The sequence below is a fragment of the Nerophis lumbriciformis genome, linkage group LG18 (genome assembly GCF_033978685.3).
Source record: "Nerophis lumbriciformis linkage group LG18, RoL_Nlum_v2.1, whole genome shotgun sequence".
NCBI classification, from domain to species: domain Eukaryota; kingdom Metazoa; phylum Chordata; class Actinopteri; order Syngnathiformes; family Syngnathidae; genus Nerophis; species Nerophis lumbriciformis.
The window spans coordinates 13821880-13893968 of record NC_084565.2 but is presented as its reverse complement, the minus strand read 5'-3'; the positions used below and the strand labels follow the sequence as shown (position 1 = coordinate 13893968).

The window sequence follows — 72089 nt, the reverse complement described above, 5'->3', positions numbered from 1 at the left end:
GGATGGATGAATGTATTACTTCATTTAGTTTAAGGTTTAATGTTTATTATCTTTGTAATTTTTCACATCTTACATAGTGAACAGAGTTATGTTTCTTATACAATAATAGTTGAAGGGACAAGTGCAAGGCAAAAGTGATGTAACATTAGGGAAGGGTACCGTTCGCATTTGAACCGATACAGTTCCGATACGGGTACTGAACGGTACCAATTTTCGGTACTTTTTTGTGTGTTATTAAAATATAATTTGTTTCTGCTAATAAAATCAAATTTTTACTGCAACATTAAAAATAGAGCTGACTATGACAACTGCTGTCCAGTTGTTACATCTTGTATCATGAAGTCCGAGACGTTAGATAGCAGTAGTGTATAGTTTGTGGTGTGTTGGTATGATTTTATACCAATGTCGGCCAACCCTAAAAACAGGCTTCAAAGACAGTCCAACTATCCGTAACACCCCAAATATGAAAAACGGTTCCCTTATGATAAGAATTAATTTTCTTTATAACATATTTGTATTTTTAGCATCTCAAAGTGCTACAGAGCCGAGAAGAGACAAATAAAATGTAATTTAAAAAATAATTACATAGCAACGTCAAAGGTTGAAAGAGGAACAGATAGACATTTTTTAGTCAAATGCTTTTAAAAAAATAGGTTTTAAGCGGCAATCGTTTTGTGGCGGTCCAAATGTAACTGTGGTGTGCAACACTGAATCATAAAGTATGATGCAGTGCAGACCACAACCATCATGTTGGTAAAACATGACTTCTAGGACGGCGTCAGTTGGAACAAACTTTGCTTCAGCTGAGTTGTATGTACATTAGATTGTGCAAGTGCACCTAATGTTGCCATGGTGATCCCCCAAGCTTTAACGTAGTTGTTCTCCTCTTTCAGGCCGATATTTGGTCGCTGGGTATTACGGCCATCGAGCTGGCGAAAGGAGAACCTCCCAACTCTGACTTACACCCAATGAGGGTCCTCTTCCTCATTCCTAAAAATACTCCACCAACCCTGGACGGACCTTACAGCAAGCCTTTCAAAGAGTTTGTGGAGGCCTGTCTCAACAAAGACCCCCGTTTTGTGAGTAAAGTCTGTTTCTACTGCACCTGGAAGCAAACCAGGGCTTACACATGAACTGTCATTCCACTCTGCATGCATGCATGCTGTAATTTGTCAAGCACTCGCTGAAATAATCAAATAGGATTAAAATCCCTTCAAAGAGTCATTTGATGCTGGACACATGGTTCCTACTGTGAATCTTCATCTTCAAATGTGTCGTAGAGACCAACAGCCAAGGAGCTGCTGAAGCACAAATACATCACCCGCTACACCAAGAAGACGGCCTATCTGACTGAGCTCATCGACCGCTACCGCCGCTGGAAGTCCGAAGGTCACGGGGATGAGTCCAGCTCTGATGACTCTGACATGTGAGTCTTAGAACAACATGGTCGCACACACTACGGGCCAATTAATTGGGTACACTTAGATGGAGCACTTCAATCAAAGTTCATTTATATAGCCCTTAATCACAGGTGCCTTGAAGGGCTGAATAAACCACACGGATACCTTCATGATAACGTGAGAGTCCAGTCTGTTGGGGGCAAGCACAGGCTCGTAGGAGTGGGTCATGACCAATGTTCCCTCTAATTTTTCATGTGTGTGAGCAACATCAGACGTGCACACTGTGGCTACACCAGCGTCACACCTGTCCCAAACCTGACATCATAACAATTTAAATGTTTTATTAAAATAATTTTGCCCTCTTACAATGAAAATAACAAAAAACATGTTTTTCATGACCTATGTGCTAGTATTGTATGTCTGCCTTTAAAAGAAATGTTACCCCTTTCAGAGATTACATTTAGTTCCTGTAATTTTCTGTCTGTAAAATAAAAAAATTTATTAGCATTTATGAAATCTGGTGACAATATTTCATGAATAATAGTCTTGGATTAACATTCTTAATAAATGGCAGTAAAATAAGCACACATCTGATTGAGGAGTCAGAGTATTACAACCTGGCATTTACACATTGTGTGGCGTTGGGGTTGTCCGACTTTTTGTGTGGCCATAAACGCAGCACTGGCTAAGTGCCATGAGTGCTTGTGTTGGTGCAGGTGAGAGAGCGAGCGGCTTCTGTTGAAACGACGGATGACAACGTTAGTTTAAACCTGGTTTGTATGGCAGAAAATTACCAGTTTTTATATAGATACGTTTTTTTACTCATGTTTTTGGTGTGGTTACAAACAGTTTTGCTCAATAAAGTGATTGATGGAATTCCATTCGGTAAAGTGTCTCGACAGACGATAATTGAACTGTTGACAAAGATGGTTTTATTCATTGGGGCCACTCTTGTTGTCACCTGTCACTCCCAGAGTTGCATTGCAAAATCATACAGAATAAATTGTAATGTGTTTATTTTGTTTAAAGTTCAGATGGGATTTTTGATTTTCTGCGCGGCATTAATTTGCTGTGCGCAGAGGACACGTGAGCAGTGCGCAATTGCGCAGGCGCGCACCTTAGAAGGGAACGTTGGTCATGACGTTGAACAGCTAGCGAATCCTCCAGACTGGTATCTCTCCGGGGATTATCCGTGGCCATCTGGTAAAGGAGAGGGTGGCCAAAAAAGAGAGCAGCGGCAGGTCAAATGGTCTAAAACAGAGTCTAAAAGCTAGTGTTCATAGATGAGTTTTAAGATGGGACGTAATTGCTTCCACTGAGGTAGCATCTCTAACTATTACTGGTAGGGCATTCCAGAGTACCGGAGCCCGAATAGAAAACGCTCTAAAGCCGGCAGACTTTTTTTGATCTCTGGTAATCACTAATAAGCTCTTGGAAGTTCTTGGAATGTAGGTTTTTGGACAGAACGCAGGGTAACATAAGCTGATTTCTGATATCTGATACCAATTTTGGATCAATATTGGATCGGGACACTCCTAGTTCTGACGTGGAATACACATTTAAGAACACACATGATTGTGGCAGACATGTGATGACTTTTGCTACAGTATAGCCTGTCTAAATGCTACATGTAATTTTCAAAAATCCCATCCAAGACAGTAGCTGTCATTTTGTTCATTATTTCTACTGTTTATGTTTTGACATTGAATAGTTGAATCATTTTTTAAACATAAACAACATGTGTGAATGTGAGTGTGAATGTTGTCTTTCTATCTGTGTTGGCATTGCGATGAAGTGGCGACTTGTCCAGGGTGTTCCCCGCCGCTGTCCGTCTATCTGTGTTGGCCCTGCGATGAGGTGGCAACTTCGCCTACCGCCCGTGTGCGGCTGAGATAGGCTCCAGCAAACCCGTGAGGGACAAGCGGTAGAAAATGGATGGATGGACAACATGACTGCAAGATATTTGGTATTTCATGCTATGAATCATAAATGGCTATTCAGAAAAAGGAAGTTAGCTAATAGATTACCGGTAAACTTTGTTTGTACTCTTTATGATGTTTGCATTTGGAGCAGTTAGAAGTGGGGACGGAGTCGAAGAGACAGAAATTGGCAATAAAATCTAAGGCAGAATACACTAAAGCAGAAACAAAAAGGAAAATGCAAGCTGCTCAGATATTTGCCATGACGGCTCATGTCAGAGCCATCAAAGCAAAAATGCCAAAGTAATGTGTAAATAATGTCAACAACTGGATGAACCATCTGTGGCTGTGAAATGAACACTAGTAAGGTTGTAAATACTGAATATAGTAGGCTAACCTCTGTGGTTCCTATGAATGTGAACACAAGTTGTAATTACTGTAATGACTAAACATAGTACTGAAACAGACGTAGTGATTCATTTGGATGAATGGGGTATGTAGTTATGTCAACTCTGTTGATCTTTTTCAATTCTTTATCAAACACTAAAACCTCTTTAAATTGTGCTTTTTTGGGGGTAATTTTTGCATGTTTAATTGCTGGAAAACCAGGAGCTCTTTGTTCCCCCACCAGGACCGCCCTGGACCTGGCCGGGGACCTGGGGCCCCCAGACCCCTGGCTTCTTTTCAGTTTTTTTCATGAAGTTCAAATCACATGCTTGGTGAAGAAGTTACAGTGTTGTACTTTTGTTTACGTTTGTACAATCAAAGAATCAACTCACCAGTGCTGTTAATGCTGACTGAGCACTTAGCTCCATACCACCATTACAACATTGGTTCTTTTGTCTTATGGTCAAAGAGAGCTTTGGACTTTTCTCATGCACTCCAAAATATCAATCATTTTTTCAAAACAAGGTCATGTATATTTCCCAAAGTAACACTCAGAGCGGAGTAGATCATGTGTGTAGAAGTGATCATCTGCAATCTTGGTGTTGTCTGCTGGATGCTTTCTTCCTCGTGTTCTTCTATCAGTGCTCTTGAAGTGGCGCCATGTTTCTGTGTGCAGGGACGGTGACGGCGACGTGGATTCCTGCCCCATGTGGACCTTCCCCACCGTCAGACCCAGCACTATGAACAAGTTGCAGCAGGGCTACACACACACCGACTCAGAGGTAGGACACACAACGCAAACACCAAAATATTTCACACATTCCACTCTTGCTGTCTTCAAGTCAGGAGATTCCGTGAAGAGGCAACCTAAGTCACAGTGCCTGTCGGCCTTGGTCACACCCATCTTCAGAGAGGTACGTCTGTCTTGTGGACCGTACCAACATGACATTGTGCTGTTTGTAACATTTTGAAAAGACTCTCACAATAGTCTCTTTAACGTCCATCTACCAAAATGTAGTCTTGATACTGGAATTGGATTTTAAAAGTGCGTTTAGAACAGTAGGAAGGCGATTCATAAGGCCCTATTTGTTGCGGTTTACCTGACACATGCAACGTGACGAATTGAGGGTGTGCACTATCCGCTCTAGTGTTGAATATCTTCAAATGTGCTTAGTGAAAATTCCAACTTAGACCACAGCGTCAGTTGCTATGTAGAGTGGCGCTTTCCATCATTTTCAGCAGACTGCATCGCAAAATGATTAACCCCCTCTTCCTCTCACACGAGACCCACCCAGGAAATCCCTTCCCTACTGTAAGCCAAAGTAGGAACACGCCATGTGTTTGTCCACACTTGTTTCTGACAGTGCATAGTCCAAGAAGCAAAGTTCTGTACTTAACCCACTTTAGTCCACTAACTCCGCACTTGACCTCACATATCACGTACGACAAGGGCAAGTGCACTTGATTTGGAATTTATCACGTACAACAAGGGGAACTGCACTTTATTTGCAATTTAGCCTGTCCTTCACAATCATTATAGGAGACAAGAAAACAAATATATATTTTTTTATGCATTCTAACTTGTAAATCAAAGTCAAGTTACAAGGAAGTCAATGGGAGCTCCACTATTGCGCCCATAAAATCCAATAAATAACCATTCAAAAACCACCAACAATACTCTATTTACATTTGGTGACTTGAATATTAATAAGTATTTGTGGTATTGTTATTATAAGGACTGACACAGACAAACTATTTTCGGTGGCACGTTGTCACAGAGCGCTAACTAGCCTGTTGCTGCTGTGTTGACATCAACTGGTGAGCTGCTCTCTCACCACGGAGCTGTATTTCCAAGCGTACAAATGAAGACAAAAATGTAAAGAATTTTTTTGAATTGAAGAAAACTTTAGTACCGTATTTTTCGGAATATAAGGCACTCCGGCCGAAAATGCATAATAAAGAAGGAAAAAAACATATATAAGTCGCACTGGAGTATAAGTCGCATTTTTTGGGGAAATGTATTTGATAAAACCCAACACCAAGAATAGACATTCGAAAGGCAATTTAAAATAAATAAAGAATAGCGAACAACAGGCTGAATAAGTGTACGTTATATGAGGCATAAATAACCAACTGAGAACGTGCCTGGTATGTTAACGTAACATATTATGGTAAGAGTCAGTCAAATAACTATAACATATAGAACATGCTATACGTTTACCAAACAATCTGTCACTCCTAATCGCTAAATCCCATGAAATCTTATACGTCTAGTCTCTTACGTGAATGAGCTTAACAATATTATTTGATATTTTACGGTAATGTGTTAATAATTTCACACATAAGTCGCTCCTGAGTATAAGTCGCACCCTCGGCCAAACTATGAAAAAAACTGCGACTTATAGTCCAAAAAATACGGTAATCATCTTGGGGCCCCAGGCAACTGCTTGTGTTTGCCTCATGGTAAGTGTGGCCCTGTATGTGTGTTAAAGGCCTACTGAAACCCACTACTACCGACCACACAGTCTGATAGTTTATACATCAATGATGAAATCTTAACATTGCAACACATGCCAATACGGCTGGGTTAGCTTACTAAAGTGCAATTTTAAATTTTGCGCGAAATATCCTGCTGAAAACGTCTCGGTATGATGACGCCTGCGCGTGACGTCACGGATTGAAGAGGACATTTTGGGACAGCATGGTGGCCAGCTATTAAGTCATCTGTTTTCATCGCAAAATTCCACGGTATTCTGGACATCTGTGTTGGTGAATCTTTTGCAATTTGTTCAATGAACAAAGGAGACAGCAAAGAAGAAAGCTGTAGGTGGGAAGCGGTGTATTGCGGCAGGTGTTGTGCTGGATAACGCACCCCCGCCGTAGAATGCACCCCTTGACTGGTGTGCCGGATAGCACAGCCGGTGTTTCATTGTTTAAATTCCCGAAAGATGACAGTCAAGCTTTACCATTGGCCTGTGGAGAACTGGGACAACAGAGACTCTTACCAGGAGAACTTTGAGTTGGATACGCAGACGCGGTACCGTGAGTACGCATGCAGCTGCGGCTTCCAAATATTTGATCGCTTGCCCGTACGTGCGTGCCGCTATGTGCATGTCACGTACGTAACTTTGGGGAAATATATGTGCTGTATGAACTTTGGGGAGGTGAACGGTACTTTGGGCTGTGGGATTGAGTGTGTTGTGCAGGTGTTTGAGTTGTATTGGCGGGTTATATGGACGGGAGGGGGGAGGTCTTTGTTATGCGGGATTAATTTGTGGCATATTAAATACAAGCCTGGTTGTGTTGTGGCTAATAGAGTATATATATGTCTTGTGTTTATTTACTGTTTTAGTCATTCCCAGCTGAATATCAGGTCCCACCCGCCTCTCACAGCATCTTCCCTATCTGAATCGCTCCCACTGCCCTCTAGTCCTTCACTCTCACTTTCCTCATCCACGAATCTTTCATCCTCGCTCAAATTAATGGGGAAATTGTCGCTTTCTCGATCCGAATCGCTCTCGCTGCTGGTGGCCATGATTGTAAACAATGTGCAGATGTGAGGAGCTCCACAACCTGTGACGTCACGCTACTCGTCTGCTACTTCCGGTACAGGCAAGGCTTTTTTATCAGCAACCACAAGTTGCGAACTTTATTGTCGATGTTCTCTACTAAATCCTTTCAGCAAAAATATGGCAATATCGCGAAATGATCAAGTATGACACATAGAATGGACCTGCTATCCCCGTTTAAATAAGAAAATCGCATTTCAGTAGGCCTTTAAAGTGTGAACGTTAAAGCCCCACTTAAAGGGAAAGTGCACTTTTTTGAGAATTGTGTCTATCATTCACAACTATTATGTAAGACAAGAACTTGTTTTTATTTTTTTATGCATTCTAAATAGTAAATATATGCAAACACCTCCATTAATGTTTTATATACATGATGTAAGTATATATGTAATGTAGTAACATGTATAATAACATTTAATATTTACCTATTTTCATCACTTTAAGCATTAATTTTAAGCATTAGTTTCAAAAAAGCATCACGATGTTCACAATTTTTTCTCTTCATCACTGATTATTACTCACTGCAGACTTTATGAGAGCCAACAAACATAATAAGACATCACTTACTGTACAAGGTCTGCTGTCATTAGGATGCCGACTGCTAGGAAGTTCATATTTTTCGACTCATTATTCTCGCCAAGAAAAGGGGGGTGAAACCAAGCGTCTTTTTGTGTCATTCTTGCCATTTCCGGGTCTAAATTGGCTGTCAGAGTGTACCAACTTGTAGGATTACGTCCTCATCCTTCTACTGTCCAGGTGAGAGGCATGATTTATGATCTTTTCACAAAACCCGAGGCGAGGAAGCAGCTCACCAGCTCATGATGTCAACATAGCAGCAACAAGCTACTTAGCTCCCTGTGATCACGGCACCACTATAAATAGTTTGTCTTTGTTTGCGTTTATAATACCACTAATACTTGCTAATACACATGTCACCAAATGTAAATGGAATATTGTTGGCGCTTTTGGAACGTTTTTTAGAGGGCTTTATGGGCGGAATAATGTACTCCTATTGATTCCATTGTTAGAGGACTTTTACTTACGCTTATTTACGAGTGAGAATGCATAAAAACGGTGCAGCTAATTTATGGATTTTTCTTCGCTGACGGCCATAAAACGTAGTTTTCATTAAACACATGCAAACACACTTAGATGGTGTTATTGTTTGTGAGTTCGTTCACGGCAGGTGCTGCTGGGTGAATGTGAATTCCTGCTGTTTAAAGCTTTGAACCGGAAGTAGAAGCGCTGCTCCATCTTTTCGCGGTCCATAGCGTTACTACTCGTATGGATTCTTCATTCATCACTCCAAGCGACGCTTCTAAGTTTTACAATATAACTAAAACAATTCTTACTTACTAAAGCGTCCCAAGTGTGATGGCTGTAGGAGTATCTTCATGCATATTTGTACGTGCTATCGTAATGTAATCAAGCGAGCGTCGTTAGCATTAGCTAATATGCTAACACATTAACAAGTGTCTGTGTTAGTATTATTAACTTACAAAGGCATTCTTTTTGTATTGTTTCAGTTTCACAAATTACTCAGTAAATTCACCAAAACGTCACCATGGAGTTAGTGAGTCTGTTAAGCTGATTGGAGAGCTAGTGGGTCCATGACCATGACTTCTGTTTTGTTTGATCAGCTGTTTTACTGCCGTGTTACAGACACTGTTTGGAAACAATTAAGGTATCTAAATAAATATTTATAAAATATTTATGTGTAAATAACTCATTTTACAACATATATATCTGCGGCTTATAGTCCAGTGTGGCTAATACCGTATTTTTCGGACTATAAGTCGCAGTTTTTTTCATAGTGCGACTTATACTCAGGAGCGACTTCTGTGTGAAATTATTAACACATTACCGTAAAATATCAAATAATATTATTTAGCTCATTCACGTAAGAGACTAGACATATAAGATTTCATGGGATTTAGCGATTAGGAGTGACAGATTGGTAAACGTATAGCATGTTCTATATGTTATAGTTATTTGAATGACTCTTACCATAATATGTTACGTTAACATACCAGTTCTCAGTTGGTTATTTATGCCTCATATAACGTACACTTATTCAGCCTGTTGTTCACTATTCTTTATTTATTTTAAATTGCCTTTGGAATGTCTATTCTTGGTGTTGGGTTTTATCAAATAAATATCCCCAAAAAATGCGACTTAAACTCCAGTGCGACTTATATATGTTTTTTTCCTTCTTTATTATGCATTTTCGGCCGGTGCGACTTATACTCCGAAAAATACGGTACATGGAATTTGTTTCCCCTCTCGCTCTAAGATTTAGTGGGTGTAGCTTATATACCGGCGCACTCTGTAGTCCGGAAACGCATCGGTCTTCTTGTCTCTCATAATGATTGTGAATTTGATGCGAAATTCCAAAGAAAGTACAGTTCCTCTTCCATCAGCAACATTAATGCTAGATTATCCTATTTGCTGAATATCTGCTCCCAGATTTATTTTAAAGGGGAACATTATCACAATTTCAGAATGGTTAAAACCATTAAAAATCAGTTCCCAGTGGCTTATTATATTTTTCGAAGTTTTTTTCAAAATTTTACCCATCACGCAATATCCCTAAAAAAAGCTTCAAAGTGCCTCATTTTAACCACCCGTCCATTTTCCTGTGACGTCACATAGTGAAGCCAACACAAACAAACATGGCGGAAAGAACAGCAAGCTATAGCGACATTAGCTCAGATTCAGACTCGGATTTCAGCGGCTTAAGCGATTCAACAGATTACGCATGTATTGAAACGGATGGTTGTAGTGTGGAGGCAGGTAGCGAAAACGAAATTGAAGAAGAAACTGAAGCTATTGAGCCATATCGGTTTCAACCGTATGCAAGCGAAACCGATGAAAACGACACAACAGCCAGCGACACGGGAGAAAGCGAGGACGAATTCGGCGATCGCCTTCTAACCAACGATTGGTATGTGTTTGTTTGGCATTAAAGGAAACTAACAACTATGAACTAGGTTTACAGCATATGAAATACATTTGGCAACAACATGCACTTTGAGAGTGCAGACAGCCCAATTTTCATCAATTAATATATTCTGTAGACATACCCTCATCCGCTCTCTTTTCCTGAAAGCTGATCTGTCCAGTTTTGGAGTTGATGTCAGCAGGCCAGGGAAGCTAGGGTCGATAGGGGGTTTAGCTCGCTCGTCTGCGGGAACAAACTGCCGCCATTGCTTGCCGTGCTACCGAGTGCCTTTGTCCCTAAATTGCTCACACACTCCGGCAGATTCAATGGGGGTCTGGCGGCAGATTTCTTTGACTTTATCGTTGGAAATGCATCTGCTTTGAGTGTCGCAGGATATCCACACATTCTTGCCATCTCTGTCGTAGCATAGCTTTCGTCGGTAAAGTGTGCGGAACAAACGTCCAATTTCTTGCCACTTTCGCATCTTTGGGCCACTGGTGCAACTTGAATCCGTCCCTGTTCGTGTTGTTACACCCTCCGACAACACACCGACGAGGCATGATGTCTCCAAGGTACGGAAAACAGTCGAAAAAACGGAAAATAACAGAGCTGATTTGACTCGGTGTTTAATAAAATGGCGGATTGCTTCCCGATGTGACGTCACATTGTGACGTCATCGCTCCGAGAGCGAATAACAGAAAGGCGTTTAATTCGCCAAAATTCACCCATTTAGAGTTCGGAAATCGGTTAAAAAAATATATGGTCTTTTTTCTGCAACATCAAGGTATATATTGACGCTTACATAGGTCTGGTGATAATGTTCCCCTTTAAGATATGTAGCAAAGCTGTCCTCCACCATGTAGCTAGAGACGGGTCATAGGCAGTGTGATGTTAATCAGGAAGCAGCTCTTTTTATTGATAATGTCATGAAAACCAAGAACTTCACAAGCGACCGTTACACTCAAAAGTGGAGCGAACAGGAAAACGGTGGGAGTTTTCTCACATTTGGTAAGAGTTGTAACAATAAACTGCAATGATGCATAAACTACACTGTGCCTTTCTTTTCCTTGATTGACACGTTCACTTTTTCCACTCACACACCCAGCTGAGGGAGAAGCGGCGAGCGAGCGGCGGCGGAGTCGGCGCCATTGAGGAGCTGGAGAACGCTTTCAACCTGGCAGAGGAATCATGCCCCGGCATCTCCGACCGCCTTGTCACGCACATGATGGAGAGCGTGTGCAGGTAGCGAGCGGCTCGGCCCGTTGGCGGGGACGACGTTCTAACACGCTACTTTGTGATCCATCAGGTTTTCTTTCAACGGTAACAGCACGCCATCTTCAAGATGAAAACACCCACTGAATGTTAAGCCCCGCCCCCTTCTGTCTTCTAAACATGTCTCCAAAACTCCGAGAAGGACCTGAGCAGCCCCAATCTTCCTTCTGCTTTTACAAATCTTTTATGTAGTTCTGAAATATTTTTACAGTTTTTTCCTTTGAGAGCGGAGAGTATTTAAGACACACAAAGCCATGAAAGTTATCACGTTGTGTACCTGTTAGACTGAAAAGGTATAATAAATTGAATGAAAAAGTGAGTTGTATCCTTTTTTTCCAACTACATTTTAGTAAGATTGTTCGAACACATTAGATAAATGTGTCCGTTTTATTCACCTTTCTAAATTGTAGAAGAATTATCAATATATCTCTACAGTAATCTATTTAAATATATATATATATATATATATTTTTATTTTTTTATTTTTTTTTATATATATATTATTTATATATATTTATTTATTTATATATGCACCTTATTGCTTTTTTATCCTGCACTACCATGAGCTTATGTAACGAAATTTCGTTCTTATCTGTGCTGTAAAGTTCACATTTGAATGACAATAAAAAGGAAGTCGAAGTCGAAGTCAAAGATCACAGTTTGAGAGATGTCATATTACGGTTACACTGCAGGCCAAAGTGGCCCAAATCGGATTTGTTCTTAATCTGTTTTTTTTCAAGCTGCAAGATAAATGTGATCTTTATCAGACTCCAGAATGAAAGTGTATAAATGTGGCCTCGACGTCACTTGCATGCGCAGTTTCTGACAGTTTGTTAAAACGACTGAAAACAAAGGAAGTTGACCGGATTCTGTAAATGAACAAGGAAGTCGCTGCTACTACTACAAAATAAAATAATTCGCCACACCTTAAATTTTTTTTTTTTTTTTACGTGAAATAAATTAAAGTAACATAACGTATGGATGGATGTATATAGTGTAATATATATAATTTGTGGCTGTTAAGTGGAGGAGACAAGGACATCAGCGTGGATCTACGTTCGCTTTACTTTTCAACTCACGTGAACAACTTCGACTTCCTTTTTATTGTCATTCAAATTTGAACTTTACACCACAGATAAGAACGAAATTTCGTTACATAAGCTCATGGTAGTGCAGGATAAAAAAGCAATAAGGTGCATATATAAATATATATAAATAATATATAAATATATATAAATAATATATAAATATATATAAATAAATAGATTACTGTACAGATAAATATATTTCACTTTTTCACATCCACGTTTATGGATGTATGTTATATTGTCTTTTTTATTCCAGCGAGATAATCCATTTTGGGGAGAGTTGAGGGGATAATTTAATTATGATGATGCGTTCAAGAGTCTTACGGCCGGAGGGAAGAAGCTGTTACAGAACCTGGAGGTTCTGCTTCGGAGGCTGCGGAACCTCTTTCTAGAGTCCAGCAGTGAAAACAGTCCTTGGTGGGGGTGGGAGGAGTCTTTGCAGATTTTCTGAGCCCTGGTCAGGCAGCGGCTTTTTGCGATCTCCTGGATAGGAGGAAGAGGAGTCCTGATGATCTTTTCCGCTGTCCTCACCACTCTCTGGAGAGTCTTCCAGTCGGAGGCATTGCAGGCTCCAGTCCAGACAGAGATGCTGTTGGTCAGCAGGCTCTCTTCCGTGATGTACAAGTATATACGCCGCAACGTTAATTTCGGTCTGTCTACAATAGCTATTTCTTCAGAATCAAAATGTCTATTCATACATCATATGTGAAGGGATTCGGATTTTTCCCAGAAAAGCACTGCGGCAGTTATTTTGAAGGGCGAGCGTCCTCGTTCACCATAGCGCGACATGTAATATTTCCGAAGTATTCCGTGGAAAATACAATTGTGATACAATGGAGAAATACCACGAGTCATTAGATAAGGAGTCCATTCATACTTGCCAACCTTGAGACCTCTGCTTTACGGTAGACGAAAACGTGACTGCTGTTGTGTGTTGTTACCGTGCTGGGAGGACGTTAATGAAACTGCCTAACAATAAACCCACATAAGAAACCAAGAACTCGCCCTCGATCATTCTATAGTTATAACGTGATTGGGCAGGCACACTGTTTATATTGTGGGAAAGCGGACGTGAAAACAGGCTGTCGACACGTCACTCAGGTGCGCCTGAATTTTGGGAGATTTTCGGGAGAAAATTTGTCCCGGGAGGTTTTCGGGAGAGGTGCTGAATTTCGGGAGTCTCCCGGAAAATCCGGGAGGGTTGGCAAGTATGAGTCTATTCGTTGTTATCAGGAGCAAACCCGTAATTGATCAATAAGTCTGAGTGGGACCACGACATCTTCCCCGATGTCTCGTACCCGGACTTTGTGGACTACTTAATTGTACAACCCAGCCCATTTTACACTTTGAAAGAGTCAAGATAGCTATGGCGGCTGATTGATTGATTGAGACTTTTATTAGTAGGTTGCACAGTGAAGTACATATTCCGTACAATTGACCACTAAATGGTAACACCCGAATAAGTTTTTCAACTTGTTTAAGTCGGGGTCCACTTAAATTGATTCATGATACAGATATATACTATCAGATATATACTATCATCATAATACAGTCATCACACAAGATAATCATCAGGGTATATACATTGAATTATTTACATTATTTACAATCCGGGGTGGGGGGGTGGGGGGGGGGGGGGGGTAGGTTTGGTTGTTATCAGTCATCAACAATTGAGAACAGAGAAATGGATATTGAAACAGTGTAGGTCTGACTTGGTAGGATATGGACAGCAAGTAGTGGACATAGAGAGAGAGATCAGAAGGCATAAGAAAAAGTATCTACATTTGATTATTTACATTTGATTATTAACAATCCGTGGAGGGTGTTAGTTTAGGACATGGGTGTCAAACGGTGGCCCGCGGGCCAAATTTGGCCCTTGAGGCGATATCAAATTAACACTAAAGCTGGCCCGTCGATTATATATTGCGGCGGTGCCGCGGTAACACCGTATTCACGGCTGATTCTAATACTTGCCAACCCTCCCGGGAGTCTTCCAAACTTCAGCGCCCCCCCCGAAAATCGTCCCGTCTGCTTTTCAGCCAGTCCAACGAGTGCTGGCCCAGTCACATAACATGTGCGGCTTCTGCAAGCACACACAATTGAATGCAAAGCATACTTGATCAACAGCGATACAGGTTACGCTGAGGGTAGCCGAATAAAAAAAAACTTTAACACTGTTAGAAATACACGCCACACTGTGAACCCACACCAAACAAGAATGACAAACACATTTCGGGAGAACATCCGCACAGTAACACAACATAAACACAGCAGAACAAATACCTAGAACCCTTTGCAGCACTAACTCTTCCGAGACGCTACAAAATACACCCCCGCTACCACCAAACCCCCCCCATTCTAACTCATTCTCTTTCTATGCCACATCAATGTGGAATGCACTCCCAACAGGTGTAAAAGAAAAGGCATTTCTATCCTCCTTCAAAACCGCAATAAAAGTACACCTCCAGGCAACTTCCTCCTAAACCAGGGGTGTCAAACTCAAATACAGAGTGGGCCAAAATTTAAAACTGAACAAAGCCGCGGGCCAAGGTTGAACACAATTAACCTTTTAATAGGAACCCAAACAAGTTTTGCATTGAATATTGAACAAGCAAAGCTTATATAACTTTACAGTGACATGCAAAATCGAGTTTCAAATAATAATAATAATTAAAAAATATCAATGGCATATCAAATACATTTTAAATAAAAATGTAATGCCGAAAAAAAGTTTGCTCAACAAACCCGGATGTTGTGATGACGTACCAACTTCCGCTGGCGAGCTGCGTCTTTCACCACGCACACGAAGGACGTAGCTTGCCCAAAGATTACGCAAAAGTTGCATTTAGACTGAAGTCACATTTGAAAAGATCATATTCCAATCGGATTTGATTACATCGTGATGTGGGGAATTTAATGCCAACAGATCAGACTGGCAAAAAAAACCCAATCTGATCTGTATCATTACAGGGCAAAAAGTCGGATTTGGTGTGCAGTACTAAACCAGATCCATTTAGGCCACTTGTGTCAAACTCAAGATGTGGCCCGAAACATTTTACCTGGCCCGCAAACACCTGGAAATTATGTGTCAAAGTATTCAATATTTTCTCACTAAATGTAATTGATATTTTTCATTTTGACTAGGGATGTCCGATAATGGCTTTTTGCCGATGTCCGATATCCGATATTGTCCAACTCTTTAGTTACCGATATCAACCGATACCGACATCAACCAATATATGCAGTCGTGGAATTAACACATTATTATGCCTAATTTGGACAACCAGGTATGATGAAGATAAGGTACTTTAAAAAAAACTAATAAAATAAGATAAATAAATTAAAAACATTTTCTTGAATAAAAAAGAAAGTAAAACAATATAAAAAGTTACATAGAAACTAGTAATTAATGAAAATTAGTACAATTAACTGTTAAAGGCAGTGCCGGCCCAAGCCTCCATGGGGCCCTAAGCAAAATTTGATTTTGGGGCCCTCTATTTCTGCCAATAATATTGATTGATCATTCACACACCTACTATAAACTCATTGCGGCTCTGGCAGTGTTGTTTACATTATCCTATTGTCAGCCTGGCATGTCTTTACAAATGACATGTCATTTATAAAGATATGGGGGTGGCCCAGTTAAGAACAAATAATACCAATGAATGAACGAATGATGTCCAGAGTGCCACATATGGTTCCTAATCTTAAAATGTAGAAAACATTCAGCTACAAGAGTGGCCTGGGGTTGAACAGTCCAAGTGATAAGCTTTGTATTTACAGTAAAAGTGTCATCTTGTTAAGGTTTGCAGGGGAGGTGACGGCAACAGACACTAGATGGGAGTAATGCCATCCATCCATCCATTTTCTACCGCTTATTCCCTTTGGGGTCGCGGGGGGCGCTGGAGCCTATCTCAGCTACAATCGGGCGGAAGGCGGTGTACACCCTGGACAAGTCGCCACCTCATCGCAGGGCCAACACAGATAGACAACATTCACACTCACATCCACACACTAGGGCCAATTTTAGTGTTGCCAATCAACTTATCCCCAGGTGCATGTCTTTGGAAGTGGGAGGAAGCCGGAGTACCCGGAGGGAACCCACGCAGTCACGGGGAGGACATGCAAACTCCACACAGAAAGATCCCGAGCCCGGGATTGAACCCAAGACTACTCAGGACCTTCGTATTGTGAGGCAGATGCACTAACCCCTCTGCCACCGTGAAGCCCTGACAGTAATGTTCAATGATTTATTATATATAGTAATATATAGAATAATAAACAACACTAAATATACGAACTAAGGAAATGGAGTGTGGCAAAATCCAAGAGTGTGTATGGTGTAAGACAATGTGTAGTATTTAACTGAGGTGTGCGTTACCAAGTGTTGAACGAGAGATGAGGAAGTCCAGGGGAAGAGGGGAATCCGTGTCCAAGCGGGAGGTCGAGATCCAAGGAGCAGTCCGAGAAGCAGGGGAACGACGACGAGAAATGACGAGACACACAGCAACGTCAAAACACAGGAACGGAGGTCTGCAGTAGAATGATACGACAATGAAACACGGAAGGGAAAACAGACAGCGAGAACAGTATTGCATCAAGCAGGATGATAGCTTACTATACGCCAACAGATGATTATATTCCGGCGCCGGCATGCCAAGATGTCCAGGCTTATGAAGTCAGCTCCTTCATTCCAGGCAGGTGTGATGATTGCCGGTGTTGTAGATCTGCGCCACAGTCGTGGGCGTGTCCCGCGGTGCTTGCAGCGCGCAAGGATGAGGACGCATTCCAATGCGCCCTGGCCGTGACACATCTTGTCTCATCAGTCTTGTACATATTAGTCTTTAATTACTAGTTTAGATTTTTAGTTAATTGTTCATATTTAATGTTTACTTTGTACAAAGAGAGCGCAGTCTACTGAAGTTAAATTCCATGTGTGTTAAACATAACTGGACAATAAAGCTGATTCTGATTCACTTTATTATTTTTGGTAACAATTAAAACCTGAAACAGCAATGTGCAAAAATGTTGACCTAAAATTGTGTTTTTGTACAATAATATATCTTTGATCATTTAGAAATCATCAGTCAGACTCGTACATGCAAAAAATAAAAAATAATAATTTTTTGTTAATTGCTTTTGGGGGCCCCCTGGTGGCCGCGGGGCCCTAAGCAAGCGCTTAGTACGCTTATGCCTTGGGCCGGCTCTGGTTAAAGGTTAGTACTATTAGTGGACCAGCAGCACGCACAATCATGTGTGCTTACGGACTGTATCCCTTGCAGACTGTATTGATATATATTGATATATAATGTAGGAACCAGAATATTAATAACAGAAAGAAACAACCCTTTTGCGTGAATGAGTGTAAATGGGGGAGGAAGGTTTTTTGGGTTGGTGTATCTTGTGTTTCTTATGTTGATTTAATAAAAATAAAAAAATAATAAAAAATGATACCGATAATAAAAAAATGATACATATAATTTCCGATATTACATTTTAACGCATTTTTCGGCCGTTTATATTGGCAGGCCGATATTATCGGACAGAAAAAATATATGTACTGCTTGAAATTGCATACCTTTTAAAACTTCAATAGTTTCCAATATTCCCTTTGGGGTCGCGGGGGGCGCTGGAGCCCATCCCAGCTAAATGGATGGATGGATGGATAGTTTCCAATATTGCAACAAATATTACAGTATACCATCATGCTTTCCAAACAAGTTTTGTCTAAATAAAAATACATTTACAGCAAACTACCCATCAACTTCATAAAAATGACAATACATTTTACGATGTTCTTTACAGCATATTACTGTAAATGGAAAAAAACTATTTTTTTGCGTTAAAATTCTGTTGACTGAGCTGCCAGTTTTTGACTGTAAAATCTACGGTTGTTTTTTTTAACGGTGTATTACTGTAAATGGGAAAACTGTACATTTGTTTTAAAGTTAAAAGTACCAATGATTGTCACACACACACTAGGTGTGGTGAAATTTGTCCTCTGCATTTGACCCATCCCCTTGTCCACCCCCTGGGAGGTGAGGGGAGCAGTGGGCAGCAGCGGTGCCGCGCCCGGTAATAATTTTTGGTGATTTAACCCCCAATTCCAACCCCTTGATGCTGAGTACCAAGCAGGGAGGTAATGGGTCCCATTTTTATAGTCTTTGGTATGACTCAGCCGGGGTTTGAACTCACAACCTACCGATCTCAGGGCGGACACGCTAACTACTAGGCCAGTGGTTCTCAAATGGGGTTACGCGAACCCCTGGGGGTACTTGAAGGTATGCCAAGGGGTACGTGAGATTTTTTTTAAATATTCTAAAAATAGCAACAATTCAAAAATCCTTTATAAATATATTTATTGAATAATACTTCAACAAAATATGAATGTAAGTTTATAAACTGAACATCAAATCAAGTAGGCTATTCCATTCATTACAATGAAACAATGCAATATTCAGTGTTGACAGCTAGATTTTTTGTGGACATGTTCCATAAATATTGATGTTAAAGATTTATTTTTTTGTGAAGAAATGTTTAGAATTAAGTTAATCAATCCAGATGGATCTCTATTACAACCCCAAAGAGGGCACTTTAAGTTGTGTAGAAATCTTTATTTATAATTGAATCACTTGTTTATTTTTCAACAAGTTTTTAGTTATTTTTATATCTTTTTTTCCAAATAGTTCAAGAAAGACCGCTACAAATGAGCAATATTTTGCACTGTTATACAATTTAATAAATCAGAAACTGATGACATAGTGCTGTATTTTACTTCATCTCTTTTTTTCAACCAAAAATGCTTTGCATTGATTAGGGGGTACTTGAATTAAAAAAATGTTCACAGGGGGTACATCACTGAAAAAAGGTTGAGAACCACTGCACTAGGCCACTGAGTAGGTAGAAAACTGGCAGCTAAGTTGCTAGAATAAATAAAACTTGTACTGTTTATCCATTTACAATATAATGTTGTAAAAACAGAATTTAACACAAAAGTTCTGGCAACTAAGCTGCCAGATTTTTTCGTAAAACCCCCCCAAAAAACAGTGGTGCCGTTTTTCCATTTACCGTAAATGATGTAATAAAAAAAAAAACACTTTTACAGTGACATTTTGTAAATGTAAAGTTTTTAAAATTGACAGTCTTTTTAAAACAATTTATATAATAATGAAATCCAGAAGCAAATTCATACATTATTCACTGTTAAAAGCAGCCCTCTGATGGCAGCCATAACTTCTCAATGAAAACAGGTTTGACATCCCTGATTTAGGCTTTAGGCAGTCAAATGCCATCAATTTGTGGTCAACTAAACAGATATGTTAAAATTGCCAGTATAGGAACACACGCATGAAGAATAAAACTTTTATTACAACATAGCATCAAGAACAATATTTGGTACGTTTAATATTGGATAAAAACAGCTCAAAGAGGAATGTCAGGAGCTCACAAGTTGGCTGGTTAGGGAATTAATGGTCATGAATGTTTTCCTTGGGTGGGTAATTAGAGAAGATTTCAGTCAACAGCAGCCAAGTCATGCCTTCATGTCAAACAATTGTCACAAACATCTCACTTCCTTCATAACAGTTTTTAGCCTAACGTCCAACAATGAAGCCTGCACAGGTCCGCCAGGTGCACAACACTTGACGGGACACGAGGAACATGCAACATTTCACCAGCACCTGCCTGGGGATGATGCAGGAGGCAATAAAGACATCAGTAACACTTCATGGCACGCCTCTTCAAACACTCTCCCATACAAAGACAACAATAAATGCTCACAGTGGAGCTCCTTCACGGAGCAAATATGTGCTTCTGAAAGTCCGTTTGATGGCAACAAGAAAGATCTTCAACGCAGTTTTGTATTAAAATTAACTTTATGTGACACTGCTTCAATCCCTTGGTAAATGATTAATAATCTGAGACTAAGAAATAAAACTTGAGTGTATACATACATATGTGTATCTAGAATTCATCATAACACTGTATATACTTTACTATATATATATTTTTATGTATATGTCGATATCAGCAATCCACATCCCGTATGGGACTGTAGTTGGCTGCTGTCCTTGGTGTGTCTCTGGTCAAAGTCAAGCAACGCCTTCAATGAGACAAAAGAGGAAGTCAGCTCTTCTGTCAAGTTGTCAAAAAGTACAAATCTTTCTCACCTCGGGCTTCTCAAACATCGTCTCCGTCTCCCTGCTTCTGCATCTGGGCCTGCATCTTGGCGATCATCTCCTGCATTCGCCTCAACTGGAAGACACCAGAATAAATGTTATTTTTCTACAAGTAGTGAATAAACAATCAAGTCACCATATTTCACCCAAGTGTGTGTGTGTGTGTGTTCTTGTATTTCTACACTTCTTAAGACATCAACAAGGAAAAGTACCTTCTATATGAGGACAAGTTAGGACCATAATCATGGTCCCGATACGGAAAACCATTGCATCTAATAGAGAGCCAAATACTAAAGTCTGTGAACATTGCTCCAAAGTTACTAGAGTGTGAACATTGCTCCAAAGTCAGGACAGCACAGACCGAACCTTGTTGGTTTTACCGAGCACCAAGTCATGTAAAATCCAACTGTGCCTTGGTACAGCACTTCAGACTTCCTGCAACAAATTTGTTCCTACTCCCGGAATCCAACGGGAGTATGTTCTAATCATGGCAGACGACTATTTTTGGAAAAATGAGGATTCACAACCTCATCTTTTTGAAGCTGAATATACGGAGGATGAAGTGCTGCTTCTATAAGCGAGCACAAAGAAGAGGCTGAAACGTTGGAGCAGACGGAAGCCCAGAGAGTGAGATCGGCGTGATTTGACGGTGTAAATGTGGAACTTGGAGCTAAGCTATGCCGAATTATTGGAGTAACCAAAATCAACAGGAAACGTCACCGGCCAGTTGGACCAAATGGACAACCGTCCATGGAGTGAGTCACATTAATATTGATCATGATACACGTGGCACGTCATGTGTGTTATTACAACTACAGTACATACACAGTCTGGCTAACTGTGTACAAACAAAATATGAAATAATACTTTACAGCAGGGGTCTCAAACTTAATTTACCTTGGGGCCACTGGATACAGAAACTGGGTGGGGCTGGGCCGCAAGAAAAGATTTCTTAAAAAAATCTAACATGCACTTTTTAATGAATTCACCTTCTTTGAATGGCTATCCCGCCCTAGCAACATACTTGCCAATCCTCACGATTTTTCCGGGAGACTCCCGAATTTCAGTGGCCCTCCCGACAATCTCCGGGGCAATCATTACCCCGAATTTTTCACCATACAAACAGCGTGCCGGCCCAGTCACATGTTGTATACGGCTTCTGCAGACACACGTAAGTGACTGCAAGACATACTTCATCAACAGCCATACAGGTCACACTGAGGGCGGCCGTATAAACAACTTTATCACTGTTACAAATATGCGCCACACTGTGAACCCACACCAAACAAGAATGACAAACACATTTCGGGAGAACATCCGCACCGTAACACAACATAAACACAACAGAACAAATACCCAGAACACCTTGCAGCCCTAACTCTTCCGGGCTGCAATATACACCCCCGCTACCACCAAACCCCGCCCACCTCAACCGACGCACGGACGGACGTTCATGTGTGGGGGCGGGGTTTGGTGGTAGCGGGGGTGTATATTGCAGCCCGGAAGAGTTAGGGCTGCATAGGATTCTGGGTATTTGTTCTGTTGTGTTTATGTTGTGTTACGGTGTGGATGTTCTCCCGAAATGTGTTTGTCATTCTTGTTTGGTGTGGGTTCACAGTGTGGCGCATACTTGTAACAGTGATCAAGTTGTTTATACGGCCAACCTCAGTGTGACCTGTATGGCTGGTGATCAAGTATGTCTTGCAGTCACTTACGTGTGTGTACAGAAGCCAAATACAACATGTGACTGGGCTGGCACGTTGTTGTCGAGGGCGCTAAAGGCAGTGACATCACGGCACGCCCTTAATATTGTTGTTTGGGTGAAGACATTCGAGAGAATGGTTGCCCTGAAATTCAGGAGTCTCCCGGAAAAATCGGGAGGTTTGGCAAGTATGACGCTGTCAAGCGCCATTCATATGAAACCCACGGGCCGCACTAACATAACATTTTCATATTAAGGTGCGGGCCGCAAAATAACGTCTCACGGCCCGCAATTGGCCCGCGTGTCTGAGAACCCTGCTTTACAGATACTGTAATTGTTCATGCTTTTCACTCAGTACAGATTGGTGTCTTATCACAATGTTGTGTATTACAAACTCAAACACGTTTCGTGTTGTTGTAGAAGCTAGCTTATCTCTTTCCGTAGTTAGCTCACAGCTAATACCGTAGCATGCGGATGTGTTAGTACGCTAGAAAAAGAGTTCTTCAGTGTTCACTCTTACCGTAACAATGTTGCTAGTTTGGTTATTATACAGGTTACAAAACGTAAATGAAGTATTGTTGACGCTTTTTGAATGCATTTTTAAAGTGATTTAGAGGTAGAATGAATTGATTAACGTGGACCCTGACTTAAACAAGTTGAAAAAATGTATTTGGGTGTTACCATTTAGTGGTCAATTGTACGGAATATGTACTGTACTGTGCAATCTACTAATAATTGATTGCTAACATTAGCTGCATTGCTAGCCACCAAGAACGAGCCGATTTTTATGTTAGAAAATCTTCTTGTCTCTCATAATGAACGATAGACGACATTCCAAAAAAATGCAGTTCCCTTTTTAAATAACTGTGATGTTGTTAATCACATTTAATAGAAAAAAACGATTTACTTTATGAAGTTACTTGAAGAAGTACAGTTTCGCAAGGTACATAATGGAGCTGTGTGTCAGAATTTCATACCGTGACATTTTTCTCTTTTTAAATATGTGCCTTTCCTCAAAATAAGGCTAAAATGGAACTAGTGAACTCATATTGATGTGGTGTGAGGTGTGGCACCACCCACCTCTGCCTCCTTCTCCTGCAGGATCATATCCTTGTCCATTTCCTCTGGTTCCGGACCCTTTCTGCATCAGTCACAAAAGGGACAGTTACACAATGCTGCTTATTGGACGTATGCAAGTCATCAGGTAAAACTGAACTGGCATCGTAAAATGGAAGTCTGTGTGCAAGGTGCGCATGTTGTGCCGTCAAGGAAATATTAGGCAAACATGACAAAAGCCACATAGAGAAAGTGGAAAAGGGGTCAGTGGGTTAGTGGCGTAGTTGTTTGTAGGATGCTAAAGGAAAGTGCACGTCGAACTACGAAGAGGATGCGGTGAAGTTCTAGCAGAGAAGTAGAAGAAGTGTGAAGGTCAGGGGAACAGCAAGACCTCCCCCACTTGAAGACAACAAAAACATAAGAGTACCTCCAACAGTCCACTCATGGATTGGACAAATCAAGAGCAGAGCGCCATCATAGGATAGATGGCCAGTAAAACCAGTCCTTTATCCTGCATTGGCTTTGAAAGAAAGTCTACAAGAAGTGAGCTATGTTGGGACTTTTCAATGAGATGTTAAAATCCTGTTCCTCTATGATCTACACATGCTATTAAACTTGGAGTCCCTGGGGTGTCAAACTATTCTGCAGTTGTGGCTGCCCGCATGTAACAGGGAATACTATATGAATTCACCTCATGATAATGTTACATTTGATCATTATATATTCTTTAAATATTCCGTGGGAAAAAAACAATCTGTAGACTGGCAGCTGAGTCGCCAGAATCTTATCGTACAATTTATGGAGGTTTTTTTTTTTTACAGCATTTTACTGTAAATAGAAAATTGGTAACAGTTTTTCACGGTAAAATTCTGGCGACAGAACGGTCAGTTTTGTACCGAAAAATCTATGGTTGTTTTTGTTTCTACGGTTTATTACTCTAAATAGAAAAAAGTAACACCAATTTTTACGGTAAAATTCAGGCGAAAAAACGGTCCGTTTTATACCGTAAAATGTATGGTTGTTTTAGTTTCTACGGTTTATTATTGTAAATAGAAAAACAGTACCTCTATTTTTTTTTTACGGTAAAATAGTGGCGACTGAGCAGCCAGTTTTATTTTTTATCTTAAAATCTATTGTTATTTTGACAATGTACAATTTAAAGGGCAACTTGCTTTGAAATTACAAGTCTACATATTTATTTTTATTTTAACAAAAAAAGTTTATATGATATGATACTATATCTGTTACATTATTGGGAAACACAAAACTGATAGTCAATTATTAACGATTATAACTACTTTCCAACCTAAATTCATACAATTGTAACTAACATTATGTTAACATGAACAACATTATTATTACAGATTCATATATAAGTATTTATTTTTAAGAAAGAAAAAAAATGTTTGTAATGTATGATAATAACTTATTTGTTACATTATTATATAATATTGAATACAAATTAATGCAGTTACATGTATTTGTTTCTGTCAAAATGGAAAGACTGAATACATTCAGTAAGAAAAAATAAAGTATTTTGTTGTTGCATATTGTTTCCAAGCCAGATCTGGCCCACGGGCTTTGGGTTTGACACCTGTGGCTTGGACCTTGGTTTATGCTAACATAGCTAACATGCAATGATGTGTTAACCCTACGGTCTAACTGATACTAGTTTTGAAGGTTATTTCAGTTTAATTAAGTCTTTATCTTCCACATAGGAGCTCCCAGTGTCATCGTCTAATGGTGTGTGTGTGTGTGTGTGTGTGTGTGTTGAGCAAGACTGTATTCGATGTCAGCATGTCACTAATACTTTGTCCAAAGAATCATGTCATCAACGACGCTGGGTTTGAGGTGGGGGAGGTGCAGAAAAAGCAAGCGGACAGACAGGTACGTACGCAGGGGATAGAGGCAGAATGTAACCATGGGAGGACAACCTGCCGCTGCGCTTGAGGCGTTCTGAGCGGAAGTTCTCATAGTGCAGGTCCTGAGTCACTTCCTGTAGATCCTGCATGTGGGTACTGTGGAGTCGGGGGACAGTTCATCAAGCAAAACATGATTTGGTTAGGAGGTTGATAGGGATCTAACTGCATTGTAGATAAAGCGCTATTGTGGTTTCAAAATCTTCACTATAATTCTGTGACGTCTGATGGGATCAAAAGAAACTTGGTGAATGTAGGTTTTTTCTGGCGCTTTAGCGTTGAGGTCTGTAAAAAGTCCTTTGTACGGCCCGGGACCCGTGTTCTGTGGTTAACCGCTACCCATAGATGTCTGCCACCCAATGTTACGAAGTGTGTGCACAACCGCAAATATTTAAAATATTTGCCTCCAACAAAATACTCATCGGAGCACCTGCTCGTAAGCCTCGTGTACAACTACAGTAATTCCTTGAATTAGCGCCCGAGCGGTAATTAATTTAAAACCTCTTTTCACTCCGGCGCTTACCAAAGGCATGCAGTAAATTTATGCATGCGCTTATAAATTTGACATTGCCTAATGCCGCAATAAAATTTAAAGCACAATGAATCATCCCGGGAGTTCTTTTTGTTTGGGTCTGAAAAGGCAATTAAAATAACATTATTACCGCCTGTTAGCAGGTTTTCTTAGCTCATGATTTGTTTCTGAAATGTTACTTGTACAACTGCATCAAAATGACTCATATTTGACACACGCAGCTATATTAATAAAACATTTTTTCAAAATACAGCGCTTTGAAAGACGCAACTCCAACAACAAAAAGTCAGCTCTCCACCACTACAAACTAACACAATATTAATAATAAGAATTGCAATTATATAAAACGTAGTAGGTACGTGACTTACCCGCCAGTAATTCTAGGAATATGCTAATTATTTTGCGAAACGAGTTTGACCCGGCGGTAATTCTAGGCATGTGCTAATTATTTTGCGAAACGAGTTTGACCCGGCGGTAAATCGATTTTAAAATGTTTATATCATTGTACCTTCTGACCAGCAAGCATGTAGACAACTACAACGTGACAACGTTCACATTGTGTATTACCGGACAGTAAGCATAAAGAAAACTACAACTTTAGGAAATTCACATTGACGTGAACAATGGTAGTTTACATTTTCGTTTTAGCGAAATCCAACAGAACACCAGCAAGGTGGGGGCGTGGGACGCCGTGATGGGGAGAAAAAGAAAAGTCTGTTCATAGTAGATAAGAGGAATTGTTTTTTTCGGACATTTCCTGAAAATTTGATGAAAATCCATCGACAACTTTTTGAGTTATGTTGCACTCAAAAAGACAAAGATAAGAGGCACAAACATAACCTCTTTGGCAGAGGTATTAAAGGGGAACATTATCACAATTTCAGAAGGGTTAAAACCATTAAAAATCAGTTCCCAGTGGCTTATTTTATTTTTCGAAGTTTTTTTCAAAATTTTACCCATCACGCAATATCCCTAAAAAAAGCTTCAAAGTGCCTGATTTTAACCATCGTTATATACACCCGTCCATTTGCCTGTGACGTCACACAGTGATGCCAATACAAACAAACAGCAAGGTATAGCAACATTAGCTCGGATTCAGACTGGGATTTCAGCGGCTTAACACCGTCTGATAAGATAATTACTAACAACTATGAACTAGGTTTACAGCATATGAAATACATTCGGCAACAACATGCACTTTGAGAGTGCAGACAGCCCACTTCAGGCGCGCTAAGAACATATATTTTTCCACGATTTCAGCACTCAGGTTAACCATACCTAAATAGACACAAAATACTGCATTACACAAGACTACCCGAATGTACTCGAATGATTGACAAAAATAAATGTTTTTAAGCTAAATTATTGGTAAACACAGTTTATGTATAATAATTTACGTAAAACCGCGAGTAATGAATAAAGTTTTCATCAATTAATATATTCTGTAGACATACCCTCATCCGCTCTCTTTTCCTGAAAGCTGATCTGTCCAGTTTTGGAGTTGATGTCAGCAGGCCAGGGAAGCTAGGGTCGATATTCTTCTCTTGATCATCTTCGGTGGCATAAGGGACGGTGTGAGCTAAGACATTCAGGGGGTTTAGCTCGCTCGTCTGCGGGAACAAACTGCCGCCATTGCTTGCCGTGCTACCGAGGTCCTTTGTCCCTGAATTGCTCACACACTCCGGCAGATATAATGGGGGTCTGGCGGCAGATTTCTTTGACTTTACCGTAGGAAATGCATCTGCTTTGAGTGTCGCAGGATATCCACACATTCTTGCCATCTCTGTCGTAGCATAGCTTTCGTCGGTAAAGTGTGCGGAACAAACGACTGACCATTTCGTCGGCTTTCCCCACAGCCTCGTATTTTGAACAAATTTCGTCCAATTTCTTGCCACTTTCGCATCTTTGGGCCACTGGTGCAACTTGAATCCGTCCCTGTTTGTGTTGTTACACCCTCTGACAACACACCGACGAAAGTGAGAAAATGGCGGATTGCTTCCCGATGTGATGTCACAATGTGATGTCATCGCTCCGAGAGCGAATAATAGAAAGGCGTTTAATTCGCCAAAATTCACCCATTTAGAGTTCGGAAATCGGTTAAAAAAATATATGGTCTTTTTCTGCAACATCAAGGTATATATTGACGCTTACATAGGTCTGGTGATAATGTTCCCCTTTAAAGTCTGCGTACATCAAAGTGCGCCACCTTCGTCTCGAGCGTTTCCAAGCCGACACAGGTCACGGCGCATCGCGCGAAGGGAAAGTGCCCACGGGGAATACGAGTAATATGAGCAGGCACTTGACAAATCATCACCTGGAAAATAGATTTGAAGCCAGTGAGGCTTATCATCAATTTGTGAGGTATTTACATTATTCAAAGTTAAATTGTCCGTTAACTTGTCTGAGAAACAGCTTTCTCCAAACTGATATAAAGTAGGGCTGCAACAACTAATTGATTATATCGATTACAATCGATTATAAAAATAGTTGGCGATTAATTTAGTCATCGATTCGTTGGATCTATGCTATGCGCATGCGCACAGGCTATGTTTTTTTTGTTTTACTTTTATTTATAAACTGCGACATTTACAAACAGCTGAGAAACAATAATCAAAATAATATGGTTGTAACGGTACGTGTATTTATATCGAACCGTTTCGGCACGGGGGTTTCGTTTCGGTGTGGAGGTGTGCCGAACGAGTTTCCACACGGACATATTAAGTAGCGTACTGCACGTTGTGTAAACAATACTCAAAATGCCGGACATTTGAGAAACTCCGCCCTGACACCTCCGCAAAAGAGGACATGTCTGGTGAAAAGAGGACGTATGGTCAGTCTATCCTAGTCCGTTAGCTGCTAGCATGATAGCTCGGTCCTGACCATACGTCCTCTTTCACCGGACATGTCCTCTTTTGCGGGGCTGTCGGGCGGTGTTTCTTAAATGCCTCAAATGTCCGGCATTTTGAGTTAGGGTTGCGTGTATTTTCAATGTACGTCCAGGCTTAAGAAGGTTAAAAACACAACAAGTTGTGCACGCAGCAGCATTCGTGAGGGAGGGGGAAAGACAGAGAGAGCGAGAGAGTTGTGTTAAACGCGCATGCGTCGTCAGGCTCTGCTTTTTATCGATAGATTTATCGATTTAATTTGTTATTATCTATAGCAGGGGTGTCAAAAGTGTGCATTTTTGTAACATTTTCCTTGTTTTATATGGCAAGTTGAAAGAACATGGCGCCAGTATGCTGTTTTTTAACAATAAAATACTGGAAAGGATAGAAATGTAGTTTGTCTCCTTTATCCGATTATTAATCGATTAATCGAAGTAATAATCGACAGATTAATCGATTATCAAATTAATCTTTAGTTTCAGCCCTAATATAAAAATTTGCCCACAGCAGAGGACGATGCTTCTCAGGAAGTAAAAGTTGAATGACACCAAAGTGAATATTATTGTTTTACATTTATAACACTGGATGTTTACAAAGACATCAACTGTAAATTATTTTCTTAAATATTTGTTTGAAACACAATTATTTGCACTTAAAAATACATGTTTGTAATAAATATGATTTTAACATTTGAGCATTACATTTGTGTTCAATTACTGTAAGTCTTTTTATCCTAATCAATCTGCCAGTTCATTTTGGATACTGTGGTATTTGTTTTGGACAATACCACCCTAATGTCGTACCATGGCCTTAATACCATGAGATTTTGATATTGTTACGTCCCTGGAGGTTGACAAGAAGTGTTGGCTCACATCAGCATGGTACGCAGCTTGAGGAAGTCGTTGTGTTCAGGGTTCTCCACCTCCACCACTCCCCACGGGTACAGGCGGCCACGCACCTTCTTCCCTTTAGCCTCGATCTGCTGGTTGGATCCGACCACCGCAAAAGGGATGCTAGCCTGGAGAACAGCAGTGTTCGAATAATGCCATGTTTTGAACCTTCAATTTTGAAGGCCAAAGTGTCTGACTGGCAACTGCTGGCCAATCATAAAAAAACAACTTCCTGCCATTACTGTGTCCATGTTATGTAAGAATACAGTACGCCACAATAGACTGCAATAATATTCAAACTCGTCATAAAAGAAACATCACACAATGCAACTGCACTGTTTGTGTGACTCTAGCACAGGGGTCACCAACTTTTTTGAAACCAAGAGCTACTTCTTGGGTACTGATTAATGCGAAGGGCTACCAGTTTCCATCCATCCATTTTCTAACGCTTATTCCCTTTGGGGTCGCTGGAGCCTATCTCAGCTACAATCGGGCGGAAGGCGGAGTACACCCTGGACAAGTCGCCATCTCATCGCAGGGGCTACCAGTTTGATACACACTTAAATAAATTGCCAGAAATAGCCAATTTGCTCAATTTACCTTTAACTCTATGTTATTATTAATAATTAATGATATTTATCTTTGTGGAAACACTGATCATCTTAATGATTTCTCACAATAAATATATATAGAAACAGACAAATATCAATATGCAACATTTTATTTTTATATTTTCAAATTGAACATTTTCAAATGATCATTTCTAAGACAGTCTTGTGAAATCACAATATCCCATTTTAACTAGCTGCCGCTAACATTTTTAACAAATCATGAATTACTTTGCACCATGTTTGTACAAATAATAACTCATGTAAAATACAAAAGTCAACTCTCAAATTTTTGAATAAATCACGTCACACTTTGAACTGGACACCAAATCTGTTATCTGTTTTTTTGTCAGTTAGTGAAGACCAAGTTTTTAAAATATTTTCTTGGATTTTCAAATTCTATTTGAGTTTTGTCTCTCTTAGAATTAAAAATGTCGAGCAAAGCGAGACCAGCTTGCTAGTAAATAAATAAAATTTAAAAAATAGAGGCAGCTCACTGGTAAGTGCTGCTCTTTGAGCTATTTTTAGAACAGGCCAGCGGGCTACTCGTTTGGTCCTTACGGGCGACCTGGTGCCCGCGGGCACCGCGTTGGTGACCCCTGCTCTAGCAGTAAACGTATTAGCTACATATGTTTTCAGGCATCTAAACATAATGAGTGTGGACAAAAGACGATAAAACATAGTGACACTAGATTTTGGGGGATGTAACGGTAATGTAGATTCCACGATATTGCGGTTTGAAAACCTTCACAATAATGCTGTGACGTATGACGATATCAATTTTGGTGAGAGTAGTCCTTTCTGGCGCTTTTGGTTTGGCTGGTCAGAAAATAGACTACATTTCCCTGCGCACTGGATTTTGGGAGATTCTCTCGAATTGCCAGCCCAGCCAATCACCACGCAACCGCATATGTTGCCACGACTCGCTGTATTTGTACTAACTATAATTTGTACTACCATTCCTTTTTAAAAACACCGTTAAAGAACATATAAGTCCAAAACATTCGTCTTTTATGTTACGCGTCCCTTTTTGACTAGGCCTCGACACGTAACACTGTAACACTAACAAGCAGACAAACGCTTGCAAAAACAGAATGTCTTTGGAGCCGGTAATGAAGCGCGCCATGTTGGTCTCGAGTGTTCCAAGCCACAATAGACTACCATATTTTCCGCACCATTAGCCGCACCTAAAAACCACAAATTTACTCAGAAGCTGACAGTGCGGCTTTTAACCTGGTGCGCTTTATATATGGATAAATATTAAGATTCATTTTCATAAAGTTTCGTTCTCGCAACTTCGGTAAACAGCCGCCATCTTTTTTCCCGGTAGAGCAGGAAGCGCTTCTTCTTCTACGCAAGCAACCGCCAAGGTAAGCACCCGCCCCCATAGAACAGGAAGCGCTTCTTCTTGTACTGTAAGCAACCACCCGCCCCCGGAAGAAGAAGAAGAAGCGCGCGGTGCATGCTGGGATATGTGACGTTTCATTTCCATTTGTGTGTTTATGTAAAGACCCCAAAATGGCTCCTATTAAGTGTGTTGTCTGTCTAATTATAAATAATGCAGATGAGGCGTGTTAACTGAGTTCTCAACGTTTACTCACAGCGTGCTCATAACCACATTCTAACTCCCAGCATACAACAACGCTTCTCAGGGCTACCGCGCATGCTCGTAACTATCGTTGCATGCTGGGTAGTGTAGTTGTTATATTTGCTAGCTCATAACATCACATTGAGAGACACGCTTACGCGCTTAATTCAATACTCGCCGTCATTCCGGGTGGATTGACAAAAGACCTCCAGCCGCTAGATATTGGTGTCAACAGGGCATTCGAAGCTAGACTGCTAACTGCGTGGGAACAGTGGATGACGAAGAAGCGCGCGGTGCATGCTGGGATATGTGACGTTTCATTTCCATTTGTGTGTTTATGTAAAGACCCCAAAATGGCTCCTATTAAGTGTGTTGTCTGTCTAATTATAAATAATGCAGACGAGGCGTGTTAACTGAGTTCTCAACGTTTACTCACAGCGTGCTCATAACCACATTCTAACTGCCAGCATACAACGCTTCTCAGGGCTACCGCGCATGCTCGTAACTATCGTTGCATGCTGGGTAGTGTAGTTGTTATATTTGCTAGCTCATAACATCACTTTAAGAGACACGCTTACGCGCTTAATTCAATACTCGCCGTCATTCCGGGTGGATTGACAAAAGACCTCCAGCCGCTAGATATTGGTGTCAACAGGGCATTCGAAGCTAGACTGCTAACTGCGTGGGAACAATGGATGACAGAAGGCGAACACACATTCACTAAGACGGAGGCAGCGCCAGACGACGCCAACATCTGCCAGTGGATCGTAAATGCCTGGGCAGATATTTCGGTCACAACTGTGGTCCGAGCTTTCCGGAAGGCAGGATTCACAGAACTGCTGGATAACAGTGACACTGACTCCGATGACTTCGACGAGACGGAACCGTCCATTTTGGATCTCACATTTGCCCAACTTTTCACTTCGGACACCGAAGACGAAGGATTTACGAATGAAGAATAACTTCAGAAAGTGAGCGCTATGTTTATTTTGTGTGTTGTGACATTAACGTTCGAGCAACATTATGTTGCTATTGCTCTGCACTATTTTGAATTTTACTATGTTTGTGATTGCACATTTGCGTACATTTTGGGACAGAGTTGTTAGAACGCTGGTTTTCAATATATTATTAAAGTTTGACTGACCTATCTGACTGTTTTTTTGACATTCCCTTTAGCGCAGCGTAGGCGCGGCTTATAGTCCGGGGCGGCTTATTGGTGGACAAAGTTATGAAATATGCCATTCATTGAAGGTGCGGCTAATAATCCGGTGCGCCTTATAGTGCGGAAAATACGGTAAGTCAAGGCGCACTGCGCCGAGGGAAGAGATATTTGCACCATTATTTTGTGAGGTATTTACTTTATCAAAAGTTAAACTGTGAGTTAACTTTTCTGAGAGACTGCATTTTCTAAACTAATATAAAACAGTGTCCAAAGTAGAAGCACCGCTTCTCAGAAAGTAAAAGTTGACACTAAAGTGAACATTATTGTTTTACACTTGTTCAACACATTGTCACTATGAAGACCCTCAAATGTAAGTTTTTTTTATATTTGCTGGTAACATTGGATGTTCCTCCACTATTCTTTGCACTGAAAAATACTTGTTTGTAGTAACTAATATGATTAGAACATTCAGGCATTTCGTTTGGATTTATTTACAGTAAGAGTGTTTATCCTAAACCAATTAGTTTACACCAGGGGTGCTCACACTTTTTCTGCAGGCGAGCTACTTTTCAATTGATCAAGTCGTGGAGATCTACCTCATTCATATATATAATTTATGAAATATATGTTTTTGTTAACAAGTTAAAGGTGTTTAATGATAATGCAAGCATGTTTAACACATATAGTTAATATTGTTAAAAAATTAAGTGTTTAATGATAATACAAGCATGTTTAATACATATAGTTAATATTGTTAACAAGTTAAAGGTGTTTAATGATAATACAAGCATGTTTAACACATAGTTAATATTGTTAAAAAATTAAAGGTGTTTAATGATAATACAAGAATGTTTAATACATATAGTTAATATTGTTAACAACTTGAAGGTGTTTAAAGATAATACAAGCATGTTTAACACATATAGTTAATATTGTTAACAAGTTAAAGGTGTTTAAAGATAATACAAGCATGTTTAACACATATAGTTAATATTGTTAATAAGTTAAAGGTGTTTAAAGATAATACAAGCATGTTTAACACATATAGTTAATATTGTTAATAAGTTAAAGGTGTTTAAAGATAATACAAGCATGTTTAACACATATAGATTCCTTTCTTTCATGAAGACAAGAATATAAGTTGGTGTATTACCTGATTCTGATGACTTGCATTGATTGGAATCAGACAGTGGTGATGATAATGTCCGCATTTTCGAATGGAGGAGAAAAAAAGTCCTCCTTTCTGTCCAATACCACATGAAAGTGTTTGGTTTTTGGCATCTTATTTATCCAGCTTCCGTACTCCTTTGTATACACTTTACAAGAAATACATTGGCGGCAAACTCTGTAGCTTGCTAGCTTGTGCACGCCAACTTTCTGAGACTCTTATTTTGTTAGCTCAACTGTGCAACTGTCCAGTCGGTCTTTGGAGTTTTGACGACAGGTACAGCGCCAGAGTCTGTTGAAATAAAGTGTTTCTCGCCTTCCAGTTGGTAATTTTAATGAGCTGGCAGCAGCCAGCGTCATCTCAGAAGACCCTCGGGTGCCGTGAATGTCAATCAAGTGACGAAAGTGACGTCATAGTGAAGATTTATGATCGCTCATTTTTAGGACTATTTTTTTAATGCCTGGCTGGTGATCAACACCCTCCGAGATCAACCGGTAGCTCGCGATCGACGTAATGAGCACCCCTGGTTTACACACTACAACGTTTAAACCTTGTCTTTGTTTTTTTAGACATATCCCACAATAACATCGCACCGTGGCCTTAATACTGTGATAATATCGTACCTAGAGATTTTGATACCCTTACATCCCTATTCTCCACTACATTGTGGTAAATGAAGAGTATTATTAAATGTTAATTCTAAATGTATTTGTTTGGCGGCCCAAGTTTATCCAATGGGAGTATCAAAATTTGGCAGCTAGTGTAAGCACTTGCTTCGGACACATTTTTCATTTGTTTTGGCTGAGCAGCATTGAGAGATCATAAATGCAACATTTACCTTGAGAATCCTGGTCTGCTCTTTAAAGTCCTCGTCCTCGTCTGATTCAGCATCGGGAAGGTGGTAGATCTTGATTCCATGTTCGTCAATTTCATCCAGAATCTGAGTAATCACAACGATGCATTTAGGCAGTGCTTCCTCAAACATTTACTGTTACTCCGCCCCTGGAAGAAGAAAACATTTTGCACGCCCCACCTACTTCTATAAATGGTATCATTGGTCTACAAAATTGTTAAAAGTACACCTCTGCATAACATTGTATGCAGAGGTCTGGCGGGTCTCTCCCTTAGAGATAGGGTGAGAAGTTCTGCCATCCGGGAGGAGCTCAAAGTAAAGCCGCTGCTCCTCCACATGGAGAGGAGCCAGAAGAGGTGGTTCGGGCATCTGGTCAGGATGCCACCCGAACGCCTCCCTAGGGAGGTGTTTCGGGCACGTCCAACCGGTAGGAGGCCACAGGGAAGACCCAGGACACGTTGGGAAGACTATGTCTCCCGGCTGGCCTGGGAACGCCTCAGGATCCCCTGGGAAGAGCTAGACGAAGTGGCTGGGGAGAGGGAAGTCTGGGCTTCCCTGCTAAGGCTGCTGCCCCCGCGACCCGACCTCGGACAAGCGGAAGAAGATGGATGGATGGATGGATATATACTTTTTAATGCAAAAAGGTGACATTTGTCATATGAAATTCTGACTTTTATCACAATATCGCCAATTTTTTTTGTTGCTCTTGTAAAACAGTGACATTTTTTAAAGTAAAATGATGACTTTTGTCATCATTTTGCCGAGGAAAAATTCAGATCATTATTATAACAGTGCCAAAATTTTAAAGTCTTCTTATAAAATTTTCACTTTTGTCGAGTAAAATTACGATTTTTTTTCACAAAATTGCCAAAATGTTCAGCTTTTCTAGTAAAAATGCGACTGTTATTGAGTAAAATTCCAACTTTTATCATAATATTGCACACATGTTCAGTTTTTCTTGTAAAATTTTGACTCGCGTTGAGTAAAATGACGACTTTTATTATAATACTGCTAAAATTCGAAGTTTTTCCTGTGAAATTGGGAAACCTGTAGAAACAAAGAATATAACTTTAATAAAATTATATTTAATCTATAACAGAAAATATTTAAAGTGCATTAATTTGCCTGAAATTCCCCCCCAAATTGTAAGCCTTATTTAAACTATGAAAATGTTTTGACCAAATTAAATAAACTCAAATAATAATAAATTCAAATTAATCAGCAAAATAAATTCGGCACTCGGCAAAACAAAAATTTGTGCAGATGAAGAAGTCAGGATTAATGGCTACAATGAGCTTGTTTTGTAGTGCACAGCATTTCAAAGCAGGGGTTGAAGTATGATGCTGCATGATACTGATAAAGCATGTTCCCTGGGGTGACATTATTACATACACGTGTGCACTATTGACTCTTGATTAAGGCTGAAACAACGCGTCGACGTAGTCGACGTCATCGGTTACGTAAACACGTCGACGTCGTTTTTATGCTTCGACGCGTCGCATATTTACGTCACACTGCCGTCATGGCGGAGCGCAAAGCAGATGATGCGAGCGGTGCGAGCGAGGGAAAAAAAGCACGCCAAAAGTCGTCAAAAGTGTGGGAGTATTTCAATAAACAAATGTATATAATTCGGCATTAATTCGGCCAGTCGGCTTATAAAATCAGAGCCGATCAGTTTACGTTCGCGCGCAGGTATAACGCGGCGCACTCCTGTCTCATCTGCTGGTGCGCGAGCCCGGTAATTAGACCGCTGTGTCAAATCAAGGAGTACAAAAGACGCCAGCGCAGAGTGGAAAAAGGTTTAGTTCATTACAGATAACCCAGAGTTGTGCCAAAAGTATGTAAGATTTAATATTTCTCTTCGTGGGTGTGGCGCACCTGTTGCGCTGGTGAGATGGGAGGGGGGGTTGTGTGCATGTAGCGTGCTTAGTCTGGAGGCTAAATACACACAGTGTGTTATGTAACTGTTGTTTAGTGTTGATATTCTTTGCTTAGTTTGATAAATGTTGGAGCAGTTTGCTTCATCAGGAGGGTGAAGTCGCTCAATTTAAAGTGTTGGATTTAACTGTGTTGGTGAGGGCGTAGAAAAAGGGGCATTTTTCTACCAGTAGACAGCGTTTAAGATTGAGTGTTTCACTGCTAAATTAATAATATATTTATATTGAATATGGATTTTAAATATGTATCTAAATAGGTGGTTAATTGGTTAGGTATTTATGTATTTGCATATTGGGTTTTCTGTTGCATTTATCTATTGTGTTTCTGGTGTTAAATGTATTTTATATGTATCTTGGTACATTCATGTTGAGACAATTTATTTAAAATCTGTTTTAACTTAAAGGGAAAAGATGTGTCCATTTTCTTGCACTTGTTTAATGGTTAAGAGTTTGATAGCTAATTAATAGTTGTAAATTATGGGATTGATAATTGATTGATTTTTTACAGCATGTTAATCTTGTGGTGTTTTGTCCTTAAAGGTTTTTCACCTACTAAAGAAGCTAAAGGCTACTAAAGGCTACTAAAGACAGCTAATGACAGCTAAAGAAACTAAAGTCTATTAACACTGCTAAAGACTGCTAAAAAGACTAAAGAAGAAAAAAGAAGCTGTTTCTTGGTTGGAAAAACTGTTGCAAACTAAAGGAAAATAAAAGGAAAAAGTAACTACGGTCTGGTCTTTTGAGTGAAATCCAGAAGCCACATTCAGCATTGGTACATCCCTTCAAGTGTGGGATAAGCACAGCGAAAAAAGCAAAACACTTGACAGTTGTTGTATGCACACTGTGTCGAGCGGAAATGGCCTATCATAGCAGCACAACGGCTATGAAGGAACATTTGAAAAGAAAACGTTCTTGCCATCACCATCAACTAGTCAATCGTCCGCGTGAGTATACATTGTCATCATTACACAAAATCATGAATGTGTCATTTGTATCTGCGTTGTAAATTCATAAACTAAAACACTGTTTCGCTCTGAGAGGCGCGTTTGGCATGCCTGTTCAGTGTTTACAAAGACGCGCTCCTCTTTAACGCTAACGTTAATTAGTTGTGCAAATACCTTTTACAACATTAACAGTTACATATACTATGTACAAACCAACAATTAACTTTCACTTTAATCATACTATCATTGTTGTGTTATTAAGCAAAATAAGCAATACTTTTACTTTTGTTGAAATGTTTACACTGTTACAGAATATTTCGTTTTGCACTTTTTTGTATTGGATGTTTATCTTTATTTTTGCACATTTTAAAGCAAAATAAGCAATACTTTTACTTTAGAAATGCTTATACTATTGCAGAATATTAAGATTTGCACTGGATGTTTACTTTTATATTTGCACATTAAAAAGCAAATAAGCTACTTTTAATTTTGTTAAATGTTAAAAGTTTTAAATGTTTACATTGTTACAGAATATTTTGTCATGTTGTTGTCAATGTTGACTGAGTGGCCATACTTTTTTTTTTGTATATAAAAGTCATGCCTTTTGAAAAAACTGGCCAACATTTATTTTTTCATCTTCATTTTAAATTAAAAAAATAATCGGTAAAAGGAAAAATAATCTATAGATTAATCGAAAATAATAATCTATAGATTAACCGATTAATCGAAAAAAATAATCTATAGATTAATCGATAGAAAAATAATCGTTAGCTGCAGCCTTACTCTTGATGCACCAAAACTTTGACCGCTGAAAAAAAGACTGATGCTAAACAGCGCTGCTGAAACCGGATGTTGTGATGACGTAAGCAATACCAACAGGATTGTCTGAAATGAGGCAGCATGACCGCGATGTGGACGTACTTTAATATATCTGAAATACACACGCAGACCGTGATCTACATCCTCTTTTAAGGAGAGAAAAAGCAGCTGGAGCAGAAGCGCAAAATAAGTGTGACGTCAGTGAGGCTTGCTGTATCGTGGACATCGAGTCGACAGAAGAAAAGCGTCTCTAACCACGAGTACAGTCCAATTCAGAAAAAAATGCTAGATTTGTTGCTGGTCGTTTTTAATAAATAAAAAGTCACTGAAAAGACTCTAGAAATTTGAAGAATTCTCAACAAAAAAGCAAGAAGCAGCAATAATTGAAAAACACAGCAAACAATATAAGAAATAACAAATATTTGTTTTTAAATGTATGTATAACTTTTTTTGAGACTTTTTAAAGAAAATATATGCATCATTGCAGATTATGCAAAATATATGATGACATCATATTGACCACATAATTAGCCAGCCCCCGCCACCACAGTTATGTTGGAAATCTGGTGATTCAATGACATTGACAAATGTTAGCAGAACTTCATGTTCAATACTTTTGACACAGCCTAGGAAAAATGCTAGTAAAACTTCATGTTCAATACTTCTCACACAACCTAGGAAAAATGTTAGCAAAACTTCATGTTCAAAACACTTGAACACAAACGGCAGATTAGAACCCTATGTGAGCACATTTAACCAATGACAGCGAGTGTGGCCGCACAATAATATGTTGTGTAAACCTCACTCTCCGACGCCGTAAGAATTCAATTACTTGACAGCCGAGGGCTTTTAGCTCATTGACTACCGCCGCTCACCTTGGCTCTCAACTGGTGAAGGTCAGTAGTTGCCAGTTTGAGTCTAGCGTGTGCATAGCTAGACCGCACAGGGATGACCACAGCTCCACACACAACAATTCCAATGCCAATACAGTGCCCTCACCCTGCGCTTGAGCCGCTCTCTCTCTCTGAGGGTGAGTGTGTCTGCCTTAGCGATGACGGGAACCACGTTGACCTTATTGTGGATGGCTTTCATGAACTGGACATCCAGGGGTTTCAGGCTGGGAAAAGAGCAGACATTCAGTTGGGTTGCTAACAGTGAGCAGGAGAATGCTGCTGGACTCACCCGTGTCCGAGTGGGGAAATGAAATAGAAGCAGCAGTGAACTCTGTTGTCGACTATGTGCCGGCGATTTAGGCCGCTCTCGTCATGGAGGTAACGCTCAAACTGGTCATCAATGTAGCTAATAATGGTGCTGAAACTGGTAGAATGAAGTATACACCATCATTAAAATGACAGCACACGTATGAAACAACATTCAAAAAGCTAAAAAGACCTCAGACAAGGTGAAAAGATAGCAGTTGTGCATTTGAACACAAAGACGGCAGAAAATATTTCCCTCTATCCACAATTTTATTCCGAAAAATGTAACAGGTACAGTGTAAAGTTACCACTCCGCAAAGTTTTATGAGAGTCTATAGTGCAGGTTTTGCTTATTAACATGGGTGTAAACAACATCCCTTGGTGGAAGTAATGACAGCAGGTACAAACGCCGTTTCCATATGAGTTGGGAAATTGTGTTAGATGTATAATATAAACGGAATACAATGATTTGCAAATCCTTTTTAACCCATATTCAATTGAATGCACTACAAAGACAACATATTTGATGTTCAAACTCATAAACTTTTTTTTTTTTTTGCAAATAATAATTAACTTAGAATTTCATGGCTGCAACACGTGCCAAAGTAGTTGGGAAAGGGCATGTTCACCACTGTGTTACATGGATTTTCCTTTTAACAACACTCAGTAAATGTTTGGGAACTGAGGAGACACATTTTTTATGCTTCTCAGGTGGAATTCTTTCCCATTCTTGCTTGATGTACAGCTTAAGTTGTTCAACAGTCCGGGGGTCTCCGTTGTGGTATTTTAGGCTTCATAATGTGCCACACATTTTCAATGGGAGACAGGTCTGGACTACAGGCAGGCCAGTCTAGTACCCGCACTCTTTTACTATGAAGCCACGTTGATGTAACACGTGGCTTGGCATTGTCTTGCTGAAATAAGCAGGGGCGTCCATGGTAACGTTGCTTGGATGGCATTATATGTTGCTCCAAAACCTGTATGTACCTTTCAGCATTAATGGCGCCTTCACAGATGTGTAAGTTACCCATGTCTTGGGCACTAATACACCCCCATACCATCACAGATGCTGGCTTTTCAACTTTGCGCCTATAACAATCCGGATGGTTCTTTTCCTCTTTGGTCCGGAGGACACGACGTCCACGGTTTCCAAAAACAATTTGAAATGTGAACTCGTCAGACCACAGAACTCTTTTCCACTTTGTATCAGTCCATCTTAGATGAGTTCAGGCCCAGCGAAGCCGACGGCGTTTCTGGGTGTTGTTGATAAACGCTTTTCGCCTTGCATAGGAGAGTTTTAACTTGCACTTACAGATGTAGCGACCAACTGTAGTTACTGACAGTGGGTTTCTGAAGTGTTCCTGAGCCCATGTGGTGATATTCTTTACACACTGATGTCGCTTGTTGATGCAGTACAGCCTAAGGAATCGAAGGTCACAGGCTTAGCTGCTTACGTGCAGTGATTTCTCCAGATTCTCTGAACCCTTTGATGATATTACGGACCGTAGATGGTGAAATCCCTAAATTCCTTGCAATAGCTGGTTGAGAAAGGTTTTTCTTAAACTGTTCAACAATTTGCTCACGCATTTGTTGACAAAGTGGTGACCCTCGCCCCATCCTTGTTGTGAATGACTGAGCATTTCATGGAATCTACTTTTATACCCAATCATGGCACCCACCTGTTCCCAATTTGCCTGTTCACCTGTGGGACGTTCCAAATAAGTGTTTGATGAGCATTCCTCAACTTTATCAGTATTTATTGCCACCTTCCCAACTTCTTTGTCACGTGTTGCTGGCATCAAATTCTAAAGCTAATGATTATTTGCAAAAAAAAAAAAATGTTTATCAGTTTGAACATCAAATATGTTGTCTTTGTAGCATATTCAACTGAATATGGGTTGAAAATGATTTGCAAATCATTGTATTCCGTTTATATTTATATCTAACACAATTTCCCAACTCATATGGAAACGAGGTTTGTACTTTAATTCCTAAAATACATACCATATTGAATATAAGACTTTTACTACATACCAGTCCTGGCTGTTGATGGCATCTCCATATCCTGGGGTGTCAACCACAGTGAGTCGCAGCTTCACTCCTCGCTCTTCAATTTCCACCGTGGATGCCTCGATTTGAACCGTCCTCTCGATCTTTTCTGTTTGAGGACAACAGAAAGAAGGGCGAGTAAATGACGCTCACCGACATGGTCAATATGGTCTTGGGGGCTACCTGCTGCTCCAGGGATGATCCTCTCAGGGTAGAGGTCAGTCAGGAACAGGCTATTGATCAGGGTGGATTTTCCTAGTCCAGATTCACCTTTTGGTTTCAGACAACACAAGTATCATATAATGTACATCTCAAAGTGAATGTTGTGCTTACACTAAGAACTAAGAAAACATAGATGCCTGATACTAAATTTGACTTAATCTTTCCCAGACCTATCATGTGGCTAATCCCAGTACCTGGGGAATAAAAAAAAGGTTTATTCAGTGATCAGCTAGTCAGTCTAAGAATCAGCAACCTTGCGACAGTTATTGATGCCGCACATTCGCGACATATTGGAACTTGCTAAAGAAAAAAAACTTTAGGACAGAGGCTTTCATTCAACCCAATGTAAAGATGCTATTCCGATGCAGTAAGACCCATGATGCATCGCGTTCACACGTCACACTTTCAAGCCTTATATGCCGAGGGCAGATGAAAAAACAAGCTGTGGGCTGGAAATGGCTGCACTTTTTTTGATCACCCCTGCCTTAAACTGTCCATCTCAACCTTTAAGTCAATACTTAAGAAGTCTTGGCTGTTGTGGGCGCTCATCAAGTTTCCTCTCTTTACTGGGATGCACTGCAAGACTAGTACCGTAATATAAGCAACTACAAGTAACAAGTAATTTAGATAGATAGATAGATAGATAGATAGATAGATAGATAGATAGATAGATAGATAGATAGATAGATAGATAGATAGTACTTTATTGATTCCGTCAGGAGAGTTCCCTATGGAGAGAGTGTCATTTAGTTCAAAGGCAAACTAATTAACTGATCATCAGACCCTGCAGCAAACAAATTAGGGGAACTAGGACTAGTACTACATCGCTTAGTCGCTATTTTGTGAGGTAAAATATGATACAGGACAGAATTCCGTGCCTGTGATTTTTCACCAAAGCAATGACATTTGTTTGCAACATCTATACACAAAAAGATACTGAAGTGGCATATATGCATGTACTACAGTGTGGGAGGATTTGGGTAAGAATTTGAGCATGTGAATTAGGGTGGTTGTGTGCAAAAATATAGCTCCAGAGCCTCCTCACACAGAGTGAAATAATCATCAATATTAGTTTGGTCAAGAGACAAGCAGGCCTCTACCACTGTAGGCACTAATCCCTGCAGGCCCGCAAGCTACATTCCACTCTGGTTTATTTTAAAGCAAGAAAAAGGGATGATCAGCAGTGTTGCACACAGTTTCTACCCTCCCCCTTTCCCAAGTGAGAGATGGGGGAAGTCACACGGTATCAGCAAGAGTTTACATTGCTGAGGACCCCAGCTGAACAACTAGACTTATGCTTTTAAAACAAGCTCACACAAAGGAGCAGAGGATGTGAACTGTTGTGTAATATTTTTAAATAGAGGAGGGTAGCATACATTCAAAAAATATAGGACATCGTCAGCACAGGCCATAGGAGAACCCTGTTTAGTAACAATGTCAAAACGCAGTCAAACTTACCGACAACCATTAGGGTGAACTCAAAACCCTTTTTAACCGACTTGCGATGAACTTGATTTGGCAGGTTGGCGAATCCAACATACCCTGGCGTCTCAGGGTTGGTGAACTGGCCTTGCTGCAGAAAAAAGCAACAGGAAGTAGAAAGACACGTAAGCCAACAAGTTTTTTCCCCTCGGCCATCAGGCACATGAACAATAACTCCTAACAGTAGCTTCCTAGAATTCCTTCTAAGTCTATAACAAGATCTGATAGCTCAGTTACAGCTCTTGTTATTACCAAATCTGTGTTTTATGTTGCAGGATTGCACCAAGAAAAATTCCTAGTTTGTGAACCCGTTCTCAAACAATGGCAATAAAACGATTCTGATTCTGATTCTAAACCTGAAGTTTTTCCCGTTCCTGTTGGAAGACAGATAATTGGAAGCCATGATGAATGGGCCAGCTGGTCACTTAACCTGAAGCATTTAGGTGCAAAATCGGGACAGAAGACATTCCACCCACTCATCCCAGTGTTTATTGCACTTATTTTATGAAGATCGACACCTTGGCCTTGGCAAATCATACGTTTCAAACTCTTGACTGATGTCATTGCAGCCAATGCAGCTGTAAAACTCCCCAGAGTTAGTGTTACCGCTTTAAATTAAAATTATCCTAAAACCTTGATTGGTAACACTTTGATAAACTGACGGACTGGTGACACTGCTCATTTACCGCAGATGTAAGCTAGCGCTAGCTATATTAAATGCTAACATGAATACAAGAGACATTAACCTTTTTCCCCATTAAAAACAACTTATACCCCAATCTAAACTTCCATAAACACATTGCTGTCTGAGCAACTAAGATATTCAGTTGTGGACATTGAATCTAGATGCTGTGCTCCCTTAGCATAGAGAGATCAATCGATACTCGACGCAATATGTCAACAGGAATGTGCATGACGTCACGTAAACCAGACGTGACACACATAAACCAGACGTGATGCACATAAACAACCTTTTTTTCTTTATCACTACAAAAAAAACACAAACTTTTACAAATTAATACAGAAGATGATTAACAATCAAAGAAAAAAAAGAGTATGGCCAGAACAATAATATTATATAACATTTCTTCTGCCAAGTGGCTATTTATTTACTATTTTACTTAAAACTTTGTTATAAGTGTTAAAGTACTTTTTGAGCACATTCAACAATACCGTGATAATGATAACCGTGATAATTTGGGGGCAATAACCGTGGTATGAAATGTTCACGTCTTTTGAAATAACTATGTGTAGACATGGCCCATTGACAATTATAGAATTGATTAGTAAATGTCAATAATCTATTTTTTTTATTGTAAATTAAGTAATGCAGACAGTTCTAAAATGTAGCTGACTGCAGTTAGCCACCTCATTGAGAGATCCGACCAGGTCCTTCACTATCTGGCAGTTTTGCACACATTTTCATTAATTTAATAAATGTGGGAATCTGTTTATTGTTCCAATTTTTTTTAAAGTTGCAAGTGATAAACACTTCTTCAGTGAAACGAAAACAAATGTAAAACTGTATCAATATATATAAATTAAAGATGCATCAATAATCGATTTTTAATCGAATCGCAGCTCCTAAATCGTAATCGAATTATGAGGTGCCCAAAGATTCCCTCCTTTATCCAAAACTGTCGAAAAGAAATGCTTGTCCTAAAAACACTTTTAGTTTTTAAATTGTCTTGTCCTTTTTATATATAAAAAATTAGTTTTAGAAGTAAGGGGAGAAAAGATGAGTGAAATTGGCCTTGGTCGTGAGTGTGTGTGTGTATGTTAGGGATGTCCCGATCCAGGTTTTTGCACTTCCGATCCGATACCGATGTTGTTTTTGCACATCCGATCCGATACCGATATTGACCGATACTGGCCTATCCGAGCATGTATTAAAGTTATTTAGCCTACTTAGTTGTCAGAATCATGTTGAAAAGGGTTTTAGTACTCTTGATAACAACTAGCCAGCTGAATTAGGGGAGTTTGAATAATACACAATGGTTGGTAACAAGAAACTGACCTGTTTATTCAAGGATAAACACAAAATAGACAAAATTATACATGACAAACAGAAATGGCATCATTGAACTAGGGCTGGGCGATATGGCCTTTTTTTAATATTGCGATATTTTAAGGCCATATTGCGATACACGATATATATCTCGATATTTTGCCTTAGCCTTGAATGAACACTTGATGCATACAGTGGGGCAAAAAAGTATTTAGTCAGCCACCAATTGTGCAAGTTCTCCCACTTAAAATGATGACAGAGGTCTGTCATTTTCATCATTAGGTACACTTCAACTGTGAGAGACAGAATGTGAAAAAAATGCAGGAATTCACATTGTAGGATTTTTAAAGAATTTATTTGTAAATTATGGTGGAAAATAAGTATTTGGTCAATAACAAAAATTCAACTCAATATCTTGTAATATAACCTTTGTTGGCAATAACAGAGGTCAAACGATTACTATAGGTCTTTACCAGGTTTGCACACACAGTAGCTGGTATTTTGGCCCATTCCTCCATGCAGATCTTCTCGAGAGCGGTGATGTTTTGGGGCTGTCGCCGAGCAACACGGACTTTCAACTCCCTCCACAGATTTTCTATGGGGTTGAGGTCTGGAGACTGGCTAGGCCACTCCAGGACTTTCAAATGCTTCTTACGGAGCCACTCCTTCGTTGCCCGGGCGGTGAGTTTGGGATCATTGTCATGCTGGAAGACCCAGCCACGTTTCATCTTCAAAGCTCTCACTGATGGAAGGAGGTTTTGGCTCAAAATCTCACGATACATGGCCCCATTCATTCTTTCCTTAACACGGATCAGTCGGCCTGTCCCCTTAGCAGAAAAACAGCCCCAAAGCATGATGTTTCCACCCCCATGCTTCACAGTAGGTATGGTGTTCTTGGGATGCAACTCAGTATTCTTCTTCCTCCAAACACGACAAGTTGAGTTTATACCAAAAAGTTCTATTTGGTTTCATCTGACCACATGACATTCTTCCAATCCTCTGCTGTATCATCCATGTGCTCTCTGGCAAACTTCAGACGGGCCTGGACATGCACTGGCTTAAGCAGGGGGACACGTCTGGCACTGCAGGATTTGATTCCCTGTCGGCGTAGTGTGTTACTGATGGTAACCTTTGTTACTTTGGTCCCAGCTCTCTGCAGGTCATTCACCAGGTCCCCCCGTGTGGTTCTGGGATTTTTGCTCACCGTTCTCATGATCATTTTGACCCCACGGGTTGAGATCTTGCGTAGAGCCCCAGATCGATGGAGATTATCAGTGATCTTGTATGTCTTCCATTTTCTGATAATTGCTCCCACAGTTGATTTTTTCACACCAAGCTGCTTGCCTATTGTAGATTCACTCTTCAAAGTCTGGTGCAGGTCTACAATTCTTTTCCTGGTGTCCTTCGACAGCTCTTTGGTCTTGGCCATAGTGGAGTTTGGAGTCTGACTGTTTGAGGCTGTGGACAGGTGTCTTTTATACAGATAACGAGTTCAAACAGGTGCCATTAATACAGGTAACGAGTGGAGGACAGAAGAGCTTCTCAAAGAAGAAGTTACAGGTCGGTGAGAGCCAGAGATCTTCCTTGTTTGAAGTGACCAAATACAAATAAACAGATAAATTATTTAAAATTCCTACAATGTGAATTCCTGGATTTTTTTTTACATTCTGTCTCTCACAGTTGAAGTGTACCTATGATGAAAATTACAGATCTCTGTCATCATTTTAAGTGGGAGAACTTGCACATCGGTGGCTGACTAAATATTTTTTTGCCTCACTGTATAATCACAGCAGTATGATGATTCTATGTGTCTACATTAAAACATTATTCTTCATACTGCATTAATATATGCTACTTTTAAACTTTCATTCAGAGAAGGAAATCACAACTAAAAAAATCACTATTTTTTTCATACGGTGTTGATCTGGAAATGTTTGCCTCGGCATTTTGATGGTGTGGGCGTGTGGCACCGAATGGAGATAAGCGTCTCGACAGACGTTACAATATTTGAACAATGATGACGAAAACTGTTTTCTCTGTCGTGTCCGTGTGTCAAAAATTGTTATGCGCTTATTTTTTAATTTGATTTTGCGCGTGGCATAGATTTGCCGTGCGCAGAGGACGCTTGAGCAGTGCGCAATTGCACAGGCGCGCACCTTAGAGGGAACGTTGCTCGCACGGCTGCGCTAGCATCACAGCTAACGTTAGCCATGCTGCTACATCTCTGCTGGGAGAGGGCGTATACGTATGTGACGTATGATGTGAGAGTATGTGACGTGTGTAAGAAGGTGCGCTTGCTGTCTGTGAGAGGGAGACACAGGAAAGAGTGAGAAGAGCCTGTCGTGTAATGCCAGCAGCTAAAAGCAACTGCGTGAGAATCCACAGACCTGTGGATGTGTTGAAGGTGTGCTGGAAAATGCGGAACGGAAATTAGGGAGCAGCAGAAAAGTGGAATGTATTATTTAAATCGGTGCGTTGGAAAACACGGACCAGAGTTTTTTTTAAACTGGATCTGGATCGGCATTTTCCCATGCCTTGCCGATACGCATTTTTTTGCAAATATCGGCGGGGATGTCCCGATCCGATATTTGGATCGGATCGGGACATCCCTAGTAGAAATATAGTATAATTTTATTGCATGTTTTTGTATCTCTTTAAAGGGGAACATTATCACAATTTCAGAAGGGTTAAAACCATTAAAAATCAGTTTCCAGTGGCTTGTTTTATTTTTCGAAGTTTTTTTCAAAATTTTACCCATCACGCAATATCCCTAAAAAAAGCTTCAAAGTGCCTGATTTTAACCATCGTTATATAAACCCGTCCATTTTCCTGTGAGGTCACACAGTGATGCCAATACAAACAAACATGGCGGATAGAACAGCAAGTTATAGCGACATTAGCTCGGATTCAGACTCGGATTTCAGCGACTTAAGCGATTCAACAGATTACGCATGTATTGAAACGGATGGTTGTAGTGTGGAGGCAGGTAGCGAAAACGAAATTAAAGAAGAAACTGAAGCTATTGAGCCATATCGGTTTAAACCGTATGCAAGCAAAACCGACGAAAACGACACGACAGCCAGCGACACGGGAGAAAGCGAGGACAAATTCGGCGATCGCCTTCTAACCAACGATTGGTATGTGTTTGTTTGGCATTAAAGGAAACTAACAACTATGAACTAGGTTTCCAGCATATGAAATACATTTGGCAACAACATGCACTTTGAGAGTGCAGACAGCCCAGTTTTCATCAATTAATATATTCTGTAGACATACCCTCATCCGCTCTCTTTTCCTGAAAGCTGATCTGTCCAGTCCAGTTGGAAATGCATCTGCTTTGAGTGTCGCAGGATATCCACACATTCTTGCCATCTCTGTCGTAGCATAGCTTTCATCGGTACAGTGTGCGGAACAAACGTTCAATTTCTTGCCACTTTCGCATCTTTGGGCCACTGGTGCAACTTGAATCCGTCCCTGTTCGTGTTGTTACGCCCTCCGACAACACACCGACGAGGCATGATGTCTCCAAGGTACGGAAAACAGTCGAAAAAACGGAAAATAACAGAGCCGATTTAACTCGGTGTTTGTAATGTGTTTGAGAAAATGGCGGATGGCTTCCCGATGTGACGTCACAACGTGACGTCATCGCTCCGAGAGCGAATAATAGAAAGACGTTTAATTCGCCAAAATTCACCCATTTAGAGTTCGGAAATCAGTTTTAAAAAAAAAGGTGTTTTTTCTGCAACATCAAGGTATATATTGACGCTTACATAGGTCTGGTGATAATGTTCCCCTTTAATTTAGGTAACCAGGGACTTCAGATGGAAATGAGCTATTTAGCTATAATCTGCTGCAGAACATATCTGTCTTTGAGCTCAATGTCTTTGTGCATTGTCCCTTCAAATAAAAACTAAACTAAAAAAAAAACATATCGGCCTATCTCTAGTGGAAACATTTGACATCTACAATACAGGACTCACCCTGTATATACCCAGCATTCATTTAGTGACATTTCCGTTATAAACAACCACAAAACAGGATGTGACTGGGTAAAAAGCACACAATTGTAAACATAAAAAGACTTGCCTTAATTTTTTCCGCATTAGACATGGTTGTTTTCCTCCGCACAAAGCCTGGAAGAGACACAACACTTTACATATACAAAAATAGAATGTGTTTTTACAAATTATGTCTGCAATGTTAGTACTGTAATGCAATGCCTGGATGATTATTAGCTTTGCAGTGTGAGACAGGAAGTCTGGTTTTCTTTGTGAGCTCAAATGTCAGCACACACAAAAAAAGGACATGCTTCTTTTCCTGTGGACTGTACTACAGCTGCGCCCTACAACGTTGTACTAATGCAAATACTACTTTAAAGTGTACGTGTTTAGTGCACTACAAAATGACATGTTGTTCTTGTTTGGGAAGGTGGATGTGCGCCACCACACTTAATAAAATGGACAGTTAGTTTGTAATGAATTAGCTCTGGCTCTCTGTATAACGGTTGTCACGCCAGTGGGTGTGGAACAAGGTGATGGTGACGTTAAAGAAGAAACCACATCGCTTTTAACGATAGACTCGTTTTTTTAAAAAAACAGCGAAAACGATTAAAAAAAAAAGTGGTCACAAATCAAAGCAGTTAACTGAAGCTGTGCTCGCCGTTAGCATAGCATCAACTACTAACAAGCTCGGTTAACTCGCGAAGCTAACGTTAGCACGGTCGTTTCACGCGCCCATGTGCCTTATATGTGATAAGTTATTAAAATATGAATCATTACCGTAGAGAGTGTGGGGACGGAGAGAGGAGTCGAGAGGCAGACGGTCGGGAAAAGTAGTTTGACTTGGCAAACACTCTCGGATTCTTCAGATTCCGCTGCTTGAGCCTCCTCCAGCAGACAGACCACAATGCACCGCGCGAGGGAGAGCGAGCGCTCGGCGGCAAGGCCTGCCCATGACGTCATCAAGGTACAGCAGTGGTGTCCAAAAGGTGGTCTCGGGGGGGGGGGGGGGCAGGCAGGGGCGCCGCTAGGGATTTTGGGCCCCATGAAAAGAATCTTTACAGGGCCCCCAACACAGTGTCATTATTTTTTCTGTATTATAATTTCATCATCATTAGGGGCCTCTCTGGGCCCCCCTCTATCATGGGCCCCTATAATCCGTCTCCTTTACCCCCCCCTTTTCGGCGCTCCTGGGGGCAGGGGCATTTACTTACTAAATTTTGCCATTAAGCACAATTTAAAGATAAAAAGCTGAAATGTTTAAAGGCCTACCGAAATGCGATTTTCTTATTTAAACAGGGATAGCAGGTCCATTCTATGTGTCATACTTGATCATTTCACGATATTGCCATATTTTTGCTGAAAGGATTTAGTAGAGAACATCGACGATAAAGTTCGCAACTTTTGGTCGCTGATAAAAAAGCCTTGCCTGTACCGGTAGTAGCAGACGAGTAGCGTGACGTCACAGGTTGTGGAGCTCCTCACATGTGCACATTGTTTACAATCATGGCCACCAGCAGCGAGAGCGATTCGGACCGAGAAAGCGACGATTTCCCCATTAATTTGAGCGAGGATGAAAGATTTGTGGATGAGGAAAGTGAGAGTGAAGGACTAGAGGGCAGTGGGAGCGATTCAGATAGGGAAGATGCTGTGAGAGGCGGGTGGGACCTGATATTCAGCTGGGAATGACTAAAACAGTAAATAAACACAAGACATATATATATACTCTATTAGCCACAACACAACCAGGCTTATGTTTAATATGCCACAAATGAATCCCGCATAACAAACACCTCCCCCCTCCCGTCCATATAACCCGCCAATACAACTCAAACACCTGCACAACACACTCAATCCCACAGCCCAAAGTACCGTTCACCTCCCCAAAGTTCATACAGCACATATATTTCCCCAAAGTCCCCAAAGATACGTATGTGACATGCACATAGCGGCACGCACGTACGGGCAAGCAATCAAATGTTTGGAAGCCGCAGCTGCATGCGTACTCACGGTACCGCGTCTGCGTATCCAACTCAAAGTCCTCCTGGTAAGAGTCTCTGTTGTCCCAGTTCTCCACAGGCCAATGGTAAAGCTTGACTGTCATCTTTCGGGAATGTAAACAATAAAACACCGGCTGTGTTTGTGTTGCTGCAGCCGGCCGTAATACACCGCTTCCCACCTACAGCTTTCTTCTTTGCTGTCTCCATTGTTCATTGAACAAACTGCAAAAGATTCACCAACACAGATGTCCAGAATACTGTGGAATTTTGCGATGAAAACAGACGACTTAATAGCTACTAGCTTAATAGTCCCAAAATGTCCTCTACAACCCGTGACGTCACGCGCAGGCGTCATCGTACCAAGACGTTTTCAGCAGGATATTTCGCGCAAAATTTTAAATTGCACTTTAGTAAACTACCCCGGCCGTGTTGGCATGTGTTGCAATGTTAAGATTTCATCATTAATATATAAACTATCAGACTGCGTGGTCGGTAGTAGTGGGTTTCAGTAGGCCTTTAAATACTGCTAGTGAATAATAACACCAAGCTGCAGGTTGGAAATGTACTCCTACATATAAAAAAATAAAACATTAAAAGTCACCCTGCATCTTTTGATTTTTCAACATGTGGCCCTCCCACCGTGGAAAATAGTTTGAAGGTACAGAAGGGTGACAGATGGCGCTGTTGGCAGGAGTTCTGTGCTCGTTTTTGATTGATTGATTGATTGATTGAGACTTTTGTTAGTAGGTTGCACAGTGAAGTACATATTCCGTACAATTGACCACTAAATGGTAACATTTAAGTTTTTCAACTTGTTTAAGTCGGGGTCCACTTAAATTGATTCATGATACAGATATATACTATCAGATATATATACTATCAGCATAATACCGTCATCACACAAGATAATCATCAGGGTATATACATTGAATTATTTACATTATTTACAATCAATCATTGTGTGTCATCCTTTTGTGTTCCTGGTGTTTGCCTCTTGTTTTCATGTGTTTGTTTGCCTTTTGTTTTGGGACCTGGGCTGCACGGTGGAGCAGGGGATAGTGCATGTGCCTCACAATACGAAGGTCCTGAGTAGTCCTGAGTCCAATCCCGGGCTCGGAATCTTTCTGTGTGGAGTTTGCATGTTCTCCCTGTGACTGCGTGGGTTTCCTCTGGGTACTCCGCCTTCCTTCCACCTCCAAAGACATGCACCTGGGGATAAGTTGATTGGCAACACTAAATTGGCCCTAGTGTGTGAATGTGAGTGTGAATGTTGTCTGTCTATCTGGCGACTTGTCCAGGGTGTACCCCGCCTTCCGCTCATGTGCAGCTGAGATAGGCTCCAGCAACCCCCGCGATCCCGAACGGGACAAACGGTAGGAAATGTATGGATGGTTTGGGACCCTTTGGGGCTGTGTGACAAGGGGTGGCTTATGCGGTGCTTTTTTGTGAACTTCTGGATCGGCCTCCCGGGAGCCTTTTGGCCATAGAGACCAGCTGCTGGGTCTTTGCCACACCAGAGTCTGTTTGGAGAGACTGGAGGAGGTGCGGATGAAGAGACAGGGCTGCGGAGCTAGCACAGAGCTTCGGGACGGACAAGCTTCACAGTGCAGGTATCGGACACCTCGGTCTCCTTAGACGCATCCGCTCATCCATGCAGACTGGACACTGGCCGAGAGTTAGTGGGCGGCCGAGGGTGGAGTCGGCTCTCTTGGTTGCTTTGTTGGGTCTGCTCCTGTCTCTGGCCATGCTCTCCCCACCCATGCAGACGATGGCGTGGAACACCGCAGAGGCCACCACAGTGTATATGTTTTTTTGTTTAGTTTTATTGTTGTTTTACTTTTGTAGCTGTATGTAGAAATGGCTGGTTGCATAAGATCGGCTCTTTTAATGTATTTAATGTCCTTTGTGTTCTTTTATGTTTGATGTTTCCCTCTTACACACATGTTTATGTGTGCTATGGCTATGAGTTTTTTTTCCCTTGGCCTCAGTCTGGACCCCCTCTCCAGTGGCCCAGGCTTAGACTGATTTTTTTTTCTCAACCCCCCAACACCCCTACCCAGCGTTTACCTGTTTCTCACCTTTTTTGTTAGAGGCGCCGGAAGTTGGCAGACCCGTCAGCGATCCTGTTCTGTCTCCCTGTAATGTTTGTCTGATCTTGAATGGGATTGTGTTGAAAATCTTAATTTCCCCTCGGGATTATTAAAGTATTTCTGATTCTGATTCTGATTCTGAAAACTTCCAATAATGCTAAGAACTTTTTAAGGTCCTTGCATGATTTTGTAAAATATTTTATTATAAACCAAGAGATTGATTTTGCAATTTAAAATTGTTTTTAATTGTTATTCCTAAACTACTGGTTATTATTGCTGTTTACACATTTCTAAACAAAATAGGCAACATTAATCAACAAGGTGTGTTTATTTACTAATGCCTTTCAAATAGTGTGTCGGGCGGGGTCGTGAGGATTTATCAACAAATAAATATTACAAGGTTCTCAATCATATTTCAGTTTAGAGGGGGCGTATAAAAAGTATGTCACCAAGGGGCGGCATGACAAAAACATTTGAGAAGCACTGAGCTTACGTTATAGGTTGAAGTTGAAGGAGGAATACGATCAGACCAGTAAAAAGACGAAGGTGGACATTGATTTTTTTTTTTTTAATACGAAAATGAATTTGTTTAGCAATATTAGATGCATTACGGTGATGATATATTATGATGTTGGCGCACTGCATTGACTAGTTTATACACTGGAATGTCCGCCATTCAAATAAACGTCATGTTTTTGTATATTACGTGGCCAAAAACAGCTGTCAAACTGATGGTATAAAGGTTATAATTACAAAATTCGGAAGTCATAATCAGCTGGCTCGTTGGTCTAGGGGTATGATTCTCGCTTTGGGTGCGAGAGGTCCCGGGTTCAAATCCCGGACGAGCCCACTTTTTTTTTTTTTTTTTAAATCTTAACCACCTCAATGTCAAAAATATTTAACAGCATAAACTGTATTTGCCCGAATTTAAGACTGTAGTTTTCTTATTAAAAATAGCATCGTCTTATTTAGAAGTTTATATTACAAAAACTGTCAAGTAGGAGTAAAATTAATCAACCAGTTATTTATATTTATATTAAAAACATGATTTAGCCCATTTCGACCCCAAACTCTAAAGTACCAGTAGTGTGGAAAAACAAAGTTGACTTTGTATATTTAATTGTGTTGTATTGTATCCATTAAACCAGGGGTGTCCAAATCTTTTGACTCGGGGGCCGCATTAGGCCGAGGGCCGAAAGCCGACTGCATGTAAAGTAAGATACATACAGTGCGATACTTTTTCATAACATGGTCACTACTGTCAAGTTTCTCTTGTTATATTCTTATTTTACTGTTATATTTGTATTCTCATTGTTGCTTTTTATTTTTATTCTTATTGTAATATTTTTCTATTTTGTTTCCATTTATACCCCCATTATTTACTTTTTACTTTTTAAATTTGATCTCAATTCTGTACACTGCTGCTGGAATTTTAATTTTCCTGAGGGAACTCTCCTGAAGGAATCAATAAAGTACTATCTATCTATCTATCTACATATACAGGTAAAAGCCAGTAAATTAGAATATTTTGAAAAACTTGATTTATTTCAGTAATTGCATTCAAAAGGTGTAACTTGTACATTATATTTATTCATTGCACACAGACTGATGCATTCAAATGTTTATTTCATTTAATTTTGATGATTTGAAGTGGCAACAAATGAAAATCCAAAATTCCGTGTGTCACAAAATTAGAATATTACTTAAGGCTAATACAAAAAAGGGATTTTTAGAAATGTTGGCCAACTGAAAAGTATGAAAATGAAAAATATGAGCATGTACAATACTCAATACTTGGTTGGAGCTCCTTTTGCCTCAATTACTGCGTTAATGCGGCGTGGCATGGAGTCGATGAGTTTCTGGCACTGCTCAGGTGTTATGAGAGCCCAGGTTGCTCTGATAGTGGCCTTCAACTCTTCTGTGTTTTTGGGTCTGGCATTCTGCATCTTCCTTTTCACAATACCCCACAGATTTTCTATGGGGCTAAGGTCAGGGGAGTTGGCGGGCCAATTTAGAACAGAAATACCATGGTCCGTAAACCAGGCACGGGTAGATTTTGCGCTGTGTGCAGGCGCCAAGTCCTGTTGGAACTTGAAATCTCCATCTCCATAGAGCAGGTCAGCAGCAGGAAGCATGAAGTGCTCTAAAACTTGCTGGTAGACGGCTGCGTTGACCCTGGATCTCAGGAAACAGAGTGGACCGACACCAGCAGATGACATGGCACCCCAAACCATCACTGATGGTGGAAACTTTACACTAGACTTCAGGCAACGTGGATCCTGTGCCTCTCCTGTCTTCCTCCAGACTCTGGGACCTCGATTTCCAAAGGAAATGCAAAATTTGCATGGTTGGGTGATGGTTTGGGGTGCCATGTCATCTGCTGGTGTCGGTCCACTCTGTTTCCTGAGATCCAGGGTCAACGCAGCCATCCACCAGCAAGTTTTAGAGCACTTCATGCTTCCTGCTGCTGACCTGCTCTATGGAGATGGAGATTTCAAGTTCCAACAGGACTTGGCGCCTGCACACAGCGCAAAATCTGCCCGTGCCTGGTTTACGGACCATGGTATTTCTGTTCTAAATTGGCCCGCCAACTCCCCTGACCTTAGCCCCATAGAAAATCTGTGGGGTATTGTGAAAAGGAAGATGCAGAATGCCAGACCCAAAAACGCAGAAGAGTTGAAGGCCACTATCAGAGCAACCTGGGCTCTCATAACACCTGAGCAGTGCCAGAAACTCATCGACTCCATGCCACGCCGCATTAACGCAGTAATTGAGGCAAAAGGAGCTCCAACCAAGTATTGAGTATTGTACATGCTCATATTTTTCATTTTCATACTTTTCAGTTGGCCAACATTTCTAAAAATCCCTTTTTTGTATTAGCCTTAAGTAATATTCTAATTTTGTGACACACGGAATTTTGGATTTTCATTTGTTGCCACTTCAAATCATCAAAATTAAATGAAATAAACATTTGAATGCATCAGTCTGTGTGCAATGAATAAATATAATGTACAAGTTACACCTTTTGAATGCAATTACTGAAATAAATCAAGTTTTTCAAAATATTCTAATTTACTGGCTTTTACCTGTATATACAAACCCCGTTTCCATATGAGTTGGGAAATTGTGTTAGATGTAAATATAAACGGAATACAATGATTTGAAAATCATTTTCAACCCATATTCAGTTGAATATGCTACAAAGACAACATATTTGATGTTCAAACTGATAAACTTTTTTTGTTGTTGCAAATAATCATTAACTTTAGAATTTGATGTCAGCAAAACGTGACAAAGAAGTTGGGAAAGGTGGCAATAAATACTGATAAAGTTGAGGAATGCTCATCAAACACTTATTTGGAACATCCCACAGGTGAACAGGCAAATTGGGAACAGGTGGGTGCCATGATTGGGTATAAAAGTAGATTCCATGAAATGCTCAGTCATTCACAAACAAGGATGGGGTGAGGGTCACCACTTTGTCAACAAATGCAGGAGCAAATTGTTGAACAGTTTAAGAAAAACCTTTCTCAACCAGCTATTGCAAGGAATTTAGGGATTTCACCATCTACGGTCCATAATATCATCAAAGGGTTCAAAGAATCTGGAGAAATCACTGCACGTAAGCAGCTAAGCCCCTGACATTCGATCCCTCAGGCTGTACTGCATCAACAAGCGACATCAGTGTGTAAAGGATATCACCACATGGGCTCAGGAACACTTCAGAAACCCACTGTCAGGACCTACAGTTGGTCGCTACATCTATTAGTGCACGTTAAAACTCCTATGCAAGGTGAAAACCGTTTATCAACAACACCCAGAAACGCCGTCGGCTTCGCTGGGCCTGAGCTCATCTAAGATGGACTGATACAAATTGGAAAAGTGTTCTGTGGTCTGACGAGTCCACATTTCAAATTGTTTTTGGAAACTGTGGACGTTGTGTCCTCCGGACCAAAGAGGAAAAGAACCATCCGGATTGTTATAGGCGCAAAGTTGAAAAACCAGCATCTGTGATGGTATGGGGGTGTATTAGTGCCCAAGACATAGGTAACTTACACATCTGTGAAGGCACCATTAATGCTGGAAGGTACATACAGGTTTTGGAGCAACATATGTTGCCATCCAAGCAACGTTACCATGGACGCCCCTGCTTATTTCAGCAAGACAATGCCAAGCCACGTGTTACATCAACGTGGCTTCATAGTAAAAGAGTGCGGGTACTAGACTGGCCTGCCTGTAGTCCAGACCTGTCTCCCATTGAAAATGTGTGGCGCATTATGAAGCCTAAAATACCACAACGGAGACCCCCGGACTGCTGAACAACTTAAGTTGTATATCAAGCAAGAATGGGAAAGAATTCCACCTGAGAAGCTTCAAAAATGTGTCTCCTCAGTTCCCAAACGTTTACTGAGTGTTGTTAAAAGGAAAGGCCATGTAACACAGTGGTGAAGATGCCCTTTCCCAACTACTTTGGCACGTGTTGCAGCCATGAAATTCTAAGTTAATTATTATTTGCAAAAAAAAAAAAGTTTATGAGTTTGAACATCGAATATCTTGTCTTTGTAGTGCATTCAATTGAATATGGGTTGAAAATGATTTTCAAATCATTGTATTCTGTTTATATTTACATCTAACACAATTTCCCAACTCATATGGAAACGGGGTTTGTACATACATATATACATACATACATATACTGTACATATATACAGATATATACATACATATATACAAACATACAGATATATACATACATATATACATTTATATATCTATATTTATATATATACACATACATATGTATTTATTTATATATTCATATTATATATGCGTAATATACATATATATATATATATATATATATATATATATATATATATATATATATATATATATATATATATATATATATATATATATCAGAATCAGAATCAGAATCAGAATCAGCTTTATTGTCATTACGCAAGGTAACGAGATTGAGGCCATTCCATACAGTGCGATGTGTGCATGCTAGAAAAACAATGTGCAAATATATAGAAATATAAAAAATGTAGAAGTGCAATGAATATGGTGTGAAATGAATATATACATGAAAAAACAAAACAAAAACAGGGTGGTTGGTGGAATGGGTTATTGCACCGAAGAGAAGGCAGTTATGAGGGATGGTTATGGCCCTGGGGAAGAAGCTGTTCTTTAGCCTGTTTGTTTTGGTTTTAATGCACCTGTAGCGCTTCCCAGAGGGCAGCAGGTGGAACAGGTCAGAGCCAGGGTGGGTGCTGTCCTTGATGATGGCACTGGCTCTGTTGAGGCAGCGGGAGGTGTAGATGTCCGTCAGAGAGGGGAGAGGGCGGCCGATGATCTTCTGAGCCGTCTTGACCACTCTTTGCAGCCTCTCCCTGTCTGCTGCAGTGCAGCTGCCGTACCATACCGTAATACAGTAGGTCAGCAGGCTCTCGATGGACGAGCGGTAGAAGGTCAGCAGCAGGTCAGGCTTCAGGTTGTACTTCCCGAGGACTCTAAGGAAGTGTAGCCGCTGCTGAGCCTTCTTGATGATTGATGTGGTGTTGACTGTCCAGGAGAAGTCATTAGAGATGTGGACTCCAAGGTACCTGAAGGTGTGGACCCTCTCTACACGCTCGCCGTTGATGTAGAGGGGGGCAGGGTCGGTGCTGCTCCTCCTGAAGTCGACGATGATCTCTCTGGTCTTGCTGGTGTTGAGAGCGAGGTTGTTCTCCGAAGACCAGGCCGTCAGCTTCAGGACCTCCTCTCTGTAGGCAGCCTCGTCACCCCTGGAGATGAGCCCGACCACTGTGGTATCGTCGGCGAACTTGACGGTAAGGTTGTCACTGTGGGCCGGACTGCAGTCATGGGTGTAAAGGCAGTAGAGGAGGGGGCTCAGCACACAGCCCTGTGGGGAGCCGATGCTCAGCGTGCGGGAGGATGAGAGGTGCGGGCCAAGTCTCACATTCTGGGGTCGGTCCGTTAGGAAGTCCCTTATCCAGGCGTTTGTGAGAGGGGGGAGGCCAAGAGTGTCCAGTTTATTGCAGAGTCTGTCCGGGATTATTGTATTGAAGGCAGAGCTATAGTCCACAGAGAGCATCCGGACGTAGCTCTGCTGCTGCTCCAGGTGGTTCAGAGCAGAGTGGAGAGCAACAGCGATGGCGTCCTCTGTGGACCTGTTCGCCCGGTATGCGAACTGGTGGGGGTCGAAGTCTGGAGGGATATGGTCCTTGATGTGCTGGAGAACAAGTCGCTCGAAGCACTTCATGATTACCGGAGTGAGGGCCACTGGTCGGTAATCATTCAGGCTGGTGATGGGAGACTTCTTCGGCACCGGGATTATTGTAGATGACTTCAGGCAGGATGGGATGACTGCCTGAGCCAGGGAGAGGTTGAAGATACTGGTGAGGGGGGGAGCGAGCTGGTGGGCGCACGTCCTGAGCACCTTTCCAGGTACTCCGTCTGGTCCGGTAGCCTTCCTGGGGTTCACAGCCAGGAGCACTCGTCTGACACTGTGCTCCTGTACAGTGAGTGGAGTGGCGCCGGAGCCCGGTGGGGGCGGGGGCAGGGCTGGAGCAGATGAGTGTCGCTGGGGGGTTTCGAAACGGGCAAAGAAACAGTTAAGCTCCTCTGCCAGTGTCGCACTCTGATCCGCAGTTGTCATATTGCAGCCTCTGAAGTTCGTGATGTCATGAATGCCCCGCCACATATATATATATATATATATATATATATATATATATATATATATATATATATGTGTGTGTGTGTGTGTGTGTGGGTGTGCGTGTGTGTGTGTGTGTGAGTGTGAGTGTGTGTGTGCGTGTGTGTGTGTGTGTGTGTGTGTGTGCGTGGAACGGGTCTGTACTTGTGATGGGTTTGCAGACAGCCATCACACAATGGACTTCTAATGAAGTAAAAAACACGTCATCTCCTTCTCTGTGACTCCTTGTATCGCTCTGCTTCCTCAGCATTGCAAGCAGAAAGTTAAGTTTGAACATTTTTATGAAATACACAACATTTTATCTTTATACAGCATTGACTCAAGAAAGGATGCAAAAAGAAAACACTGCCGACTAGCGGCCAAAATAAAGACCTGCGTGGGGAAGGAGTTAATGCACATTTACAGTACTAAACATACCTGAAAATGAAGTAAAAATCACATAAACTCCTTCTCTGTGACGCCTTGTACCACTCTGCTTCCTACACATATAAAACATGCATTTTACTATCAGGACACAGGCTACGTAGTGTGGTCACGTGACAATAAAGAGGACGGCTTCAAACAAATCGCGCCAACACACCTTTTGTGTGCTTGTTAGTTGTTATATCTTTCTGTTGTTTTTTTTGGACTACTCCTGTCAATTGGATGTGTCTAAAAACCCAATAAATAAATCAAGCAGCGATGAACGGGCCCATGTTATATAACTTTGAGGCATACAACTAAAATCATAGACATCTTATAAGTAGACACAGCATCGAGCGCTACTGCCTACTGGCGCTGACGAGACGCGGGGCCGCCATCTTGGAGTGGTGACCCGCTCCACTCAGTGCAATTCATTTGGCAGGAGCAATGAACTGTCAGCGCATTTAATTCATCTTACCTCACTGAATACCACTGATTTTCACGCGGTTTTTTGTCATACGTGTAGCTATGATAAAACACACATGTGTTGGCGTGTTTTATTATTCATAGTTTGCTTAACAGTAATAGAATATTCTTATATGCTATAAGTGACCAGACGTCCGAGATCAAAACTCGGAATATTATCCCAGAGAAGGGGGAAAAAACGGTCAGCTATTTTTAATTTGAAGAAACAATATGATTAGGTTATATATACATGCGTATATCCTACATAAAAATGTATGAATACATTAGATATCTATATATCTTAGGGACCTATAGACTGTATCTCTGTTGCTGCAGCAGCAGAGAGTTTATTCTGTTTTGACACTTTGTATTGATATTTTGTATGACATTCTTCCCTTAAATGATAATGTTTACAGTGATTGTTTTATATGTATTTTTTATGTATGTCGCTTTGGATAAAAGCGTCTGACAAATACTTAAACATAAACATATATAAACACCTGAAAGTCTTTATATCAGCTAAAACCACCAATTTGTTTCACTGGATTCAGAATAAAACCAAATTCTGTCTTACCCAACAATGTTAGTATTTGTATATTATTACTTGAAGACTTATTCCTGGTTACAATTATACTGTTAAGAAAGTACTGTCTTATACTTTGCCTAAAATGAGAATGCGTCATAATCAGTGGTGGCCGGTGAATTTTGTTTTAGGTGTCACAATCATTTATTTCAACTTTTTTATTCAAGTATGACATTTTTAAATGTAATTAATTTCATTGACAAGCAATTCTATTATGGTCATACTCTTGTTTGCTAGAGGCTACGATTTCAGTACTATTGAAGATCTTTGCTCCTTCTCAACTCTGTGGTAATATTATTTTCACAAAATACAACCAATGGTATGTTAATGTTAAATCTTACTTGTGAAAAGTAATCCCCCGATTCCTATGTTCAACAGTCCGCTCATTTGAGCAGGAAAACGCTGAACCCATCTTTGTTTTCTACCTGTCAACTGCAGTGTTGGGTTGATTACTGAAAACCAGTATCTAGTTACAGTTACTAGTTACTTTATTTCAAAAGTAACTAAGTTACTAACTCAGTTACTTACACCAAAAAGTAATGCATTACTGTGAAAAGTAACTTTTTAGTTACTTTTCTTTCTTTTCTTTTTTTAAAAAGCTCCCATTAATGCCCTTTTAGCCTTCATTTCAGTACTGTTATTGCACTGGAGAATAATACAATGTGTTGATCATCTTGACATGCATTTGCATCACTGAACTCTGTGGTCTACATACAACACACAAAGACAAATATATGTTTCAAAGGGCCAATTTATTTCAGGCCAGAACAAATTGACAAAACTATTTTAAATAGCTGCAACATAACATACATAAGTAACAAACAGCATAATAATAACATAGCTGTAAACCTGGCTTCACCTAAGGAAGGCACACGTGACATACACAAAGCCTAACCAGGCAGATTTGAATTGTTGTTTTGGGCAGTAGATCCAAGACACAACTTACATTTAACTAAAATGTTATTTTCTTTGTGCTCGACAAAAGAAAAGAAGTGAGAATACTCATACTTGCCAACCCTCCCGAATTTCAGTGCCTCTGCCCGGGACAACCATTCTCCTGAATTCTTCTCGATTTCCAGCCGGACTTAAGGCACGCCCCCTCCAGGTCCATGCGGACCTGAGTGAGGACAGCCTGTCGTCACGTCCGCTTGGTCAATCAAAAAATAACCACAGAACACTAGTGTTCTGTGGTTACTTTTTGGTTGGCCACGGTTTACGTTGTATTGTGCACCCCCCTTCCCTCCCCACACCCACACCCAGACACACACAGAGAGCGCCTCCGGCTTGTGACACAAGAGATTCAGACGGACGACACCGCAGCGCTCCAATAAAACACACTCAGATCTTCTGTTTCTAGCCGATACTACATAAAAAATAACGTAAAATAACGCAGTAACGCATCATGTAGTAACGTTAACCGAGTTACTGAATATAAAAAATAACGCGTTAGATTACTTGTTACCGCCGAACTAACGGCATTACAGTAGTCCCAACACTTGTCAACTGTTAGTTTAGGCTGCTCGCCGGCTCCTCATCACCACTTCAAGATGGCGGCCGAATTTCTTGCATCACAGCAGCCAATGCTGCGTCTACTTATAAGATGTTTATGGCTAAAATAGTTAGCATGCTATCGTTAACATGCTAAGAGTTAGCATGTGTCAAGTAGCATGTTATATAACTTTGAGGCATACCGCTAAAATAGTTAGTGGACCCCGACTTAAACAAGTTGAAAAACTTATTCGGGTGTTACCATTTAGTGGTCAATTGTACGGAATATGTACTTCACTGTGCAATCTACTAATAAAAGTCTCCATCAATCAATCAAAAGCATGTGTCAAGTAGCATATTACATGAATTTGTGAGGCGTTTGGCTGCAAATATGGCTAAAAAAAAGTTAAAAGGCAAGTTTAACAACAAGAGAATGTTCAGAAAAAAATTCTGAAGCAGCACTTTCCTTCTTCATGTTATTCAAGTGAAATTTGATGAATGAATGATATTCACATCATCCATCCATCCATCCATCCATCCATCTTCTTCCGCTTATCCGAGGCCGGGTAGTGGGGGCAGCAGCCTAAGTAGGGAAGCCCAGACTTCCCTCTCCCCAGCCACTTCGTGCAGCTCCTCCCAGGGGATCCCGAGGCGTTCCCAGGCCAGCCGGGAGACATAGTCTTCCCAACGTGTCCTGGGTCTTCCCCGTGGCCTCCTACCGGTCGAACGTGCCCTAAACACCTCCCTAGGGAGGCGATCGGGTGGCATCCTGACCAGATGCCCGAACCACCTCATCTGGCTCCTCTCCATGTGGAGGAGCAGCGGCTTTACTTTGAGCACCCCTCGGATGACAGAGCTTCTCACCCTATCTCTAAGGGAGAGCCCTGCCACCCGGCGGAGGAAACTCATTTCTGCCGCTTGTACCCGTGATCTTGTCCTTTCGGTCATAACCCAAAGCTCATGACCATAGGTGAGGATGGGAACGTAGATCGACCGGTAAATTGAGAGCTTTGCCTTCCGGCTCAGCTCTTTCTTCACCACAACGGATCGATACAGCGTCCGCATTACTGAAGACGCCGCACCGATCCGCCTGTCGATCTCACGATCCACTCTTCCCTCACTCGTGAACAAGACTCCGAGGTACTTGAACTCCTCCACTTGGGGCAGGGTCTCCTCCCCAACCCGGAGATGGCACTCCACCCTTTTCCGGGTGAGAACCATGGACTCGGACTTGGAGGTGCTGATTCCCATCCCAGTCGCTTCACACTCAGCTGCGAACCGAACCAGCGAGAGCTGAAGATCCTGGCCAGATGTCCAGGAAAAAGTTGAAGAGCAGCTAATTTTTAACACTTTCAATAGCAAGGATGGGCACATTTTTTTGGCTCAGGGGCCACATTGGCTTTTAAAATTTGACGGACAGCCGGGCGAGCACACGATGCATTTCAAAACATATCATAGCTGTTGGAACTAGGGAGTAGGCTTCTCAAACATGGGCTATTTTAATCATTATACATCTATTTTCAACAATATCATATCATCAAAAAAACATAAAAATGATATTAAAAGGTTAACGCATACATTCTCTTTTAGTGGCAGCAGTGTTATTAATCATTCGAAGTCTAGTATCAGTTTTGTTGTGACAATTCTCAAAACAGATTCTCAATCTTGTTTTAATATTTGGCGGGCCAGATGTGGCCCACAGGCTTTAATTCTCCCACCCCTGTTCGATAGTATTTTATTATCTGCTACTCTTCAAAGTTAATGCTTATGTACTAAGTTTACACAGTGTTTAAAGTTAAATTGTATATTTTTTTAAAGCTATTTACAAGGTTACTTTGACTCATGGTACCTTTTAAATACCCAGACAGCAGTGGGAACACAAAGAAGTAACCCGTAACTGAGAATGCTCGCTGTATGGTTTGATGCCAGCCACAGATGTCTGACAACCATTTTAGCAGAAGTGCTATGACCTTACACTCTTAGAAATAAGGGTTCCAAAAGGGTTCTTCTACAAGGGCTGAGGTTCTAACTGGAACCATTTGCTTCTGAAAAACCCTTTCCCGAAGAAAGGGTTTTTCAAGGGTTCTTGGTAACGCTAATGGTTCCAGTAAGAACCATTTTGATCCAGAGAACCCTTTGAAACCCCTTTTCTGAATAATTGGTTTAAAAAGGGTTCTCACTAACACTAAGGGTTCCAGTAAGAACTATTTTGATCCAGAGAACCGTTTTTGGAAGAAAGAGTTCTTCAGGGATTGTTGACAGCATGGGTAAGATCCTGTGTCACCAGGGACATACTTCCTGATAACATTTGCCAATAATGGTGCAAAATACATTTCCTTGTGACTACTGATACAAATACTTTTCATATACAATTTTTTTGTTTATTTTAAAGCAAACTCTTCTACCCCAGATCCTGTTGATCAAATTGTAACATAACTGCCCATCTTGGGATTTGAACACCTGCCACCCAGTCTAAAGTCACTGGCAATAGTGACTGAGCTAACCAGCTGGCTGCCTTCAGTCATCAGGTCCACCATACTAGTCTATTACCTTACACCTTCTGATCAGACATACAAATAATGGCAGTGTTCTGTTACCAATTTATTTCCACAACCATTAATTATAAGAAAGCAAGATCTTCATCAGCAAATCTTGTTGACTCAGGCAAAGATTAGCTGTGACTGGGAGGACCATTTTTGACAACTGCTGTCTGGCTGGTGATTCCGTTTGAGAAATAGCTCAGTGATTTAGGAGCTGGTTCTTGGTGCCAAAGAACCTGGGTTCAAGCCCTGACAAAGGTGGTGATGACAGCTCATGAAAATGCCAGATGGTCTTTGTGAAGCAAACATATACATTTTAGAGTCTTGATAGATTAAACATCAGTTATTAACTTATGGAGCAAATCGAATCAATTAAAAAATCAAATTACCAATATCTCCATTCTGTCTGGATGCAATATGTGTATTTTCAGATTTTTGTCTTGATAACTGATATATTTACAGTGGTTTCAAATCTGCATGCACAACAGTGAATGGCTTAATCAATTTGTGAAGCCACTGTTGAATTGTCACTTGCCAATTAGCTCAGCATGATAGACCACAGTCTTTGGTTCTATTGTTGTGGATTTTAGCCTCAGCTGGTGCAAAAGGAACTTTATAATTTCAACTGTCTTGCCTTCCTGTTTTCCTGTTTGTTGCTCAGAATTGCCTTAATTTGCCAAAAATCGCCCGGACCCGACCCATCACTGCACAGCAGTTATTATTGTGTTTATTTAGTTTAGTTACACTACTCCCTTCTTCAGGAGGAAATGACACACAGCAAAGAACTAGCAAGGTGGTCCCTGCGGCAAGGATATAACCCCTCTTTCTGGGGCATCTAAGTGAGCTATACGACTCACTGGACAAAGGCTTTTGAAAGTTTGTTACAAGTCAGGTGATCTAGGGATACAGTTTGAAGTTGTGAGTTCAAGGCCTGGTTGATGCAGAGTGACCATGTTAATGCATACTGAGGTGATGTGTGGATTAGTGACAGACAATTAAAAAAATATTAAACACTTATTTTACAGACAATTTTACTCATGTATTTGTCTCCTCCTCATACTTTTCCATGATCGTCCTCATCCCATGGCTGCTGTACCCTGCTGACTGGCTTAGTCCAGTTGTGAAGCTGCACATAAGTTCATTGATAGACGGTCTTTGATGTCAGAGGCCAAGCCTTAACTGATGCAAAAAACACACCGTAATGCTGACATTTAGGCTACTACATCAGGGTTTGTTGATGCTGGGAATTGAACCCTGAACTCCCAGGGGAAAGGGCAAGGTTTGGTGTGTTGGGCCAGGGAGCTGGCATGATGGTGGCTGTCATGTGTGAGTTAAGAGCTGGTTGCCCCATGGATTGCACCACATGGTCTGGTCTTCCCTGCCTACAAACCAGGTGTGACATACCAATAGTGATTACTGTGAACAGAACAGAACAAAGAAGAACAGGAGAGAGAACAGAAGAAACTTCCGAGAATCAAGGTGAGCTAAATATAATATCTTATTTCAGCATGCTTGACCCTAGCTGAGGACTTTTATGGTAAAAGGTGGACTAAGCATTTGTTTCTTGTTATGTTTTGTTTGTTTGCTTATTTGTTTGTTTTCTTGTAGAAAACAAACAAACAAATTGTATTGTGGTCAAACAATACAATACCTGACAAAGCTCTGCTGAGAGCTGCCATAACAAAATAGGTTACAATATATCTGTACAATTAATCTTAAATCATCCTAAAAAGGTTATCGTAGTTGTTATTTTAATGAAACATTATAGTATAAATTGTCAATGTTAGAAGGAGCTTTAACATTGTCGGTAGCGGCAATGCGGTCGCCATCTAGCTCGTCTTTGGAGGGATGGATGGGCTGGTGTGCACCATGGATCTAATACATCCATGTTGAGCACACACTAATGTGCGGGTAGGAGGAGCAGGGAGACTGGGCTTGAGCTTGGTCTCCAACATAGTGGTAGCAGAAAGATAACACAAGACGAAGGTTACAGAGAGGATGATTCTTCCATATTATATAACTTTTTAAAAAACATGTACACCTCATCTTAATGGTTACCTCTTACTATATTGCTTGTCATTTTTCTTGAATGCATATAGGCTCAGGAGAGTGAAGAATGTAGAGGGGATGAAAGGAGCATTGAAGCTCATATCAATGAAATGTCTACAGAGATGCTTAAGGTACACCCAGATCTGAACTCTTTAAAGGAGAGAATGAGACGAACCTATGCATACCGAAAGACTTTCGTGGCAACTGCCAAGGCAGAGGAAATCATCGAAAAGTTTCCCGCACTGAAGCTTCCTAAAATAGTTGGTATCTTCAAGCATTGAATTGACCATATTTAATTGTATGTGTATTATTTCATTTATGATCATCAAGTATTTTGAGATGACACTTTTTATCCCTCCTTACAGCTTCTGTGGGAGATGAAGGAGCAATTCCTTGTAGAAGCTGATCGCAGAATGGTCACAGAGCTGGTTCGAATGGCAACGAAGATGGTTCAAAGAGCATCTATGTGTGACCTAAAGGACTGCTGCCAAATCAATGCCTGCCTGGATGATTCAGTAAGACGAGGTATCTAGGCCTATATGTGTATCTATAGGAGCCACAATCTGTATTTCTGAAAACTAAAAATATTACAGAATAATTTTATTTCCTCAGGACTCATTAGGGATGCAGCAATTCTACTGCTGCCTTCCATTTTCAGAGAGGACTCATCCTTTCTATACACTCTACTGGAGGTAAATACTGCATTTAAGGTCAAGATTTAGGAATTGGCATTATCCATATTATGGCAACATTGAGTCATTTTGCTGTTTTCACAGCAGGTTTTATTTACTGACATGTATCTGTTTTTATTGCATAGGAGCCAAGCGTGCCTACTCCAGCAATCATGCTCCATAACACACACGAGGGGAACCCTTTGCAGGCACAAAGGATAGTCCTATACCTGGATGGTATACAGGTTTTGACTGAGGACAGCAGCATGGACAAATCATATGCTATGAGTGCATTAATGTCACTCTATATTGTTTTTGCTGTCCAGTACCCAAAGGAACTGAGAAAAACTCTTATTTTCATTGAAAGATTTGTGTTGGGGATCAAGGACCACAGTGTTGTACCCATTTCAGTGAAGAGACTATACAACTGTGTCGGAAGTGGGGAGTAGTGAGTAGATGTGTTGCAGCATGGGATTTCATACTTTATGTTCTTGTTAATGGTCAAATTCCTGCTGCTGCCCTTTGTTTGTACATATTGATAAAAAAAATATCCCTTATTTAATACATATTTTGGACCAATACATTTTGTTTGATTTTGGCATAGTGACGTCTCTAGATTTCCATTATTGTTACAATACGTAACATTTTGAGTACTTGTTACATAACACTGAAAAGTATTTCAACATTATTTAAATCAATGTGAAAACTTTGTGGGATTCCCTCACTTTCTCATGATTCTGTTCCACTGTCACAATTAGTACATACAGTATGTACACTGATTCTTTTCATTGGACCATGCATTATTTTATTGTTTGTAGATAGCTTACAATAAGGCGCAGTAAGTGCACCTTGGATTGATTGAACTAAAACTATTTTGTGTCTCTTTCTGCCATGTCACCATTGCTGGAGATTTATTTACACAAATTCACCTACTGAGGACAGCATGATGTGTCTGGCCTGTCATGTTGCTGATTCCACCGGACCTATGCTGACTTTTGACCTGTTCTCCCCTGGGACCTACACAGCCTTTCCTGTTTTGTTGGACTATCTTTAAATAAATGTTTTTCTCATTAAAATGTTTTGAATGTTTGTTCAATGTCAACATGATAAATGACCACAACATACTATGAATTAAACTGATCTGTAGAATACAATATGGTTCTTTATAGAACCCTCAGAAGACAAGACGGTTATCGGTGAAAACCTTTGAAAAGGGATGTTTTTAGAACCCCCTGTGTCAGGTCTAGATGAAACCCTTGAAACATGAAATAGTTCTTAGTGGAACTCCCTGTGTGGGTTCTAGATGAAACCCTTGAAACATGAAAGGGTTCTTATTGGAACTCCCTGCATGGGTTCTAGATGAAACCCTTGACAAACGAAATGGTTCTTAGTGGAACTCCCTGTGTGGGTTCTAGATGAAACCCTTGAAACATGAAAGGGTTCTTAGTGGAACTCCCTGCATGGGTTCTAGATGAAACCCATGACAAACGAAAAGGTTCTTAGTGGAACTCCCTGTGTGGGTTCTAGATGAAACCCTTGAAATACGAAAGGGTTCTTAGTGGAACTCCCTGCGTGGGTTCTAGATGAAACCCTTGAAATACAAAAGGGTTCTTAGTGGAACTCCCTGTGTGGGTTCTAGATGAAACCCTTGAAACATCAAAGGGTTCTTAGTGGAACTCCCTGCGTGGGTTCTTTGTAGAACCTCTCATGGGGGGTTCTGGGTGGAACCTTACACACACAGTTCTAGGTATAACCCTTCATGTTGGGTTCTAGGTAGAACCCTCCAAAAGGGTTCCAGGTGGAACCTTTATAAAAAGGTTCTACCTGGAGCCAAAAAGGGTTCTCTATGAGGACGAGCCGAAGAACCTTATATGGTTCTACTTAGCACTTTTATTTCTAAGAGTGTAGAACGTTATTTGCATTGCTGCAAGCAACTTATAATTGCCTATAACACAATTGTAAATAAAATAGCTTTCCCTTGTGGGCTGGTATGACAAGAAAGTTATTGAATTTTGTGATGCTCTCATTCTGCTAGAGCAGGGGTCGGCAACCCGCGGCTCCGGAGCCGCATGCAGATCTTTGATCACTCTGATGCGGCTCAGCTGCATACTTGCTGACCCTCCCGATTTTTCCGGAAGACTTCTGAATTTCAGTGCCTCTCCCGAAAATCTCCCGGGACAACCATTCTCCGATTTTCACCCGGACAACAATATTGAGGGCGTGCCGTGATGACACTACCTTTAGAGTCTTCTACAACCTGTCGTCGCGTCCACTTTTTCACCGTACTAACTGCGTGCCGGTCCAGTCACATGTTGTATGCAGCCCCTGCCTACACACTTAAGTGACTGTTAGGCATACTTGTCAACAGCCATACAGGTCACACTGACGGTGGCCGTATAAAACAACTTTAACACTGTTACTAATATGCGCCACACTGTGAACCCACACCAAACAAGAATGACAAACACATTTCGGGAGAACATCCGCACCGTAACACAACATAAACGCAACAGAACAAATACCCAGAATCCCATGCATCCCTAACTCTTCCGGGCTACATTATACACCCCCGCTACCACCAAACCCCGCCCACCTTAACCGACGCACGGATGGGGGTGGGGGGGGTGGGGGGGGGGGGGGGTGGCAGGGTTTGGTGGTAGCGGTGGTGTATAATGTAGCCCAGAAGAGTTAGGGATGCATGGGATTCTGGGTATTTGTTCTGTTGTGTTTATGTTGTGTTACGGTGCGGTTGTTCTCCCGAAATGTGTTTGTCATTCTTGTTTGGTGTGGATTCACAGTGCGGCACATATTTCTATCAGTGTTAAAGTTATTTATACGGTCACCCTCAGTGTAACCTGTATCGCTGTTGATCAAGTATGCATAGCATTCACGTGTGTGTTCGTACAGAAGCTGCACATATCTTGTGACCGGGCCGGCACGTTGTTAGAATGGATGAAAAGTGGACGTGACGACAGCTTGTAGAGGACGTTAAACGCCACTAAGGCACGCCCCCAAGACTGTGGTCCGGGTGAAATACGATATGTAATGACTGATGAACACCTTCATTCAATAATGAAGGTTGCCTCAGCTCAAAGCCTGAGCCCCGACATTAATGAATTAGCATTCAAGAAAAGATGCCAGGTATCTGGCTTGGGCACATCAGATTAGATCAGTGTGTTGCAAACTGAGCAGTTTAAGGTCCTGAATGGTTGGTTTATTCATTGTTATTTTATTTTCAAATTTATTAGCCTGTGGAAAAAGTTAATGTTGATATTTACCTCAGAAGGCTGCAAATAGAAAAGA

At 40.8% G+C, this 72089-nt stretch overlaps 2 protein-coding genes, 1 long non-coding RNA gene and 1 other non-coding gene across 6 annotated transcripts in view; 3 read left to right on the top strand and 1 right to left on the bottom strand.

Moving 5' to 3' along the window:
* Positions 1-11807, top strand: part of stk25b (serine/threonine kinase 25b) — a 23226-nt gene extending 11419 nt beyond the window's left edge. Inside the window, exons 6-11 of one of the 2 annotated variants that reach the window (XM_061977714.2) lie at positions 894-1079; positions 1281-1426; positions 4383-4488; positions 4549-4620; positions 11322-11461; positions 11523-11807. In XM_061977714.2, coding sequence (XP_061833698.1) covers positions 894-1079; positions 1281-1426; positions 4383-4488; positions 4549-4620; positions 11322-11461; position 11523 — 651 coding nt within the window. In that variant the 3' untranslated portion in view covers positions 11524-11807. The remainder of the gene's footprint in view (positions 1-893; positions 1080-1280; positions 1427-4382; positions 4489-4548; positions 4621-11321; positions 11462-11522) is intronic. The other variant, XM_061977713.2, reaches the window with a different exon arrangement.
* Positions 11808-19924: 8117 nt separating this feature from the next.
* On the bottom strand, positions 19925-43856 carry septin2 (septin 2). 2 transcript variants are annotated; one of them, XM_061977698.1, is made up of 11 exons: positions 43745-43856; positions 42248-42334; positions 42050-42173; positions 39999-40133; positions 39816-39933; positions 35102-35203; positions 29720-29865; positions 25407-25529; positions 23536-23596; positions 20745-20829; positions 19925-20677 (listed from the first exon to the last, which is right to left on the bottom strand). In XM_061977698.1, the coding sequence occupies exons 1-10, from the start codon at positions 43752-43754 to the stop codon at positions 20755-20757; spliced, it is 981 nt and encodes a 326-aa protein (XP_061833682.1). In that variant the 5' UTR covers positions 43755-43856; the 3' UTR covers positions 19925-20677; positions 20745-20754. The 2 variants fall into 2 exon arrangements, with proteins under 2 accessions (XP_061833682.1, XP_061833681.1); XM_061977697.1 differs by having other exon boundaries at positions 25446-25529; positions 43745-43855.
* A 10785-nt stretch (positions 43857-54641) lies between these two features.
* On the top strand, positions 54642-54713 carry trnap-ugg (transfer RNA proline (anticodon UGG)). The gene has a single exon. It is a non-coding gene; the product is annotated as a tRNA-Pro (tRNA).
* Positions 54714-68605: 13892 nt separating this feature from the next.
* On the top strand, positions 68606-69734 carry LOC133618087 (uncharacterized). The gene is made up of 3 exons (XR_012050970.1): positions 68606-68640; positions 68728-68807; positions 68933-69734. It is a non-coding gene; the product is annotated as an uncharacterized lncRNA (long non-coding RNA).
* Positions 69735-72089: the final 2355 nt, after the last annotated feature.

Coding starts and splice junctions, on each gene's coding strand:
- septin2 (XM_061977698.1), bottom strand. Junction 40,134..42,049: donor GCCATCAACAGCCAGGACTG/GTATGTAGTAAA, acceptor TCATTCTACCAG/TTTCAGCACCATTATTAGCT. Junction 35,204..39,815: donor GAGAGCGGCTCAAGCGCAGG/GTGAGGGCACTG, acceptor GTGATTACTCAG/ATTCTGGATGAAATTGACGA.